This window comes from Rattus norvegicus, chromosome 1 (genome assembly GCF_036323735.1).
Source record: "Rattus norvegicus strain BN/NHsdMcwi chromosome 1, GRCr8, whole genome shotgun sequence".
In the NCBI taxonomy this organism is placed as follows: domain Eukaryota; kingdom Metazoa; phylum Chordata; class Mammalia; order Rodentia; family Muridae; genus Rattus; species Rattus norvegicus.
In genome coordinates this window covers 248,151,041-248,208,440 of record NC_086019.1, presented here as the reverse complement: position 1 = coordinate 248,208,440, position 57,400 = coordinate 248,151,041, and the positions used below count along the sequence as shown (strand labels likewise).

The window sequence follows — 57,400 nt, the reverse complement described above, 5'->3', positions numbered from 1 at the left end:
GGAACTGTAAGAGGGTGACCAGGGAGGAGGGCAATGACTGGACTATAAAAAAATAAAAGTAATAATAGAAAATAAAATAAATAAAAATAAAACAGAAAATCCTGTGGTAGAACATGTGTAGTCTACCACTATGTGTCCCACCATACACCCTTTTATTCACATATTTTTACTTGAAAATGTTCATTGCAATGAGTCATTGGTCTGGTTGATGATCTCTGGCTTCCACTACATCATCAATAAAAGACCCTGACAGGAACTCCTCTCACATACCCTGATGTTGGCATATGTCATAGAGATCCTTTAGCTTTGGATCTGCAGGACCTGCCCTTTTACACACTACAGCAGTTCATAGATGAGGTAGATGTTAGGGATGGGTCAACTCAAAGCCCTGTATTTAGGGCTGTGTGGTAGCTAAATTGATGGTTCCACCAGCTCTCCTGAACTCATACCACCAGGACAAACTCTCCAGCATTACACCTGCTATCTCACACAAAACTGTAATCAACAAGGAACGAGGCCAACTCTTACACTTTCATACTGTAGAAGCTGGCTCACCCATGCCATTGTCATCATGTCATTATATCATCTACTGTGCTACCCAGGCAAAATGCAGGGCCTCCCTCCCAGTGATGCAGCAAGGGTAGGGTGGGCCAGTTCTTCTACCTTCATGACCCCATGTCTATTTCTTCAAACCATGATAGTGGAGAGGGCATCTCTCTAGTGTCTACCCCACATCATGGTAGGCAAGTGTCAAGTCCAGCTTTCTCACTCTCACACACTCAAGGCTGATGTACTCACAAGCAACCAGGCATAGCTATACTGTACTTTCAGGATGAGCTGCAGAGCCTACTCTCAGGGTGCTGCAGCTGGAGAGCAATGGGGCCAGCTCTTCCACAAGGCCCCAGCAAATAATGAGGCAGTTTTTCACAGGCTGCAGATATCAATATGACCCCAAATGTCAGCCCAGGTCAGGGACATTCTCCTGGTCTTTGGTGATAATAGACTCTCACTGTCTCAGGGTCATGAACCTAAACATGGCCTTCGGTGGCAGCATAGACCAAGACTTCAAAATGTCCTTAGGCAGTATCACTGTCTATTCATATCATGGTGCTCCTCACTACTCTCAAGTCTTCAGTTCCAACTCTTTACATTGTGAACACATCCTTCCACTTCTTTTTCTCTTCCATCTCTCCATCACTTAGCTACATGAGGTGGCCTCTTCTGTTTCCATGTCCCCATTATTTAGTATCTCAGCTAAAGTCACCCACATTGACTCCTAGGAGCCTCCCCTATCCCAAGTCTCTGGGACTTCTTAGAGATTCCCCTCCCCTCTCCACTCCCCTTTCCCCAACCCCAGCAGTTGGAGATTTCAATACATTCTCCTAGTCCTCTGGGTCTCTCTCTTGTCTCTCCCCATACCTGATCCTGTCTCCCAGTCCCCCTTTCCCTTCCTTCTCTTCTCCAGTTCCCTCCCTCCCTCTACTCCCTGTGACTATTTGGTTTCCCCTTCTAAGTATGATTCAAGCATCCTTGCTCAGGCCTTCTCATTTAACTTCTTTGAGCTTATGAGTGTATCAAGAGTATGCTCTACTTAAAAATAATATCTACTCATCAGTGAGGACATACCATGCATGACATTAGACGCTGAAAAAAGACTCTGAGATCCCAAGAAATACTTTTTAATAATGCAAAATAAGTCAATGATATTAACTGCTCTAACAAGTAAAATGCCAGTCAGGTGGTGGTGGCATATGCCTTTAATCCCTGTATTCAAAAGGCAGAAGCAGGTTGATTTCTGAATTCCAAGCCAGTCTTGTCTACAGAAAGTGTTCCAGAACAGCCAGACTTACAAATAGAAATCCTGTCTCAAAAAAAAAAACAACAAAAAACAAAACAAAAATAAGTGGGGAGGGATTTTGAGATCATTTATCATCATTCTGTTATCCTGAGGCTTTTCCTGGAATACTGCTTTATAGAAGTATAGAGGATTTTAATCCGGCAACATGGTCACTCTGGCAAGGGATCATGTCCAATGACCCAGGTTGTGTGATCTAGTTGGAATGCAGACACACCACACATCTTTAATACCTTTGGTTGGAATTTAGACACACAGGTGTAGTGGGTGGGCCTAATGCTGATTCCTCAAGACCTGGTTACCCCAGAGACAAAAGAGTACACACGTAGATAAACAAAAGTGATACTATGTGACCATACTCCCAAGTTTTTTCTGATTGGTAAATAAAGACGCCAACTACCAATAGTTGGGCAGAAGAAACATAGGTAGTGTTGAGGATTCCAGGGCTTTGGATTGGGGGAAGAACCACAAGAGAAAGAAGGGCCTGATGGAGAAACCATGATAGGTAAGGTGAGTCATGAAAATGTGGCCCTAAGGGTTGACCAATTGGACTTTTTTTTAGTTAATGTTTTATGAATCCTTTTATTTTGCTGATGTTACTATTTTATATATACGAATGTACATACAGATTCACAGGCAGAAGAATGAGAAGGCCATTGGGCCTGGCTTGGATTTTCAAAAACCTCAAGCCCTACACCCAGTAAGAGATACCAGAACTGTAGGATACCTAACAAGGAAAGCTACAGATCAGGTGTGGAACCAGACCAAGTGGATGAAGTATGTTACAGTCAGCAAATCCAAAAGGAATTGGAAATATGAAGAATATTTTGACATCAGACATGGAAATGATGAATTTGGGGTTTACTCTGCAGGTTTTTAGTATAACTTTGGTCCAGTATTTCCTACTATATTTCCTTTCCTTCCCCTTTGACAGTAATATATATCTGGGCCAATTGGACTTAAGAGCATCCCAGATTGAAGTATAGTAAGTAATTTCTCAATGTTATACATAGGAAAATAAATTTTAATAGCATAGACAGCAGATATCTACCAAGCTCTTGTGATGTTTAAGGTTCATTGTAAATAATCAAAATTGCTTGTCTTTTATCTAGGATCTGAAAGATCAAGGCTGGGTAGAAATTCCAGATGGGGATTAAAATTTTCTGTAATACATGTTTGGTATGCACCTTTAAGATAAAATTAGTTGGCAGAAGGAAACAGCCATATTTGAAAGTGACATCTAATTGAGGTGCAGACAAAATGATACAACAGAGAAAGTTTATAGAGAAAGAGCCAGGTAGGATGTGCCCAACTCTCATGACAATAGGACAGAAAAGAGAAGCTATTTAAGAGTAGCGCAAGGAGAGTCAGTCAGTTCTGTGTAGAGCATTTGAGTGAGCTTGGAGGCAGTGCAGCGAGTGCAGTGCAGTGGAGTTGAGTTCATTTATAAGTTCATGCAGTTCAGTGCAGGTCAGTAGAGGAACTTGAAGCCAGAGAATGAGAAGCCAAATGATTAGAACATATTTCCAGAATTAGTTTCAGGCCAATCAGGGCCATTCAGTAAGAAATTCAGGGAAGCCAGATTGAGTCAATCAGTTTGGAAAGTACTTTGTGTCAAAATAGCTGAATTGGACCAGCCAGCCAGAATTCAGAGAAAACTAGAAACGTAAGAGTCTTCAACATTAAGCATGCAAGACAGCAATTACATCTGATGAATAAAAGTTACATTTACATAGAAAATAGCAAAATACAAGGTACAAGCTATATGAGTTCAATTTAACAATGAATTTTATTTAATTCCATATAAATGCATATGTATATATGGCATGTGTTGGAAGTAAGTTGTAAATGTACCCATGTATATGTGCAGATATATATGCATCTAAGCATTAATATCTTACATAAATCAGTGATATTAGTTCTTTTGGGTTAACTTGAGATTTTAAATTAAAGTTCTTCAAAATAGTAGGGCAGAATAAAAATAATGTCATTTGAGCCAGATCCTCTCTTACACAAATCCATTTTCCTGTAAAAAAAATATACAATTAACCCCTTCTACTTGACAGGAACAACCAGTGTGATTGCAGCTCTAACAAAGAGAATGGCAAATAGATTCTTTGAGAAATGAACTTCAAAAGGCCAATTACTGAATTGGAGTGATGCTCAGTGGTTAATAATACAGGCTGATCAAACCCAGACAATATTGCTGATGCCAAGAAGTGAATGCTGACAGGAGCTTGATATACCTGTATCCTGCAATGCTCTGCCAGAGTATGATAAATACAGAGGCAAATGCTGACAGCCAACCACTGAACTGAGAATGGGGTCCCCATTGGAGGAGTTAGAAATAGAATCGAAGGAGCTGAAGAGGTTTGCAACCACATAAGAAAAACAATATCTACCAACCAGAGTTCCCAGGGACTAAACTACTACCGAAAGAGTATACATGGACAGACCCATGGCTCCAGCTGCATATGTAGGAGAGGATGGCCTTGTTGGGTGCCAATGAGAGGAGAAGTCCTTGGCCCTGCCAAAGTTGGATCCCCCAATGTAAGGGAATGTCAGGGTAGGGAGGTAGGAAGGTGTGAGAGGTGGATGGGGGAACATCCTCATAGAAGAAGGGGAGGGGAATGGAATAGGGGCTTTATGAAATGAGAAAGGGGATAACATTTTAAATGTAAATTTAAAAATATCCAATAAAAGAGAAACCAGAGGAGACTACTCTCTGCCCACAATTCTGACTCTAGAGGAAAACACCTAGTGCCATCTGGGCCCCCTGCACACAGGGATCCAGGAGCAGTCAGGGCTAATGCACATGCCTACAGGAGGGACAACCATTGTCAGAAACAGCAATACAAGGTAACACCAGAGACAACCTGATGGCGAGAGGCAAGTGCAGGAGCCCAAGCAACAGAAACCAAGACTGGATGATACCATCAGAGCCCAATTCTCCCACCAAAGCAAACACTGAATATCCAAACACACCAGAAAAGCAAGAACTAGATTTCAAATCATATTTTATCATGATGATGGAGGACTTTAAGGTCATAAATAACCCTTAAGGAAACACAGGGCAACAAAAGTAAACGACTAGAAGCCCTTGAAGAGGAAACACAAAAATCCCTTAAAAAACTATGGGAAAAAACAAACAAACAGGAGAAGGAAATGAACAAAACCATCCAGGAGTTAAAAATGGAAATAGAAACAATAAAGGAAGCACAAAGGGAGACAACCCTGGAGATAGAAAAACTAGGAAAGAGATAAGGAGTCAGAGATGCGAGCATCACCAACAGAATACAAGAGATAGAAGAAAGAATCTCAGGAGAAGAAGATTCCATACACAACTACCAAAGATAATGTAAAACAGAAAAGGTTACTAGCCCAAAACATTCAGGAAATCCAGGACACAATGAGAAGATCAAGTCAAAGGATAATAGGTATAGAAAAGAGTGAAGACTCCTGACTCAAAGGACCAGTAAATATCTTCACAAAATCATAAAAAAAATTCCCTAACCTAAAGAAAGAGATGCCCATAAACATACAAGAAGCCTACAGAACTCCAAATAGATTGGACCAGAAAAGAAACTCCTCCCGTCACATAATAGTCAAAACACCAAATGCACAAAACAAAGAATATTAAAAGGAGTAAGGGGAAAGGGTCAAGTAATGTATAAAGGCAGAGTTATCAGAATTACACCAGACTTCTCACCAGAGTCTATAAAAGCCAGAAGGTCCTAGACAAATGTCATAAAGACCATAAGAGGACACAAAAGCCAGCCGAGATTACTATATCCAGCAAAAACCTCAATTAACATAGATGGAGAAACCAAGATATTCCATGATAAAACCAAATTTACAAAATATCTTTCTACAAATCCAGCCCTACAAATGAAAATAAATGGTTAACCCCAACATAATGAGGCAAATTACACCCTAGAAAAAGTAAGAAACGAATCTTTTTTCTGAAAAGCAAAGAGAAGAGAAGCACACAAACATAATTTCACCTCCAAATATGAAGATAACAAGAAGTCACAATTACTGTTCCTTATTATCTTTCAATAACAATGGACTAAATTCTACAATAAAAAGACAGATTAACAAACTGGATACACAATGAGGATCCAGAATTTTCCTGCATGCAAAAAACACACCTGTGAGACAAAGACAGACATGACCTCAGTGTAAAGGGCTGTAAAACAACTTTCCAAGCAAATGGTCTGAAGAAGCAAGCTGGAGTAGTCATTCTAATATCAAATAAAATCGATTTTCAAACAAAAGCCATCAAAAAAGATGAGGAAGGACACTTCATATTCATCAAAGGAAAAATCCACGAAGATGAACTTTCAATCCTAAATATCTATGCTCCAAATACGAGGGCACCTACAGACATAAAAGAAACCTTACTAAATCTCAAAGCACACATTGCACCTCACACAATAATAGTAGGAGATTTCAACAACCCCACTCAAATCAATGAACAGATCATGGAAACAGAAATTAAACAGAGACATAGACAGACTACCACAAGTTATGAACCAAATGGACTTAACAGATATTTATAGAATATTCTATCCTAAAACAAAAAGATATACCTTCTTCTTACTACCGCATGGTACTTTCTCCAAAATTGACCATATAATCAGTCACAAAACAGGCCTCAACAGATACAGAACGATAGAAGTAATCCCATGTATCCTATCAGACCACCACAGGCTAAAGCTGGTCTTCAATAACAATAAGTGAAAAATGCCCACATATACATGTAAGTTGAACGATGCTCTACTCAATGATAACCTGGTCAAGGAAGAAATAAAGAAAGAAATTAAAGACTTCTTAGAATTTAATGAAAATGAAGGTACAACATACCCAAACTTATGGGACACAATGAAACCTATGCTAAGAGGAAAAATCATAGCTGTGAGGGTCTGCAGAAAGAAACAGGAGAGAGCAATCATGACAGTTAATGTGCCATCCTCCCTATGTTGGGCCCTTTCTGTGTGTTCTTTTATAGCATCCTTCTTATTTTGATCTAACACTGCAGTTACTATTAGTGAGACTTTGCTAAAGAGCCTTTCTACCACTCACTCTTTCTTTCTTTGTACTATAATGAAGGAACAAAACTATCTTGAGACATTCTTTTAATTTATTACCACTTTCCTTATGACCAAAAAAGGACAATGTGTCAGTTTTTGCTATAGATAAATGATAAATAGATAGATGATAGATAGATAGATGATAGATAGATAGATAGATAGATAGATAGATAGATAGATAGATAAATGATAGATTCCCAGAACTCAGGTGTTAGTGTAGAGAGATATGTATGACAGAAGAGATTACCTATACCCTCAAGGAAAGGGCTTTAGGGAGAAATCCATTATATGGGAATGAAGCATATCTGGAACTTGGGTGGCACAGAAACAAATCCATTGGCAACTGGGTTGGTATCAAGTTCTTTCAGATCAACTGGAGATTTCAGGTTAAAATTCTGTAAAATGGTGGTCAGGAATAAAAATAATTCTGTTTGAGCCAGACCCTCTCCCACACAAATTCGTTTTCCTGCAAATAAAAAAATACAGAATGTAATTAACTCCTTGTACTTGACTGGGATAAGAACTGTGCTCACAACTATAATAATAGACAATCTATGTCTCTCTTTGATATGGATGGATGGATGGATGGATGGATGGATGGATGGATGGATGGTCATTTGGATGGACAAATATAAAAATGATAGACATATTTTTCTCCATGTCTAATACAAGGAAACACAGTATTAAAGTAACTGTATAAAAAGCTTGAGTGGGTGAAATAGCTACTCTGAACACTGTACGTCCCATCAACACAATGACAACAAAGCAACACTTATTTAACTGCTCCTGGAAGTGAGTAGCCCTGGTAAACCCTGGAATTTAATGGAGGACAAAAGGAGAGCTGGTGTGCTCCAGAGAATATGAAGTATTCAAGAATCAGCTTACCACTGTTTTGGAAACAAATACCAGGATAATTTAAAAGACTATCATCAAAGGGAAAAAGGGGAGAAGAGAAAGTGGGGCAACATAGACAGAAGGCTCCACCCAAATAAAAAATGGTTTAAATAAGCAGATAACCAAAACCTTCCTAACCAAGGAACTTTACAGGAAACCTTCACATATCTCTTAGCAAATACTCAGAGTACTATTGCCAGCAGCCATCTTGAGAATAATCCTAAATTATAAAACTTAAACTTCTCTGGAGACTAGAATACCTGATATCATTACAAACTGAGTCACTACAGATGGACAGTTCACAGCTATAACTGGACAGGTAGTTGTCACCAGAGACAGTTGCTTAGAAAAGAATGTGTAATGTGTACTGAATACAATATGTCATCCATTGACTCATATATTCGATTAAATATATAGTCCATAATTGTCAATGCTGTTTTATAATGTGGAAACTTTAGTAGGTAGAAACCTAGGATTGAAACTCAGTCACTGAAGATGTATCTTGAATGTTTATAGTCTCTCTAGCTTCCACCAGGCCATCTGTTTCATGTTCAGCCACAATGTGAAGTGTATGTTTCCAGCCACCCCAGTGCCACATATTTCCAGTTCCCCAAGCCTCCTACCAAGTAGCAAGGGCTAGGAAACCATCATTTCTTTGAACAAACTGGGGCTTCTGTGTCATGTCTCTTCTTCCACTTTAGACTATCCTCCCTCAAATCTTAAGCCAAAATAAGTCCTTATACTGCTTAACTGGCATTTGTACACAAGAACAAGAAAAATAACTTGTACAGAATACTGGTACCAAGGTGTGGGCTATCATGATACTGGCAGCCTTCCTCACAAGTGCAAGGTGTCCTACTGTCTAGGAAAATAGTTTTATATCTAGACACACAATCCAACCACACTATGATATAGTTGATGAGTTTGGAAAAAATAGGTCAACATTCTAAAGGCCCACTAATGTGGGTCTGAAGATATGTCTTGCCTCAGAGAAAGTGCATGGGTATTGAGAATAATGATCAGATAAAATCTAATCTACTAACCCAGAAGAAAATACATGTAAGTTTCAAGGGATGCATACAAGTTAGTCTGTGTTACCCAGATTTTTTTTTGAAATCCAAATATAATTACATCATTGACTCCTTCCCTTTACTTTCTGTAAACTTCTCCATGCCCTGCTTACTCCCTCTCAAGTCCATGATCTTTTACTGTGTTATTGTTACATGTAAATGTTAAAATATGTATATACATATACATATATATAATTAAACGTATACGTAACATATATACATAGATATAAAAACATACCATGCTGACTCCATTAATGTTACTTGTTTGTATATGATTTAAAAGCTAACAAGTTAGTAATTTAAAAACAATTAGGAGGCTCATCAATGGGGACAAAGTTTTTCCCCACTCTTGGCATTCTTTAGCTGTCTGTGGTACTTTGTTTAGGAATGGAGCCCCAAGAGATTTCCCTTTTTCATGCTAGCATACCTATTGGTGCTGTACATGCTCAGATATTGTTAGGCAGCAGTATTACTGAGATATAATGGGTCGAATTTTCCTGTCACTTCTAGGAGACACAATTTCATAAGGAAAGGAGGCAACCAATATTCCTACCTATCTATGATATTGATGATCTACAATAATACCAAGCATGTCAAAATATCTCTATGGGTTCAATAGTGACAACACATATCTTATTGGTAAACAGTGGCTGTCTTGTCAGGAGCCATAACGGACAAGCTAATAACTAGCAGGTGATCATCCTGGGCTGGCCAGCCTTGGATTATTATATAATCTGTGACTGGTTTGCCCTTATGAAGCAAGGCTGTAAGAGACTCATTTTAGGAAAGATGTCTACTATTAAAATGCTTTTCCTGTTGTTATTATTAAACATATACAACAATCATTAAGTAATAGCACACCCCTTTGGAGCAGATCTCTGTGATCAATGAAAATGTACTGTCTCGTAGTGCTGCCATATAGACAAATAGATCACTTCTTAAGTCTTAATGATAATCCTATAAGAATTCCTAAATTATATCAGTGATTGTTAAGCTCTTTTATAGTGGGACTGCTATTAAGTCTTTTTCTGATAGTCAAAACTGCAGTAAGAACTCTGCCAGTCTCCCAAGTGGCAACAGTTAATTGTTCCTAGTAACCAGACTTTCTCCTACTCAGAACACATTCTAAGAGGTTGTAAAACAATTAACCAACAATCATAAAAAAGGGAACTAATGATTTATTATAAGTGCTAGGACAGCGGATAAAATATTGACTGGGTTTATCTATACAAAGCTTCACTAATAACTTAGTTATGATTTTGAATCTTCAGTGAACCGTGGAGCTGTGACAGGTGATGGATGGTTGGCAACATAATTACTGCTGATAGATATGCATGTAAATATTCTCTGTTTTAACTTCTATTTCAATTTATGATTTGAATTTTCATATTAACTTGTAATGAACTTTATAACATGTGATCATGTTTTCTGTAAGATATTTAAATGCTGAAGACTGAGCTCAAGAGTCAAGGACTGAGCTGGAGGGGACTGAGTCAGGACTGAGTGAAGTAGAACTGAACTGAATTGAGCTAGGAGAACTGAGCTAAAAAGATCTGGGCTGAGAAGAAATGCAGAGTGGAATAACTTAGAGACTACAGGTAACATATGAGAGAAATGTGCAGAATGCAAATGGAAAAAGGCAAATGAAGAAGCTGGGGAGAGCAGAAGGAGCAGGCAGGTTTTTCCTTACCATGGAACAAAACAGGTCATTTCTCAATAGCAATGCAGGCTTAGTCTTATTAAAAGGAATATGTCTTTTCTCTTACAAACTTGGGTTTAAGTAATTTAGCATTAAAAGGGTAGAAGCTATTTCTTTCCCTATGCAATAAAGATTAAAGCTCATCTTTCATACAGAATGAATGAGTTCTTTCTGTACTGGGGCTTGGTCTTTTGCTCCATATGCATATGCAAGTATGGATGTCTGAGTAAGTATGTAATTGTGAGAATGTATGCATGTGTATGTGTAAGAATGTAACTGTGAGAATGCATGTAGGCTGAGTCCTACTATTTTGAGTCTAAATGTATAAATACTACATATATGAAAGTATATACATTTATGCATATTTGCCTATGTAAAAGTTTTTCCTTCTGCAAGTGCTAGTCACTTCTCTTGGTTCAATAGAACTTTATTGCTCCAAACTTACGCCTAGCATGAAAAGCAAGAAGCATAGGGACAAAAGGGAAAAGGCTCTGAAAATTTATCCTCTACTTTATCTCCTGATGTCCTAGAATGAGGTGCTAAATGCCAGAGACTGAAGTTTCTGGCCTCAGAGGAAAACAAAAGGCTTGTCAGTTACAATAGCAGAGCATAGTGACTTAGATATAAATAAGTAAATCAGCTACAGTAACATAGTAACTTAGACTTAGCTAAGAAAACATATTATTATACAGCAACCCTAAATATCTCCTAAGAAGAGTTTTAAACCCATATCTCTTAAGAGAAAGTCTTACCCTCTGCCAACGCTCTTCCCCCTCTGCTGCCTCAAGAAGAACCAACAATAAAGAAGACTAATGCTGCAGCTGGCCCCCCAGCACTGAATAATTGGTCTTTTTAAAAATTTTCTTCTCCATTGTTATTAAATTGGGTATTTCATATTTACATTACAAATGTTATTCCCTTTCCTTGTTTCCAGGTAAACATACCCCTAAACCCTTCCCTTCCCTTCTATATGGGTGTTCCAATCCCATCCTCCCCATATTGCAACCCTCCTCCCAAAAATCCCATTCACTGTGGGTTCAGACAAGGCAGGACCAAGGGCTTCCCTTTCCACTGGTGCCCTTACTAGGCTATTCATGGCTACATAGGCAGTTGGAGTTCAGGGTCAGCCCATGTGTAGTCTTTGGGTAGTGGCTTAGTCCCTGGAAGCTCTGGTTGGTTGGCATTGTTGTTCATATGGGGTCTCGAGGCCCCTCAAACTGTTTCAGTCCTTTCTCTGAATCCTTCAACAAGGGTTGAGTTCTCAGTTCAGTGCTTTGCTGCTGGCATTCACATATGTATTTGCCATATTTTGGCTGTCTATCAAGACAGATCTACATCTGGTCCCTGTAAGCTTGCACTTCTTTCATTCATCCATTGAATCGAGTTTGGTGGCTGTATATGTATGGGCCACATGTGGGGCAGGCTCTAAATGGGTGTTCCTTCAGTCTCTGTTCAAAACTTTACCTCCATATCCCCTCCCAAGGATATTCTTGTTCCCCTTTTAAATAAGGAGTGAAGCATCCACATTTTGCTGATCCTTCTTGAGTTTCATGTGTTCTGTGCATTTAGGGTAATTTGAGCATTTGGGCTAATATCCACCTATCAATGAGTGCATACCATGTGTGTTTTTCTGTGATTGGGTTACCTCACTCAGGATGATACTTTCCAGTTCCATCATTTTGCCTATGAAATTCATAAAGTCATTATTTTTGATAGCTAAGTAGTATATTCCATTGTGTAGATGTAACACATTTTCTGTATCCATTCCTCTGTTGAAGGACATGTGGGCTCTTACCAGCTTCTGGCTAGTATAAATGAGGCTGCTGTTAACATAGTGATGCATATGTCTTTGTTATGCACTGGGGCATCTTTTGGGTATATGCCCAAGAGGAGTATAGATGGGTCCTCAGGTAGTTCAATATCAAGTGATCGGAGGAAGCTCCAGACTGATTTCCAGAATAGTTGTACCAGCCTGCAATCCCAGCAACAATGGAGGAGTGTTCCTCTTTCTCCACATACTCACCAACATCTGCTGTCACCTGAGTTTTTTATTTTAGCCATTCTGACTGGTGTGAGGTGGAATCTCAGGTTGTTTTGATTTGCATTTCCCTTATGACTAAAGATGTTGAACATTTCTTTAGGTGTTTCTAAGCTTTTCGGCGTTCCTCAGCTGTGAATTCTTTGTTTAGCTCTGAACCCCATTTTTAACAGGATTATTTGTCTCCCTGCAGTCTAACTTCATGAGTTCTTTGTATACTTTGGATATAAGCCCTCTATCAGGTGTAGAATTAGTAAAGATCTTTTCCCAATTTGTTGGTTGCAGTTTTGTCATAACAACAATGTCCTTTGACTTACAGAAGCTTTGAAGTTTTATGAGATCCCATTCGTTGATTCTTGATCTTAGAGCATAAGCCATTCCAAAAGTTTTGTCCAGTGCCCCATGTGTTCAAGATTCTTCCCCACTTTTTCTTCTATTAGTTTGAGTGGATCTGGTTTGATGTGGAGGTCCTTGATCCACTTGGACTTAAGCTTTGTACAGAGTGATGAGCATGGAATGATCTGCATTCTTTTACATGCTGACCTCCAGTTGAATAAGCACCATTTGCTGAAAATGCTCTTTTTTCCATTGGACAATTTTGGCTCCATTGTCAAAAATCAACTGATCATAGGTGTGTGGGTTGATTTCTGGATCTGCAATTCTATTCCACTGGTCTATCTGTCTGTCTCTATACCAATACTATGCAGTTTTTATCACTATTGCTCTGTAATACTGCTTGAGATAAGGGATAGTGATTTACACAGAAGTCCTTTTACTGTTGAGAATAGTTTTCTCTATACTGGGTTTTTTGTTATTCCATATGAAAGTGCAATTTGTTTTGTCTAACACTATGAAGACTGGGTTGAAATTTTGATGGGGATTGCATTGAATCTGTAGATCACTTTTGGTAAAATGGCCATGTTTACTATATTAATCCTGCCAATCCATGAGTATGGGAGAATTTCCACCTTCTGAGATCTTCTTCACCTTCTTTCTTCAGAGTCCTGACATTCTTCTCATACAGATCTTTCACTTGCTTGGCTAAAGTCACACCAAGGTATTTTAAATTATTTGGGACTGTTATGAAGCATGTCATTTCCCTAATTTCTTTCTCGGCTTGTTTCTCTTTTGTGTAGAGAAAGGCTACTAATTTATTTGAGTTAATTTTATTCCCAGGCACTTTGCTGAAGGTTTTTATCAGGTTAAGTAGTTCTCTGGTGAAACTTTTAGGATCACGTAAGTATTCTACCATATCATATGTAAATAGTGATGTTTTGACCTCTTCCTTTCCAATCTGTATTCCCTTGATCTTCTTTTATTGTCTGATTGCTCTGGCTAGGACATCGAGAACTATATTGAATAAGTAGAGAGAGTGAGCACCCTTGTCTAGTCCCTGATTTTAGTGGAAATGCTTCAAGTTTCTCTCCATTTAGTTTAATGTTACCGACTTGTTTGCTGTATATGGCTTTTACTATGTTTAGGTATGGGCCTTGAATTCCTATTCTTTCCAGGACTTTTATCATGAAGGGGTGTTGAATTTTGTCAAATGCTTTCTCAGCATCTAATGAAATGATCATGTGGTTTTGTTCTTTCAGTTTCTTTATATAGTGGATTACTTTGATGGTGTTCCATACATTAAACCATCCCTGCATGCCTGGGATGAAGCTTACTTGATCATGGTGGATGATTGTTTTGATGTGCTCTTGGATTCAGTTGGCCAGATTTTTATTGAGTATTTTTGCGTCAATATTCATAAGGGAAATTGGTCTGAAGTTCTCTTCCTTTGTTGGGTCTTTGTGTGGTTTAGGTATAAGAGTAATTGTGGCTTCATAGAAGGGGTTCGGTAGCACTCCATCTGTTTCAATTTTGTGGAATAGTTTGGATAGTATTGGTACGAGGTCTTCTATGAAGGTCTGATAGAATTCTGCAGTGAACGTGTCTGGACCTAGGCTCTTTTTGGTTGGGAGACCTTTAATGACTGCTTCTATTTCGTTAGGAGTTATGGGGTTGTTTAAATGGTTTATCTGTTCCTGATTTAACTTCAGTACCTGGTATCTGACTAGGAAATTGTCCATTTCCTGCAGATTTTCAGGTTTTGTTGAATATAGGCTTTTGTAGTAGGATCTGATGACTTTTTGAATTTCCTCTGATTCTGTAGCTATATCTCCCTTTTCATTTCTGATTTTGTTAATGTGTTCACACTCTGTGTCCTCTCTTTAGTCTGACTAAGTGTTTATCTATCTTGTTGATTTTCTCAAAGGACCAACTTTTGGTTCTGTTGATTCTTTCTATGGTCCTTTTTGTTTCTACTTGGTTGATTTCAGCTCTGAGTTTGATTATTTCCTGCCTTCTGCTCCTCCTGGGTGTATTTGCTTCTTTTTGTTCTAGAGCTTTTAGGTGTGCTGTCAAAATGCAGATATATGCTCTCTCCTGTTTCTTTCTGCAGGCACTCAGAGCTATGAGTTATCCTCTTAGCACAGCTTACACTGCGTCCCATAAGTTTGGGTATGTTGTACCTTCATTTTCATTAAGTTCTAAGAAGTCTTTAATTTCTTTTTTTTTATTTCTTCCTTGACCAGGTCATCATTGAGTAGAGCATTGTTCAACTTCCATGTATATGTGCGTGTTCTTCCCTTATTGCTATTGAAGACCAGCTTTAGCCCGTGCTGGTCTGATAGGACGCATGGTATTATTTCTATCTTTCTGTATCTGTTGAGGCTTGTTTTTGACCAATTACATGGTCAGTTTTGGAGAATGTACCATGAGGTGGTGAGAAGAAGGTATATTCTTTTGTTTTAGGATAGAATACTCTATAAATATCTGTTAAGTCCATTTGGTTCATGACTTCTCTTAGTCTGTCTATGTCTCTTTTAATTTCTGTTTTCCTTTCCTGTCCATTGATGAGAGTGGGATGTTGAAATCTCCTACTATTATTGTGTGAGGTGCAATGTGTGTTTCAGCTTAGTAAGGTTTCTTTTATGTATGTAGGTGACGTTGTACTTGCAAAATAGATATTTAGGATTGAGAGTTCATCTTGGTGGATTTTACCTTTGATGAATATGAAGTGTCCTTCCTTATCTTTTTTGATGACTTTTGGTTAAAAATCAATTTTATTCGATATTAAGATGGCTACTCCAGCTTGCTTCTTCAGGCCATTTGCGTGGAAGGTTGTTTTCCAGCCTTTTACTCTGAGGTAGTGTCTGTCTTTTTCTCTGAGGTGTGTTTCCTGTAGGCAGCAAAATGTTGGGTCCTCATTTCATATTCAGTTTGTTAATCTGTGTCTTCTTATTGGGGAATTGACTCGATTGATGTTGAGACATATTAAGAAATAGTGATTGTTGCTTCCTGTTATATTCATGTTTGAATGTGAGATTATGTTTGTGTGCTTTTCTTTGTTTTGTTGCAAAATGATTAATTTCTTGCTATTTTCTAGGGTGTGGCTTACCTTCTTGTGTTGGGGTTAACCATTTATTATCCTTTGTAGGGCTAGATTTGTAGAAAGATATTGTGTACATTTGGTTTTGTCATGGAATATCTTGGTTTCTCCATCTATGTTAATTGAGAGTTTTGCTACATACAGTAACCTTGGCTGGCATTTTGTTCTCTTATGTCTGTATGACATCTGTCCAGGATCTTATGACTTTCATAGTCTCTGGTGAGAAGTCTGGTGTAATTCTGATAGGTCTGCCTCTATATGTTACTTGACCTTTTTCCCTTACTGCTTTTAATATTTTTTCTTTGTTTTGTGCATTTGGCGTTTTAGCTATTATGTGACAGGAGGAGTTTATTTTCTGGTCCAATCTATTTGGAGTTTTGTAGGCTTCCTGTATGTTCATGGACATCTCTTTCTTTAGGTTAGGGAAGTTTTCTTCTATGATTTTGTTGAAGATATTTCCAGGTCCTTTGATTTGGGAATCTTCAATCTCTTCTATACCTATTATCCTTAGGTTTGATCTTCTCATTGTGTCCTAGATTTCCTTTATGTTTTGGGCCAGTAGCTTTTTCTCTTTTACATATCTTCGGCTTTTGTGTTGATGATTTCTATAAAATCTTCTGCTCCTGAGATACCCTCTTCTATCTCTTGCATTCTGGTGGTGATGTTTGTATCTGCCGCTCCTTGTCTCTTCCTTTGGTGTTCTATTTCCAGGGTCGTCTCCCTTTGTGCTTCCTTTATTGCTTCTATATACATTTTTAATTCCTTCACCTGTTTGATTGTGTTTTCCCATAATTCTTTCATGGATTTTTGTGTTTCCTCTCTATAGGTTTCTGCTTGTTTATTTGTGTTTTCCTGCATTTCTCTAAGGGAATTCTTCATGTCTTTCTTGAAGTCCTCCATCATCATGACCAAATGTGATTTTCAATCCAGATCTTGCTTTTCTGGTGTGTTTGGATATTCAGTGTTTGCTTTGGTGGGAGAATTGGTCTCCCATGATGCCATATAGTCTTGCTTTCTGTTGCTTGGGTTCCTGAGCTTGTCTTTTGCCATCATGTTGTCTCTGGTGTTACCTTGTTCTGCTATTTCTGACAGTGATTAGACCATCCTATAGGCCTGTTTGTCAGGAGTGCTGTAGACCTGTTTTCCTGTTTTCTTTCAGCCAGTTATACAAACAGGGTGTTCTGCTTTCCGGCATGTAGTCATTCCTGTCTCCTGGTCTTCAAGTGTTCCTGTGGGCATGTGTCCTGAGGCCACTTTGCAGGTCACTTGGAGCAGAAATGTTAGTCGTACCTATAGTCTCAGACCTGAAGCCGCTCCTAGTAGCTGGGTTTCAGCTCTCAGTGAGGGCATCATCCAGAAGGGCCTGTCCCACCTTCTCTTGTGTCCCTGTGCACAGAGGGCACAGATGATGCTATGTGTTTTCCTCTAAAGTTGGGAATGTGGGCAGAAAGTAGTCTCTTATGGCTTCCCAGGTGTGTCTGCCCCTCTGAAGGTCTAGCTCCCTCCCATGTGATTTGGGTGCAGGGAGCTGTTTGACTGGGTCCATTCAGACACGGGAGCATTCTGGACCACAGCCTGGACCACAGAGTTCCTGCAGCTTGAGTGCCCCCCTTCTTCCTGTTCCCAGAGGCCCTATACAGTTTCCTTTTGGGCCAGGGATGTGGGCAAGGGTGGGCAGTACTGGTGGTCTCTCCTGCCCTGCAATCTCAGGAGTGCCCATCTGTCTGGGCGATGAGCTCTCTCTCTCTCTCCCACAGGGTTTGGGAGCAGGGAGCTGTGGGCCGGGATCAGCAAGGTTCAGGCCCCAGTTAGAAACCAGAAGTGTCCGGTCCCAGAGGAATTTTTGTGTCCTGAGTCCACCAGGCTGGTCACTTGGAGCAGAAAAGTTGGTCTTTCCTCTTGTCTCTGGCATGAAGTCGCTCCTCGGAGCTGGGTTTCAGCTCTCAGTGAGGGCAGCAACCAGAAGGGCCTCCCCCACCTTCTCTCAGGACCCTGTGCACTGGGGGGGCATAGATAGTGTTAGACATTTTCCTCTAGAGTCTGGAATGTGGCCAGAGAGTAGTCTCTTCTGGCTTCCCAAGTGTGTCTCTGTCCAATTGTTTTTAAAGTCCCTCCAAGAGGTACTGGAAATGTATTCAACTTCTCTGAGATAGTGAGGTCCTGCTTCTACTTATCTATATTTGCAGATAAGTGTCTTTCTCACATTCATCAAAGAAGTTTGCCTTTGCAACAAAGAAAGACCCTTATATAAAACCATAACTGATAAAAGTTCAAGGAATAATTGAGTATTGGGTGTCCAGCTCCAGCAGAAACATCTACAACATAAGTCCTGCAGGTCAGGCTCAAGGAGCATTGCAAAAGAATAGGTGGAAATATTGTAAGATTCAAAAAGCCCAGGAAATAATTTTGAATACCTGTTGAGAAAGGGAAAAAGTAGTCACTTTTCTTAAACTTGCCATTCTCATCCAGAAAGTGACTAAGATCAAACTTCTCTGGGTTGGGGAATTCTTTATCATCATACAACACAGAAGTCAATGATGCTATGACAGTGGTGCCCTGGAAACAAAAAGAATAGACAAGTCAAGATATAAAAAGGTTACAAAACAATGATCATGGCATAGTAAAAGCTTATGAGCAAATCATACCCAAACAAGGGTACATATACAAGAGTATATCTAGACAGACAAATCATGTAATACACAGGAATGGGTTGGCAGTAGTCCAGTGGCAGTAATCTTGATACAGTGTCCTCCAAATAAGTAATGGTATGTTTTGTTATCAACAGAACACTGTTATGCATCACCATCCACTTCTTTCCTATGCCAGTGTTATTACTGAATCATGCATGCTTGAAATGTGGTTTCAAATGTAAGGTTTTATGTGAAAATTGGAAGTATCTACTCATAGCAGTGTTGCATAAGTAGTATTTGATGAAAGTAAAAATGTCTTGTGGAATAACATGGACAAAACCAAATTATTCAGAGTTTTCCCTGACACACAGTTTATTTGCCTTAATTTTAAAACATAGGTGAGGTCTTTTCATAGTCAAGACAACTGGGGAAAAAACTAAAGAGATGACAGACTTAGAAACTTCGTGATTTTCTAGGAACTTCAATCAGAGACATCAGTTTACTTGAGTATAAACATTGAAACTGCAAAACTGATCAGATGACTCACATAAATGGGATATTCATAAGATGCCAATGAGCTATACCATAGGTTTTATTAAGTACAAAAGAGCAGAACTCCTGTAATGGGGAGATCTAAATATCACCTTAAGACAAGATGTAGGCATATCCACTAACAGCATAGTTAACATGCTCCCGCCCACCTTACAACATGAGAACCGTGTAGTATCTCATTTGTCCATTTTTTCTGCCAAATCTTTAACTGGTAGCAAACTATTAAAGGACAATGACATGCAAGCCAACCCTGAAACAGAGGACATAATTATATGAACTGGAATATTTAATAGGTCAATATATGAATTATGCTAAATGTACCTATATTCTTCTTGGCATTCTGATAAAATCATAGAAGAATCTTCACAGAGACCTATAATCTGAACTTTAAATTTTATTTGAAATGTGAATAGCCAAGATAAATTTGGAAGTCCTACAGAGCCAAAAACTAAGACTTGATCTAAAAATTTACACTCCAGCTCTTACTGGAAATAGCATAAAGTTTATCCAGGTTCCGTACTTAAAGTGTTTGTTATTATGGGGACAGAAAACTGCAATCAACCACTGAGTAAATTCTTAAGAATTCTAGGACAGTCTGATTTTGAATATGCTATCTGTACTTTGGTTGGCTTAATCACCTAAACTCCTTGAAGGTATATATATATATATATATATATATATATATATATATATATATATGTGTGTGTGTGTGTGTGTGTGTGTATACCTATATATATATATATACATATATATATATATGTATATATATATATATATATTCTTTCTCTTTAACATTGATAATCTGAAATTGCAAGATCCAATATCTTGGACCAATGATCTAATGTCACTCACTCATTTGAGATCAAGACCATTAAGGCACAGTGTAGAAGAAGGAAGCTTACCTTGGGAATGAAATAATCTCTGAATTTCATGTCACAGGTCAGTGCATGGGGAAGGCTGGTGGGAAGGAGGTCAATGTATCACTGTATCTCATGCAATACAGCATCAGTGTAGGGCATGTGATGCCTGTCCTGCATGCAAGGGCTCCTGTGTCTGCCAATCACATGGTCAATCTCTTCCTGGACTTTGGCTGTTTCAAGACAGTGAAAAATGACAGAAATGGAAAGAAGTGGCACACTGGTCACAACTCAGGGTTGCTTGCAGGATGCTAGATGAGCGTGCCTGGCAATGTTTTGAAAACATGATATATGCTAATGAAGTGACAGTTGCTATGATATAAATACTAACATTCAATATATTAGGTATCACACTATATAACCCTTATATATAAATTAGCATACTTAAATTTGATATTGATTTCAAATAACGAAAAGAACATTAATTCAAGAAAAATAGCTTTTATAGAAGAAAACTATTAAACAACTATGTTTATACCAAAACAATATAATACATTTAAAAATCATTTTAATGGCATTGTGTGACTGTTTTTACGAAATTTCCAAAGGTATGTAAGACTGTGTAACTTGCTGAGTATGGCCGCATTCTAACAATTTCTCCTGAAATTTATGTTTATATGTAATGACTATTTCATTCTTATCTATCATTGGAGAAATTTAATTCTTCATGTGGGAATTGGGGTTTCATATTTTGTAGATGTGTTAAATATAAACAAATTTCCCTGAGTCTAATTCTCATAGGGCAACTGTGTTCTATTCATTGGTTAAATCTTTGTTACTACATAAAATCTGTGCCCTACCACCACCAGAAAGCATGCAGGAGCTGAACCTAGAGCACCCCCGTGCATTTTTAGCAAATTTACAAGTTGGTCTTCATATAGGGCCCTTAACAAGTGAAATGGAGGGGTGTTTTGGTATTGGTCCTTGTCACTGGAACCCCTTCTCCCTACCTGGACTGCTTGGTTGTGCCTCAGTGGAAAAGGGTATGCCTAGTCTTGCTGGGACTAGATTCCCCAGAGTGGAGTGGGACCCCAGGGGACTCCTCTTTTCTGAGGAGAAGGGGAGGGACCAATTGGGGAGGCACTTACAAAAATGGGACTGGGAAGAGAAGAGGGAGGAGAGGAGAATCTGTGCCTGTTAAGAAAACAATGACTATTTTCATTGTTGATGATACCTTGGACTTAACTCTATTTCTCTTTATCAGTTTAGATTTTTTTCATTTTATTGGAATTATTTTGAAATACTCAAGTAGATGTTTCAAAGTTCAACTGAAACATGTCCAATTATATGTTTTATATTATCAACCACTTATTTCTGCTTACTTCCTTGTTCTCTTCTCACATTTTTATTATCCATCAGTTGTTCTGAAATGATCAGTGAGTTTTTAGGTGTGATGCCCAGCAGCCTCCTTTACATTTCAATCTCCCCATGAGTACTCCAAATTCCTGTAGCCCATTACTTCTTATGACTTTGTGTCAGATATCAGAAATGAAAAGAAAGACATAATGACAGAATCTGATGAAATTTAAAAAAAATCAGATCCTACTACAAAAGCCTATATCCAACAAAACTGGAAAATCTAGACAAATTTTACAATTTGATGGACAAATACCATGTGCTAAAGTTAAATCAGGATCAGATAAACCATCTAAACAACCCCATCACTACTAAAGAAATAGAAGCAGTTATTAAGTCTCCCAACCAAAAAGAGCCCAGGACCAGATGGGATTAGTGCAGAATTCTATCAGACTTTCATAGAAGATCTCATACCAATACTTTTCAAAGTATTCCACAAAAAGAATTTCTTTTCTGGTCCCACCTATTTGGAGTTCTGTAGGCTTCTTTTCTGTTTATTGGTATCTCTTTTTTAGGTTAGGGAAGTTTTCTTCTATCATTTTGTTGAAGATATTTACTGGGCCTTTAAGTTGAGGAACTTCACTATCTTCTATACCTATTATAATGAGGTTTGGTCTTCTCATTGTGTTCTGAATATTTTGGGATAGGAGATTTTTACATTTTACATTTTCTTTGATGTTTGTGTCAGTGTTTTCTATGGTAACTTATTCCCCTGATATTCTCTGTTCTATCTCTTGTATTTGTTGATGATGCTTGCCATCTATGTCTCCTGATCTCTTCCCTATGTTTTCTATCTCTAGGTTGTCTCCCTTTGTGATTTCTTTATTGCTTCTATTTCCACTTTTAGATCATGTAATGTTTTGTTCAATTTTTTTACCTGTTTGGTTGTGTTTTTTGTAATTCCTTAAGAGATTTTTGTATTTCCTCTTTAAGATCTTCTACTTTTTCATCTGTATTCTCATGATGTCTTTAAGGGAGTTGCTTATGTACTTCTTAAAATCCTCTATCATTATCATTAGATGTGATTTTTAAATCCAAATCTTGCTTTTCTGTTTTGTTTGGGTATCCAGAACTTTCTAGGTTAGGAGTATTGGGTTCTGGTGATGTCAAGTAGTCTTGGTTTCTGTTGCTTAAGTTCCTGTGCTAGCCTCTCACAATAAGGGTGTCTCTGGTGTTAGCTGGTCTTGATGTCTCTGACAGTGGCTTGACATTCCTGTAAACCTATGTTTCAGCACTCCTGGAGTCCTGCTTTCTCCTAGTGAAATATGGGTACAGAGAGCTGTGCAGCTGGGTCAGCTCTGGGCCCAGGTAGACACTGGAAGTGTCCTGTCCGAGACTGCTCCTAAATTTGTGTATCCTGAATCCTCCAGGCAGCTGCTCAGAGAAAAAGAGTTAGTCTAACCTCTGTTCTCAGGTGTGTCAGTGCTCCTGGAGACTGGTTTACAGGTCCCGGCACAGGCAGGGAATGGAAAGATCCTCTCCCTGACTGCTCCTAGGTTCCAGTGTCCAGAGGGTTCTAGGCGAGTTCCTCTTGGGGCCAGGAATGTGAGCAGAAGTAGTGGTCTCCCCTGAGCTCCCCTGAGGATTGTCCACATTTCTGAGTGTCCACCTCTCTCCCCCACCAGGTTTGGGTACAGAGAGCTGTGGGCCCAAGTGAGCTCCGTCATTGGTCAATTTTAGTAAGCAACCTCAACTCCTCTGAACTTAAAAGTATTAATTCAGCTTTGAAATTATCATCACCAAAGATCTCCCACCCTGCTGCAGACTCATCTTATTTCAGATCTCTAACTGTGCCTGTAAGTAGATCCTGTGCTCCAGTTCTACCCACACACACCCAGAGACAGTTTGACCCCCAAGAGTTCTGACACCTCCAGGCTCACAGGTGTGTCCCCTACTCCCCAATCCCTGGTCTAGCGGGGCCCCCCTCCCAGGGCCCAGAGGAAGCAGAACCTCCCACCTTGCCAGAGATACAAATACCTTACAATTTGAATCTGTGCTGGGGAGCATATCCTGTACTCCACTTGATCCCCACCCTGCCCAAACCTAGAGAAAGCTTGATTCCCAGGATTTCTGACACCCCCAGGCACACAGGTGAGTCCTTTGCCATACCCCAATACCTAACATAACTGAGAACCCCTCCAAGGCTCAGAGGATGCAAGATCTCCTGCCCTGCTAGAGACATGTACAACTGGGAGCAGATCTTGGGCTATAGTCCCCTTCTGCACATTGTCAACATCCAGAGACAGCTTGACTCTCAGGACTTCTGACACAGTCAAGCACACAGATCAGTCTCTCTAGATTCCCTTCCATACCTAAAGACAATCTGACCCCAAAAAGCACAGTATAACCAGGCTCAAAGGCAGAACAGGCTTCAGTCAGAGACAGCAAGGCCACTTAATATCTGAGATAACCAAATGATGAAAGACAAGCACAAGAATATAAGAAACAGAAACCAATGTTATGTGGCAACATCAAAACCCAATTCTTCCACCACAGCAAGCCCTGGATTCCATAACCCACCTGAAAAGCAAGATTCTGATCTAAAATCCCATCTCCTGAAGATGATAGAGGACCTAATGGAGGAAATAAATAGCTCCCTTAAATAAATACAAGAGAAGACAGGTAAACAGGTAGAACCCCTTAAAGAAGAAACACATAAATGCCATAAATAAATACAGGAAAACACAATCAAATAAGTGAAGGAATTGAACAAAATTGTGCAGGATCTAAAAATGGAAATAGCAACAATAAAAAAATCACAAAGGGAGACAATCCTGGAGACAGAAAACCTAGGAAAGAGGACAGAAATCACAGATACAAGCATCACCAGCAGGATACAAGAGATAGAATCTAAAGAGAATCTAAAGTGTAGAAGGTAGCAAAGAAGATATTGACACAACAGTACCAGGCAAAGGGCAAAAAAGCTCCTAGCCCAAAACATCCAAGAAATTTAGGATGAAAAGACCAAACTGAAGAATAATAGGAATAGAAGAGAGTGAAGATTCCCAACACAGAAGGTGTGTAAACAACTTCAAGAAAATCATAGAAGATAACTTCCCTAACTAAAGAAAGAGATGCCCATAAACATACAAGAAATCTACAGAAACCCAAATAGATTGGATGAGAAAAGAAGTTCCTCTGATCACATAGTAATCAAAACACCAACTGCACAAAACAAAGAATATTAAATCTGGTAAGGATAAAAGGCCAAGTAACATATAAAGGCAGATGTCTCAGAATTACACCATACTTTTCAACAGATACACTAAAAGCCAGAAGGTCTTGAACAGATGTCATACAGACCCAAAGAGAACAAAAATGCCAGCCCAGGCTACCATATCCAGCAAAACACTCAATTACCATAGAAGAAGAAACCATGACAAAACCAAATTTGAACAATATCTTTCCACCAATCCAGCCCTACAAGGGATGACAGAAAAAAATCCCAACACAGGGAGGGAAATTGCACCCAAGAAAAAACAAGAAATTAATCTTCTGTCAAAAAAAACAAAAACAAAAGAAGAGAACCACACAAACAATAAAACCTCCTCTAACAACAAAAATATCAGGAAGCAACAATCATTAGTAGTGAATGTCTCTCAATAGCAATGGGCTCAATTCCCCAATAAAAAGACGTACACTCGCATACTGGTTATATAAATAGGACCAAGCATGTTTGTACATACAGGAAACAATTCTCAGTGATAAGGACAGATACTACCTTAGGGTATGAGGCTGGAAAAAATTTTCCAACATTGGAAATGTAAACAAATAAAATAATCCATTAAATATGGAAGAAAAGAAAAAAGTAATCATCACTTGAGTGTACTTGTGGCAAAATTGCAAAGTTTTTTTCACATGTGTGACATAGTTCAGGTTACTTTCTTACATTTTTTTATTCTCTCTCTCTCTCTCTCTCTCCCTCTCTCTCTCGCTCTCTCTCTCTCTCTCTCTCTCTCTCTCTCTCCCTCCCCCTCTCTCTCTGACTTTGTATGTGTGGTGTGTGTGTGTGTGTGTGTGTGTGTGTGTGTGTGTGTGTGTGTAGTATGTGTATGCATGTGCATGCATTCACATGAGGACATGAATGTGGGTATGTGGATGTGCAGTTTTGCATGTGCTGCAGTGTGTGTATGGAGGAAGACCTATGACATCAAGGAGTCCATTCTCTTCTTCCACTATATACCTGGGAGCAAGGAATGTAGATTTTCAGCAAGAACATTTCCTCATTGAGGCATCTGACTGCTCTTGTTTGTAACTCTTTAATAAAAATTATAGAGATGTTCTTAAAAGAGAAAATTATAGGGCTATCTTGTTGGGCCTAAGTGGGAGAATGAACCTAATCTGCCAGATACTTGATGTGTCAGGGTTGGGGAAAACCTAGAGGGCCTCACCCTCTCAGAAGAGAATGGGAGAGAGGAGGGACTCTGTGAGGGAAGGGCTGGGAGGGGGAGCAGTGTTTGGGTTTGTTAATTGATTAACTACTTAATAAAGATAAGAAAAAATGGCTGAGAGGTTAAGAGAACTTGTTGCTCCTGAAAAGACCTAGATTCATTCCCCATCATTCATACATTGGATCATAACCACGTATAACCTACAGTTCTAGATCTATGATTCCCTCTTCTAACCTCTGTGGGCAATAGGCATGCACATGGTACACAGAAATAAATGTAGGCAAAACATTCATATACATAGAAAAATTTTAATTTAAAAATTTATAGTTCCTCAATAATTTGTTCTTTGTTAAATAATATTTTAGGGAAGCAGATTTCTAAAATAACAGATGTGAAGATTTTTTAGAAATTCTGCCTAAAAGGAGATGTTCTCTCATTAAATTCTAAAACTGATATTTATTTTCTGTAAAAAAAAAGTTTCTATAACAAGAAAAGAATTATAAGAATAAGTAAAAATACCTTCGAGAATGGATCTGCTATTCAGTATAGCTTTTTCCTATTTAAACTAACTTGTATTTTTAAAACAATTTGTACGAACACAATCACTTGCTATGAAATCTATGCACTAAATCTGGACTTTAGAAATCTTTATTTTTTTCTCCTGCCTTGTGTCTTCACTTTTATACAGCATCCCCCTCTGTTATGGACTAAGATATCTCACTTCGGTCCTACTGGAAAATGTAACAGATTGCAGTTCTGCAAAAGATTAAATTGTGAGGCTTCTCTTAGACAAGCAAAATGAAGAACTCAGGGGTATCTTCTAATTTTGTTCTGAAACCACTTGCTTCCCACCTATGTCCTTACCTGTCACTTCTGGATACTTGGGCAGGAGCAGCAGAGAGTACCTCAGGGTTGGACTAGTTGTCTCTGTCCCAGCAGCAAAGAGATCAGATGCTGTGAAGATCAAGTTCTTACAAGTAAACTCCGTCTTTGGGTTGTGTTTTTCCTAGGAATGTTTTGACTGTGTTATCCAGCAAATAATTTGTCAATGTGCATATTAGAGTGAATAAAATTATTTATACATGGAAAGTTTGACCTGACAGACCTTACAGAGTTTAGCAAACGAAGAAACTGGCCTGTGTTCAGGAGATATGTACACCCCCTGCCCTATCTTCCAATCTTACACCAAGTTTCTTGTGTGGAAAATTTTTCATGAGACTCTTTAGTCAGGTGCGACATGAAGCCTACTGCATTCCCAAAAATAGATAAACAAAAGAAATGGTCCCCATTTCCTTTTTGTAAAAAACAGGTTTTACTCATAACATACATAAGGATAAAAAGCAGATGTCCTGTGATATGGGAGCTAGTCATGACGATAAAGGTCTCAATTGTAAATGTAGTAAAGAAAACTGGAAGGTCACTGACTCATCAGGTAAGTATACTGCTTGAATAAGAAAGAAAATCCATTACATAGCTAGCATAAGTGGATATGACGGTGGATCAGAATGGAGAGCTAACAAAACGAAGACCAACAAAGACATTTATGGTGAGTTCCAACAGAATTCAATGGAAACAAGTGGCTTTTCAACAAAATGAAGCCATGAGAGAAGCATTTATTCATATAGGTGCCTTAAAATTAATCTATAATTCCATATCCATGTAAATTCAGTTGAAGTTACACAGTTAAGAAACCTTTCATCCTTAGTACTAATGATTTACTTCTCATGCTACAACGTACACCTTAGATTCCATCTGAAAGCCCTTCACCCATACACAGCTAATATTATAAGATTTGGTATCTTAAAATTCCACCTGCAGATGTTGTAGTTAGTCTGCCTATCTTGAACTGCTTTTCTAAGTTTTGATATATTGTCTACAAAGACAGTATTCATCTCTATTATATGACATGACATTTTTCTGAGAATTTTGGAAATATATCCATTTTATGGACACATTGCATCCTATGAATCTTTAAGGTTATTTTTGTCTACAAAATACGGCCAATATAATCAAATTACTGAACTTTGTAATGTCTGGAATGTTTACTGAAAATTCATATACACATTAGGCACATAAAGTGCTTGTCAAAAATTGCCAGTCTGAACCATTTAAATGTCCCTGTAAACACAGACAATTCATGGAACAAAAAATACTCAAGCAGTCAAATAACTAAATTGGAGTTTTATTAACATTTTACCTGCTCCATTTTGATCAGGAAACAATCAATAAAGTCCCGAGGATTGTTAATATCCAGTGACTCTTTGTGCTGTATTACTTTGGCCAAAAAGTAATGTTTTGCAAAGGCAAATTTTTTAAGTAATTTTCTGTGTCTTCCTGGTAAATAATCAATGATAGCAGGAAAATTATTGCAAATCTACAAAAGAAAATGATAGAAGTTTAAAACACAGAATGCATGTATGTGCAACTTATAGTACAGTATATCTTGGACAGAAAAAGTAAATTCAAATATAAATAATGTTATCCACCCTGATAAGTGAATTTATGCTTTACATAGAAATTTTTGCTTGTAAAAATGTCTAAAAAAGACTTTTAGTAGGGAGCCTTCTGGTATCCATCTGCACCCCAGAGTTAACACTGTGGCACAACTCTGCAGACACAAATGCCTCCCAGAGAGCTGGTCTCTCAGGAGTGTTTTGCCCCTAAGTTCACATGTTAGACAAATATTTTGCTACAAAAAATGGCACAAGAATGACCAACTAGGAGACCACACAGATCAGGAACCACAGAGTAACTGAGGTAAGGCTCTTCCTACCCTCCATCAGCAAGGTAAAAGAGTAAATCTCAGGTGCAAAATTTTCATAGAAAACATTGACACAACAGTCAAAGAAAATGCAAAATGTAAAGAGCTCCTAACCCAAAACATCCAGAAAATCCAGGAAACAACGAGAAGACCAAACCTAATTATAATAGGTATATAAGACAGTGAAGATTCCCAACTTAAAGGGCCAGTAAATATCTTGAACAAAATGATAGAAGAAAATGTCCCTAACCTTAAGAAAGAGATGCCAGAAAGACATACATGGTATGCACTCATTGATAAGTGGCTATTAGCCCAAATGCTTGAATTACCCTAGATCCCTAGAACAAACGAAACTCAAGACGGATGATCAAAATGTGAATGCTTCACTCCTTTTTAAATGAGGAAAAAGAATACCCTTGGCAGGGAAGGGAGAGGCAAAAATTAAAACAGAGACTGAAGGAACACCCATTCAGAGCCTGCCCCACATGTGGCCCATACATATACAGCCACCCAATTAGACAAGATGGATGAAGCAAAGAAGTGCAGACCGACAGGAGCCGGATGTAGATCGCTCCTGAGAGACTCAGCCAGAATACAGCAAATACAGAGGCGAATGCCAGCAGCAAACCACTGAACTGAGAATAGGTCCCCCGTTGAAGGAATCAGAGAAAGAACTGGAAGAGCTTGAAGGGGCTCGAGACCCCAAAAGTACAACAATGTCAAGCAACCAGAGCTTCCAGGGACTAAGCCACTACCTAAAGACTATATATGGACTGACCCTGGACTCTGACCACATAGGTAGCAATGAATATCCTAGTAAGAGCACCAGTGGAAGGGGAAGCCCTGGGTCCTGCTAAGACTGAACCCCCAGTGAAGTAGACTATGGGGGGAGGGCGGCAATGGGGGGAGGGTTGGGAGGGGAACACCCATAAGGAAGGGGAGGGGGGAGGGGGATTTTGCCCGGAAACCGGGAAAGGGAATAACACTTGAAATGTATATAAGAAATACTCAAGTTAATAAAAAAAAAAAAAAAAAAAGAAAGAGATGCCCATGAACATACAAGAGGACTAAAGAAAGCCAAACAGATTGAACCAGAAAATAATACCTAATTCTCACATAATAATCTAACCACCAAATGCAAAAAAAAAATTAAAAGCAGTAAGGGAAAAGGAGTCACTTGTCATATAAATACAGACATGTTAGAAATACAACATAATTCTTACCAGAGATTCTAAAAGCCAGAAGATCCTGGACAGATGTCACACAGAACCTAATAGAACAAAAATACCAACCCAGGCAAAATTCTCAATTAACATGAATGAGGAAACCAAGATATTCCATGGCAAAACAAAATTTACACAATATCTTTACACAAATTCATCCCTACAAAGAATAATAGTGTTGGGAGCGGCTAAAGATGACACTGACATCTAGTGGTTATTTGTGGTATTACAACCATTATAGCCTTGTCTTTGGCCTTCCTCTTGCATTTACAAGGCCAGGGTGATATGCATGCTAATTAGGTATCTCATACTCCACCAATCCCCAGAGGACAAGTTTACAGCCACTGTCTGTCTTGTATTTAAGGTGAGTGCCTTTGTTCCCCAGAGTCTCCCGTATCAAGAATAAGGTGTTCCTGCAATAAAGGCTGTTGAGAAGAATCCAACGGTATTGCATCTTCCTTGCTGGTCGAGGTGGGAGCTTCAAATAGATTGAAAAACTCCAACAAAAGCAGGGAAACTACATGCTAGGAAAGGCACGAAAGTAAAGTTCTTTCAAAAAACCCAAAAAAGCACAATTCCTTCCTCCCAAAACCAGTGGGAGAGAGAGCTCACCAGCCAGATAGGTGGGAACTCCTGAGACTGCAGTGCAGGAGAGACTTCCAGTACTGCCCACCCTTGCCCACATCCCTGGTCCAAGAGGAAACTGTATAGGGCCTCTGGGAACAGTAAGATAGGGTCACTCAACGCTGTGGCCCAGACATCACCCTAATCTGAAGGGACCCAGTCAAACAGCTCCCTGCACCCAAATCCCGTGGGAAGGAGACCTAGACCTTCAGAGGGGCAGACATGCCTAGGAAGCCAGAGTAGACTACTTTCTGCCTACATTTCTGACACTAGAGGAAAACGCCTAGAACCATCTGGGCCCCCTATGCACAGGGTCCCGAGCAAAGGCAGGGCAGGCCCTTCTGGTTGCTGCCTTCACGGAGAACTGAAACACTGGCTCGGAGAAGCAACTCCAGGCTCAAGACCAGAGGTAAGACCAACTTTTCTGCTCCAAGTGACCAGCCTGGTGGACTCAGGACTCTCAAAGACAAAATGCCTCTGGGACCAGGCACTTCCGGTTTGTAGCTGGGACCCAAACCTCACTGATCCCAGCCCAGAGCTCTCTGCTCCCAAAACCCTTGGGAGGAGAGAGCTCACCACCCAGAAAGGTGGGCACTCCAGAGACTGCAGGGCAGGAGGGAACACCAGTACTTCCCACCCTTGCCCACATTCCTGGCCCAAGAGGAAACTGTATAGGGCCTCTGGAAACAGAAGGATAGGGGCACTCAACACTGAAGTCCAGACAGCATCCGGATCTGAAAAGACCTGGTCAAACAGCTCCCAGTACCCAAAACCCTTGGGAGGGAGAGCTATACTTTCAGAGGGGCAGACATGCCTGGAAAGCCAGAGGAAACTACTCACTGCCCACAATTCTGACTCTGGAGGACAATGCCTGGCACCAACTGTGCCCCGTGTGCACAGGGTCCCAAGTGAAGGTGGAGCAGGACTTTCTGGTGGCTGCCCCCACTGAGAGCTGAAACCAGGTGTGAGAAGTGACACCAGGCTTGAGACCAGAGAAAAGATCAACTTTTCTGCTCACACTGACCTGCCTGGTAGACTCAGGAAACACACCCACAGGAACACGTGAAGACCAGTAGACAGGAAAGACTACACACCTGAAAGCAGAACACTCTGTTCCCATAACTGGCTGAAAGAGAACAGGAAAACAGGTCTACAGCACTCCTGACAAACAGGCCTACAGGACTGTCTAACCACTGTCAGAAATAGCAGAACAAGGTAACACCAGAGACAACGTGATGGCAAGAGGCAAACGCAGGTATCCAAGCAACAGAAATCAAGACTACATGGCATCATCGGAGCTCAATTCTCCCACCAAAGCAAACACGAATATCCAAACACACCAGAAAAGGAAGATCTAAATTTAAAATCACATTTGATCATGATGATGGACAACTTCAAGAAAGACATGAAGAACTCCCTTAGAGAAATGCAGGAAAACACAAATAAACAAGCAGAAGCCTATAGAGGGGAAATGCAAAAGTCCCTGAAAGAATTACAGGAAAACACAATCAAACAGATGAAGGAAATAAAAATGGATATAGAAGCAATAAAGAAAACACAAAGGGAGACAACCCTCGATATAGAACACCAAAGGAAGAGAAAAGGAGCCATAGATACAAGTATCACCAACAGAATGCAAGAGATAGAAGAGATAATCTCAGGAGCAGAAGATTCCATAAAAATAATCAACTCAACTGTCAAAGATAATGTAAAACAGAAAAAGCTACTGGTCCAAAACATACAGCAAATCCAGGACACAATGAGAAGATCAAACCTAAGGATAATAGGTATGGAAGAGAGTGAAGACTCCAAACTCAAAGGACCAGTAAATATCTTCAACAAAATCAAACTCATAGAAGAAAACTTCCCTAACCTAAAGCAAGAGATGCCCATAAACATACAAGAAGCCTACAGAATTCCAAATAGATTGGACCAGAAAAGAAACTCCTCCCATCACATAATAGTCTAAACAGCAAATGCACAAAACAAAGAAAGAATATTAAAAGCAGTAAGGGAAAAAGGTCAAATAGCATATAAAGGCCGACATATCAGAATTACACCAAACTTCTCACCACAGACTGTGAAAGCCAGAAGATCCTGGATAGATGTCAAATACACCTTAAGAGAGAACAAAAGCCAGCCCAGGTTACTGTATCCAGCAAAACTCTCAATTAACATAGATGGAGAAACCAAGAAATTCCATGACAAAACCAAATTTACACAATATCTTTCTACAAATCCAGCCATACAAACAATAATAAATGGTAAAGCCCAACAGAAGGAGGCAAGCTATACCCTAGAAAAAGCAAGAAACTAATAGTTCTGCAACAAAACAAACAGAACACAAGCACAGAAGCATAATCTCACATCCAAACATGAATAAAACAGGAAGCAACAATCACTATAACTTAATATCTCTCAAAATCAATGGAGTCAATTCCTCAATAAAAAGACACAGATTAACACACTGGATATGCAATGAGGACCAAACATTTTGCTGCCTATCAAAAACACACCTCAGAAACAATGATAGACACTACCTCAGAGTAAAAGGCTGGAAAACAACTTTCAAAGAAAATGGTCTGAAGAAGCAAGCTGGAGTAGCCATTCTAATATCGAATAAAATAGATTTTCAACCAAAAGTCATCAAAAAAGATAAGGAAGGACACTTCATATTCATCAAAGGAAAAATCCACCAAGATGAACTCTCAATCCGAAATTTCTATGCTCCAAATACAAGGGCACCTACATACATAAAAGAAACCTTACTAAAGCTCAAAGTACACATTGCACCTCATGCAGTAATAGTAGGAGACTTCAACACCCCATTCTCATCAATGGACAGATCAGGGAAATAGAAATTAAACAGAGACATAGACAGACTAAGAGAAATCATGAACCAAATGGACTTAACAGGTGTGTATAGAACATTTTATCCTAAAACAAAAGGATATACCTTCTTCTCACCACCTCATGGTACTTTCTCCAAAATTGACCATATAATCTGTCATAAAAAGGCCTCAACAGATTCAGAAACATATAAATAATCCCATGTGTCCTATCAGACCACCACAGGCTAAAGCTGGTCTTCAATAACAAGAAGGAAAGAATGCTCATTTATACATGGAAGTTGAAAATGCTTTACTCGATGATAACCTGGTCAAGGAAGAAATAAAGAAAAAAATTAAAGATGTCTTAGAATTTAATGAAAATGAAGGTACAACATACCCAAACTAATGGGACACAATGAAAGCTGTGCTAAGAGTAAAACTTATAGCTCTGCGTGCCTGCAGAAAGAAACAGGAGAGAGCATATATCAGCAGCTTGACAGCACACTTAAAAGCTCTAGAACAAAAAGAAGCAAATACACACAGGAGGAGTAGAAGGCAGGAAATAATCAAATTCTTCACTCCTTCTTCAAAAAGGGAACAAGAATACCCTTGGCAGGGAATAGGGAGGCAAAGTTTAGAACAGAGGCTGAAGGAACGCCCATTCAGAACCTGCCCCACATGTGGCCCATACATATACAGCCACCCAATTAGACAAGATGGATGAAGGAAAGGAGTGCAGGCTGACAGGAACCAGATATAGATCTCTAACAAGAGACACAGCCAGAATACATCAAATACATAGGCGACGGACAGCAGCAAACCAAGGAACTGAGAACGGGACCCCCATTGAAGGATTCAGAAGAAGGACTGAGAGAGCTTTAAGGGGCTTGAGACCCTATATGAATATCAATGCCAACCAAACACAGCTTTCAGGGACTAAGCCACTACCCAAAGACTATACATGGAATGACCCTGGGCTCCAACCTCATAGGTAGCAATAGATAATCTAGTAAGGGCACCAGTGGAAGGGGAAGCCCTTTGTCCTGCCAAGACTGAACCCCCAGTGAACAGGATTGTTGGGGGGGCGGTTATGTGGGGAGGATGAGAAGGGAAACACCCATATAGAAGGGGAGGAGGAGGGATTAGGGGGATGTTGGCCTGGAAACCTGGAAATGGAATAACAATTGTAATGTAAATAAGAAATACCCAATTTAATAAAGATGGAAAAAAATGTTAGGTAAAAAAAAAAAAGACATAGACTAACAAACTGGATAAGTTAACAGGAACCAGCATTTTGCTCCATACAAAAAACAAAGCACGGTGAGAAAAACAGACACTATCTCAGAGTAAAAGACTGGAAAATACATTTTCCAAGCAAATGGTCCCCTCAAAAAAAAGTTGTAGTAGCCATTCTAATATCGAATATGATCGATTTTCAAAGAAAAGTTATTAAAAAAGATAAGGAAGGACATTTCATATTCATCAAAGGAAAAATCCATCAAGCTGAACTCTCAATTCTAGACAACTATTATCCCAATGCAATGGCAACCACATTCATAAAAGAAACTTTACTAAAGATAAAAGAACAGAATGTACCTCAAACAATAATAGTTGGAGACTTCAACATTCCACTCTCATCAATGGATAGATCATGGAAACAGAAATTGAACAGAGATACAGTAAAAGGAACAGAAGTTATGAACCAAATGGTTTTAACAGATACCTATAGAACATTTCATGCTAAAACAAAAGAATATACTTTCTTCTCAGAACATCATAAGACTTTCTCCAAAATTGATCATATAATCAGTCCCAAAACAGGTCTCAACAAATATAAGAAGATTGAAATAGTCCCATGCATTCTATCACATGACCATGGAATAAGGCTGTTCTTCAACAACAAAATCAACAGAAAGCACACATACACATGGAAGCTGAATACATTCTACTCAATGATAACTTAGTCAAGGAAGAAATAAAGAAAATGAAGACTTTTTAGAACTCAATAGAAATGAAGTCACAACATGCCCAAATTTATGGGACACAATGAAAGTAGTGCTAAAAAGAAAACTTATAGCTGTGAGTGCCAACAAAATGAAACAGGAGAGAACATACAGTAGCAGCTTGACAGCACACCTAAAAGTTCTAGAACAAAAAGAAACAAATAAACCCAAGAGGAGTAATGACAGGAAAAAATCGAATTCAGGGCTGAAATCAACCGAGTAGAAACAAAATCAACAAAACCAGGAGCTGGTTCTTTGAGAAACTCAACAAGATAGATAAACCCTTAGCCAGACTAATCAGAGAGCACAGAGAGTGTATCCAAATTAACATAATCAGAAATGAAGAGGGAGACAAACAACAGAAACCAAGAAAGTTGAAAAAAATCAACAGATCCTATTACAAAAGTCTATACTCAACAAAATTGGAAAATCTGGAGGAAATGGAAAATATCCTGGACAGACACCAGTTAAATCAGAATCAGATAAACCATCTAAACACTCCCATAATCCCTAAAGGAATAGAAGCAGTCATTAAAAATGTCTTCCGACTTGTTCTCTCTGTTCTTCTCGGCTCTTCCTTGTCTCTTTTCTCCCCATACTCCCTCCCCCTCCCCCATATGCCCATGGCTAGCCTTCTTTCCTCTTCTCTCTTCTTCTCTCATTAAACCTCTCCACATGGAAAAAAATAGTCTCCCAATCAAAAAGAAGCCCCAAACCAGATCAGTTTAGTGCAGAATTCTATCAGACCATCAAAGAAGTCCTAATACTAATACTCTCAAATTATTCCATAAAATAGCAACAGAAGAAATACTATTCAATTCATTCCATGAAGCCACAATTACGTTTATAATTAAATGACAACAAAGACCCAACAAAGAAAGAGAACTTTGGACCAATTTCTCTTATGAATACTGATGCAAAAATACTCAATAAGGGGTTGGGGATTTAGCTCAGCGGTAGAGCGCTTGCCTAGGAAGCTCAAGGCCCTGGGTTCGGTCCCCAGCTCCGAAAAAAAGAACCAAAAAAAAATACTCAATAAAATTCTCACAAATTGAATTGAAGAACACAACAAAATGATCATCCATCATGATCAAGTAGGCTTCATTCCAGGGACACAGGGATAGTTCAATATACAGAAATTCATTAATGTGATCCACTATAAAACAAACTCAAAGAAAAAAATACCATATGATCCTTTCATTAACTGCTGAGAAAGCATTTGACAAAATTCAACACTCCATCTTGATAAAAGTCTTGGAAAGATAAAGAATTCAAGGCCCATACCTGAACATAGTAAAAGTAATATACAGCCAACCAGTGGCCAACATCAAGAGAGAAATTTGAAGCCATGCCACTAAAATCAGTGACTAGACAAGGCTGCCTAATCTCTCCCTACCTATTTAATATAGCACTTGAAGTCCTACCCAGAGAAATTATACAACAAAAAGAAATCAAAGGGACGCAGATTAGAAAGGTAAATGTTAAAATATCAATATTTGCAGATGATATGATAATATATGTACGACTCCAAAAATTACACCAGAAACTGTTAAACATGATAAACAACTCCAACAAATTGGCCGGACAAAAGTTGACTCAAATAAAACAGTAGCCTTCCTCTGCTCAAAAGGATAAACAGGCTAAGAAAGAAATGAGGGAAGTGACAGCTTTCACAATAGTCACAAATAATATAAAATACCTGGGTGTGACTCTAACCAAGCAAGTGAAAGTTCCTATGACAAAAAACTTCAAGTCTCTGAAGAAAGAAATTGAAGATCTCAGAAACTGAAAAGATCTCCCATGCTCATGGATTGGCAGGATTAATCTAGTAAAAACTGGCACCTTGCTAAAAGCAATCTACAGATTCAAAGCAATCCTCATCAAATTTCCAACTCAATTCTTCATGGAGTAAGAAAGAACAATTTGCAAATATATTTGGAATAACAAAAAAAAAATAAACTAAACAAAAACAAAACCGGATAGCCTCTGCCACCTCCACTTTTCTGCTGGGACAGACTGCTAGCTAGACTCCTCCCCAGAAGAGGCTATACCCTGAGACATTCCAAAGGATCCACTGCATTTAACATTTTGTATGAACCCAGCCCCGAAGTCCCACAGATGCTGCTGGGGGCCATTGGATTTGGGGACTCACCATGGCCACAAAACCCAACACGCTTAATACCTATCCCCTTCCAGCTGGTCCTCCCCCCATCCTGGATATTTTTTATTTGCCTTCAAATGTTATTCTCTTTCGCTGTTTCCCATCTGTAAGCCCCCTATCCCGCCCTCTCCCACTATAAGTGTGTTCCCCCTCTCCAGCCACCCCCTGCCCTCCTCCCTGCCCTGATACTCCCCTACACTTGGAGAAGGAGGGTTCAGCCTTGCAAGGACCAATGGCTTCTCCTTTCATTGTGCCCAACAAGACCATCCTCTGCTACATATAAAGCTGGAGCCATGGTTCGGTTCATGGGTAGTCTTTGAGTAGTGATTTTGTCCCTGGGAGCTCTGATTGGTTGGTATTGTTGTTCTAATGGGGCTGCCAGCCCCTTCAACTCTTTCCACCCTTTCTCTAACTCCTCCAACGCGGACCCCTTTCTCAGGTCAATGGTTTGCTTCTATCATTCACCTCTGTATTTGTCATGTTCTGACTGAGCTTCTCAGGAGACAGATATGCCAGGCTCCTGTCGGCATGCACTTGGTGGCTTCAGCAATACTGTCTACCATTCCTTCAGTCTCTGCTCCAAACTTTGTCTCCATATCTCCTCCTATGAATATTTTTAAGACAGACAGAAGCATCCAAACTTTGGTCTTCCTTCCTGAGCTTCATGTGGTCTGTGGATTGTATCATAGGTAATTTGAGCTTTTGGGCTAATATTCATTTATCAGTGACTGCATACCCTGTGTGTTTTTTTGTGATTGGGTTACCTCACTCAGGATATTTTCTAGTTCCATTCACTTGTCTATTAATTTCATTAAGTCATTCTTTTGGTAAATGAGTAGTACTCCATTCTGTAAATGTACCACATTTTATGTATCCATTCCACTGTTCAAGGGCATCTGGGTTCTTTCCACCTTCTGGCTCTTATAAATAAGGCGGCTATGAACAGAGTAGACTATGTGTCCTTGTTGTATGTTCGAGCACCATTTGTGTATATGTCCAGGAGTGGAATAGCTGGGTCCTCAGTAAAATGTCCAATTTTTTGAGAAGGCTCCACACTAATATCCAGAATGGTTTGACCAGCTTTCAATCCCATCAACAATGGAGGAGTGTTCCTCTTTCTCCACATCCTTGTCAGCATCTGTTGTCACTTGAGTTTTTGACCTTAGCCATTCTGACTGGTCTGAGGTAGAATCTCAGGCTTGTTTTGATTTGCATTTCCATGATGACAAAGGATGTTGAACATTTCCTTACGTATTTCTGAGTCATTAGATGTTCCTCAACAGCGAATATCTTGTTTAGCTCTGTACCCCATTTTTAATAGGGTAATTTGACTCTCTGGAGTCTAAATTCTTGAGATCTTTGTATATATTGAATATTAGCTGTCTATTGGATGTAGGATTGGTAAATATCATTTCCCAATATATTGGTTGCTGTTTTGTTCTAATGACAGTGTCTTTTGCCTTACAGAAGCTTTGCAGTATTATGAGGTCCCATTTGTCAATTCTTGATCTTAGAGCATAAGCCATTGGTGTTTTGTTCAGGATATTTTCCCCTATACCTATGTGTTCAAGGCTCTTCCCAAATTTTTCTTCTATTAGTTTGAGTGTATCTGGTTTTATGTGGATGTCCATAATCTACTTGGACTTAAGATTTGTATATGGAAAAAAGAATGGATCAATTAGTATTCTTCTACATTCTTACCTTCGATTGAACTAGCACCATTTGTTGAAAATGTTATTTTTTCCACTGTATGGTTTGAGCTCCTTTGTCAAATATCAAGTGATCATATGTGTGTGGGTTCATTTATGGGTCTTCAATTCTATTCCACTGATCTACCTGTCTGTCTAAGAGCAGACATAAGACCAAATTTTCTGCTCCAAGTGACCCACCTAGAACCCTCAGGACAAACAAACCCAGGAGCACTCTGGGGCAAGACCCTACTTGTTTCAGCCTGCACCCAGAGATGAACAGTCCCACAGCTCTTTCTACCCAGATCTGGTTGGAAGAAAACAGGTCTACAGGAGGGTCAAGCCTCTGTCAGAAAGAGCAAGGCCAGCTAACACCAGAGACCACCTAATGGAGAGAAGCAAGGGCAGGAACCTAAGCAACAGAAAGCAAAAGTGCTTAGGATCATCAGAGCCCTGTTACTCCAACAAAGCAAATACTGGATATCCAAACACACCGAAATGGCAATATTTGGATTTAAAATCACATCTCATGATGATGATAGAGGACTTTAAGAAGGACATAAATAACTCCCTTTAAAAAAATACAGAACAACACAGGTAAACATGTAGAAGCCAAGATGAAACACAAAAATCCCTTAAAAAATTACAGGAAAACACAAGAAAACAGGTGAAGGAATTGAACAAAACCCTCCAGGGTTTAAAAGGGTGAATAGAAACAATAAAAAAAAATCATGAAGAGAGACAACACTGGAGATTGAAAACTATGAAAGAGATCAGTAGTCATACACACAAGCATCACCAACAGAATACAAGAGATAGAAGAGAGAATCCCAGGGGCAGAAGATAACATAGAAAGCATTGACACAACCATCAAAGATAATGTAAAATGAAGAAACCTCCTAATCCAAAACATTCAGAAAATCCATGACACAATGAGAAGATCAAACCTAAAGGTAATAGGTATAGAAGAGAGCTAAGACTCCCAACATAAAGGCTAGTAAATATCTTCAACAAAATGATAGAATATAACTTCCCTAACCTAAAAAAAGAGATGCCCATAAACAAACAAGAAGCATACAGAACTTGAAATAAATTGGACCAGAAAAGAAATTCCTCCTGTCAGATGAAAGTCAAAATACCAAATATACAAAACAAAAGAAGAATATTAAAATCAGGAGGGGAAAAATGTCAAGTAACATATAAAGGCAGAACTATCAGAATTACATTAGACATTAACCAGTGACTATGAAAGCCAGAAGATCCTGGGCAGATATCATACAGACCCTAAGAGAACACAAATCCCAGCCCAGGCTACTGTATCCAACAAAACTCTCAATTAACATAGAAGGAAAAAACAAGATATTTCATGATAAACCCATCAATAAACGAAATTCCCTAATAAAAACATAGACTAACAGACCAGATATGTAAAGAGGACCCAACATTTTGCTGCATAGAGAAAACACATCTCAAAGACAGACACTACCTCAGACTAAAAGGCTGGAAAAAACTTTGCAAGCAAATGGTCTGAAGAAACAAGCTGGAGTAGTCATTTTAATATTGAATAAAATCAACTTTTAACCAAAAGTTATCAAGAAAGATGAGGAAAGACACTTCATAATCATCGAAGCACATATTTCACCCCACACAATAATAGCAGGAGATTTCAACACCTCACTCTCATTAATGTACAGATCATGGAAACAGAAACTAAACAGAGACATAGAGAAACTAACAGAAGTTATGAACCCAATGGATTTAACAGATATTTATAGAACATTTCATCCTAAAACAAAAGGATATACCTTCTTCTGAGCAACTCATGGTACCTTCTCCAAATTGACCATATAATCGGTCACAAAACAGGCCTCAACAAATACAAGGAGATTGAAATAATCCCATGCATCCTATCAGATCACCACAAACTAAAGCTGGTCTTCAATAACAACAATAAAGACAGAAAGCCAACATGTACATGGATATTGAACAATGACCTACTCAACGATAACTTGATCAAGAAATAAAGAAAGAAATTAAAGACTTTTTAGAATTTAATGACAATGAAGGCACACCATACGCAAACTTATGGGACACAATGAAAGTATGGCTAAGAGGAAAACTCATAGCTCTGACTGCCTCCAAAAAGAAACAGGAGAGAGCATACATTAGCAACTTGACAGCAAATGTAAAAGCTCTAGAACAAAAAGAAGCAAAGGCAAGAGGAGTAGAAGGCAGGAAATACTCAAACTCAGGGCTGAAACTGACCAAGTAGAAACAAAAAGTACTACATAAAAAGTAAACAAAACCAGGAGCTGGTTCTTTGAGAAAATCAACAAGAGAGATAAATCCATAGCCAGACTAACCAGACAGTGTATCCAAATTACCCAAATCAGAAATAAACAGGGAGAAATAATCTTAGAAAGGACTGAAAGAGCTTGAAGGGGCTCGAAACCCCATATGAACAACAATGTCAACCAACCAGAGCTTCCAGGACTAAGCTACTCTCCAAAGACTATACATGTACTGACCCTGGGTTCCAACCTCATAGGTAGCAATGAACAGCCTAGTAAGAGCACCAGTGGGAGGGGAAGTCCTTGGTCCTGCCAAAACTGAACCCCCAGTGAACGTGAGAGTTTGGGGGAAGGGTGATAATGGGGGGAGGATGGGGAGGGGAACACCCACACAGAAGGGGAGGGGAGGGGATAGGGGGATGTTGGCCTGGAAACCCGGAAGGGGAATAACAAAATGTAAATAAGAAATACTCAAGTTAATAAGGAGCCCAGGGTCAGTCCATGTATAGTCTTTGGGTTGTGGCTTAGTCCCTGGAAGTTCTCCCTTCCTACTTATTCAATATAGTACTTGAAATCCTAGCCAGAGGAAACAGACAACAAAAAGGAGTCAAAGGGATACAAATTGCAAAGGTAGAAGTCAAAATGTCACTGTTGGCAGATGCTGTGATAGTACACTTAAATGACTCCAAAAGTTCGACCAGAGAATGACTAAGCCTGATAAACCACTAAAGCAAAGTGGCTTTGTGTAAAATTAACTTAAATAAATCAGTAGCCTTCCTCTACTCAAAGGATAAACGGGCAGAGAAATAAATTAGGGAAATGACACCATTCAGAATAGTCATAAATAAAAAAAAATACCTCGGTGTGACTCTAATGAAGCAATTACCCTAGATGCCTAGAACAAATGAAACTCAAGACGGATGATCAAAATGTGAATGCTTCACTCCTTCTTTAAAAGGGGAACAAGAATACCCTTGGCAGGGAAGAGAGAGGCAAAGATTAAAACAGAGACTGAAGGAACACCCATTCAGAGCCTGCCCCACATGTGGCCCATACATATACAGCCACCCAATTAGACAAGATGGATGAAGCAAAGAAGTGCAGACCGACAGGAGCCAGATGTAGATCGCTCCTGAGAGACACAGCCAGAATACAGCAAATACAGAGGCGAATGCCAGCAGCAAACCACTGAACTGAGAATAGGTCCCCCGTTGAAGGAATCAGAGAAAGAACTGGAAGAGCTTGAAGGGGCTCAAGACCCCATATGTACAACAATGCCAAGCAACCAGAGCTTCCAGGGACTAAGCCACTACCTAAAGACTATACATGGACTGACCCTGGACTCTGACCCCATAGGTAGCAATGAATATCCTAGTAAGAGCACCAGTGGAAGGGGAAGCCCTGGGTCCTGCTAAGACTGAACCCCCAGTGAACTAGAATGGTGGGGGGAGGGCGGCAATGGGGGGAGGGTTGGGAGGGGAACACCCATAAGGAAGGGGAGGGGGGAGGGGGATGTTTGCGCGGATACCGGGAAAGGGAATAACACTCAAAATGTATATAAGAAATACTCAAGTTAATAAAAAAAAAGAAAGTAGTCTGTTGCAGTAAACAAATATATAATAGGAGTGGAAATCTGAAGATTGCTTTGAAAAAAAATAAAAATGAAGCAAGTGAAATATCTGTATGACAAGAATTTCATATCTCTGAGGAAAGAAACTGATGAAGATCTCAGAAGATGCAAAGACTTCTAATGCTCAAGGAATGCAGGATTAATATACTAAAATGGCCATTTTGCAAAAAGCAATCTATAAATTCAATACAATCCACATCAAAATTCCAACTCAATTCATCATAGAGTTAGAAAGAGCAATTTGCAAAATTCATTTGAAATAACCGAAAACCTAGAATAGCAAAAACTATCTACAACAATAAAAGAAATTCTGGGAGAATCACCATCCCTGACCTCAAGCAGTATTACATAGCAATAGTGATAAAAAAATAACTGTATGGTATAGGTACAGATAAAGGCAGGTAGATCGGTGGAATAGAATTGAAGACCCAGAAAGAAACCTACACACCTATAGTCACATGATATTTGACAAAAGAGCTAAAACTGTCCAGCGGAAAAAAGATAGCAGTTTCAACAACTGGTACTGAAGGTCAGCATGTAGAAGAATGTAAATCTACCCATTCTTACTGACTTGTATGAAGCTTAAGCCCAAATGGATAAAGGACGTCAACCTCAAACCAGATACACTCGAACTAATAGAAGAAAAATTGGGGCACATGGGCACTGGGGAAAATTTCCTGAACAAAAAACCAATGACTTATGCTCTAAGATTAAGAATCAACAAATAGGGGGCTGGGGATTTAGCTCAGTGGTAGAGCGCTTACCTAGGAAGCACAAGGCCCTGGGTTCGGTCCCCAGCTCCGAAAAAAAAGAACCAAAAAAAAAAAAAGAATCAACAAACAAATAGGACCTCATACAACTACCAAGCTTCTGTAAGGCAAATGACACTGTCATTAGGAACCAATAGATTAGGAAAAGATCTTTACCAATAATACATCCAATAGAGGGATAATTTCCAATATATACAAATAACTCAAGAAGTTATACTCCAGAGAGCCAAATAACCCTATTAAAACGGGGAACAGAGCTAAACAAGGTATTCTCAGCTGAGGAATATTGAATGACTAAGAAGTACCTAAAGAAATGTTCAACATCCTTAATCATCATGGAAATGCAAATCAAAATATCCCTGAGATTCCACCTCACACCAGTCAGAAAGGCTAAAATCAAAACTCAGGTGACAACAGATGCTGGAGAGGATATGGAGAAAGAAGAACACTGTTGGCGGGATTGCAAACTAGTACAATCTCTGGAAATCAGTCTGGAGTTTCCTCAGAACATTGCACATTGCACTGCCTGAGGACCCAGCTATACCACACTGTTTATATCCCCAAATGAAGCTCCAAAGTACCACAATGACACACGCTCCACTATGTTTGTACCAGTCAAATTTATAATAGCCAGAACCTGGAAAGAACCCTAATGTGATAAATAACTTCAGCAATGTGGCCGGATATAAAATTAACTAAAATAAATTAGTAGCCTTCCTTTATGCAAATGATAAATGGACTGGAGGAAAAAGGGACACAACTCCCTTCACAAAAGCCACAGATAATATTAGATATCTTGGTGTTACTCTAACCAAACAACTGAAATATCATTATGATAAGAACTCAAGAAAGAAATGAAAGAAGACCTCAGAAATCTCAGAGATCTCAGAAATCTCCCATGCTCATGGATTGGCAGAATTAACATAGTAAAAATGGCCACCCTACCAAAGGCAATCTACAGATTTAATGCAGTCCACATCAAAATCCCAACATAATTCTTCAAACACATGGAAAAAGCAATTATCAAATTCATCTGAAAAGTCAAAAATCCAAGAGTAGCCAAAAAATAATTCTTAACAATAAAAGAACTGCTGGGTGAATCACCATCTCTGACCTCAAGATCTACTAAAAGGCAGTAGTGATAAAAAAGTGCATGGTATTGGTACAGAGACGCAAAGGTTAATCAATGGAATAAAATTGAAGACCCAGAAATAAAACCACACACTTACATACACTTGATATTTGACAAAGAAACTAAAAATATACAATGGGGGGGAAGCATCTTCAGTAAATGGTGCTGATCTAACTGGCAGTTTGTATGCTAAAAAATGAAAATAGACCCATATTTTTCACTATACACAAAGGTCAAGTGCAAGTGGATGAAGGACCTCAACATAAAACTAGACACACTGAATCAAATAGAAGAGAAAGTGGGAAAGACCCTTGAAATTACTTTCACAGGGGGAATTTACTAAACAGAACTCCAATGTCTCACCCTACGATCAAGAAACTGGAAATTTCTGTAAGGCAAAGGGCATACTCAATAAGACAAGTCAACATCCTACAGATTGGGAAAACATCTTCACTAACCCCATATCTGGTAAAGGGCTAATATCCAAAACACATAAAGAACTCAAGGAGCTAACCAACAAAAAAACATATAACCCAATCAAAAATGGGGTATAAAACTAAACTGACAATTCACAACAGAAGAATCTTGAATGGCAGAGAAGCACTTAGAGAAATGTTCAAAGTCCTTAGTGAAAAGAGAAATGTAAATCAAAATGACCTTGTTATTCTACTTTACACCAGTCAGATGGCTTAGGCCAAACCCTACAGTTCCTTGTCTCTTCTTTTGGTTTTCTATATCCAGGGTTGTTTCCATGTGTTCTTTCTTTCTTTCTTTCTTTCTTTCTTTCTTTCTTTCTTTCTTTCTTTCTTTCTTTCTTTCTTTCTTTCTTTTTTTTTTTTAATTAACTTGAGTATTTCTTATATACATTTCAAGTGTTATTCCCTTTCCCGGTTTCCGGGCAAACATCCCCCTCCCCCCTCCCCTTCCTTATGGGTGTTCCCCTCCCAACCCTCCCCCCATTGCCGCCCTCCCCCCATAGTCTAGTTCACTGGGGGTTCAGTCTTAGCAGGACCCAGGGCTTCCCCTTCCACTGGTGCTCTTACTAGGATATTCATTGCTACCTATGGGGTCAGAGTCCAGGGTCAGTCCATGTATAGTCTTTAGGTAGTGGCTTAGTCCCTGGAAGCTCTGGTTGCTTGGCATTGTTGTACTTTTGGGGTCTCGAGCCCCTTCAAGCTCTTCCAGTTCTTTCTCTGATTCCTTCAATAGGGGACCTATTCTCAGTTCAGTGGTTTGCTGCTGGCATTCGCCTCTGTATTTGCTGTATTCTGGCTGTGTCTCTCAGGAGCGATCTACATCCGGCTCCTGTCGGTCTGCACTTCTTTGCTTCATCCATCTTGTCTAATTGGGTGGCTGTATATGTATGGGCCACATGTGGGGCAGGCTCTGAATGGGTGTTCCTTCAGTTTCTGTTTTAATCTTTGCCTCTCCCTTCCCTGCCAAGGGTATTCTTTTTCCTCATTTAAAGAAGGAGTGAAGCATTCACATTTTGATCATCCGTCTTGAGTTTCGTTTGTTCTAGGGATCTAGGGTAATTCAAGCATTTGGGCTAATAGCCACTTATCAATGAGTGCATACCATGTATGTCTTTCTGTGATTGGGTTAGCTCACTCAGGATGATATTTTCCAGTTCCAACCATTTGCCTACGCATTTCATAAACTCGTTGTTTGTGATAGCTGAGTAATATTCCATTGTGTAGATGTACCACATTTTCTGTATCCATTCCTCTGTTGAAGGGCATCTGGGTTCTTTCCAGTTTCTGGCTTTTATAAATAAGGCTGCGATGAACATAGTGGAGCACGTGTCTCTTTTATATGTTGAGGCATCTTTTGGGTATATGCCCAAGAGAGGTATAGCTGGATCCTCAGGCAGTTCAATGTCCAATTTTCTGAGGAAACTCCAGACTGATTTCCAGAATGGTTTTACCAGTCTGCAATACCACAAACAATGGAGGAGTGTTCCTCTTTCTCCACATCCTCGCCAGCATCTGCTGTCACCTGAGTTTTTGATCTTAGCGATTCTCACTGGTGTGAGGTGAAATCTCAGGGTTGTTTTGATTTGCATTTCCCTTATGACTAAAGATGTTGAACATTTCTTTAGGTGTTTCTCAGCCATTCGGCATTCCTCAGCTGTGAATTCTTTGTTTAGCTCTGAACCCCATTTTTTAATAGGGTTATTTGTTTCCCTGCGGTCTAACTTCTTGAGTTCTTTGTATATTTTGGATATAAGGCCTCTATCTGTTGTAGGATTGGTAAAGATCTTTTCCCAATCTGTTGGTTGCCGTTTTGTCCTAACCACAGTATCCTTTGCCTTACAGAATCTTTGCAGTTTTATGAGATCCCATTTGTCGATTCTTGATCTTAGAGCATAAGCCATTGGTGTTTTGTTCAGGAAATTTTTTCCAGTGCCCATGTGTTCCAGATGCTTCCCTAGTTTTTCTTCTATTAGTTTGAGTGTGTCTGGTTTGATGTGGAGGTCCTTGATCCACTTGGACTTAAGCTTTGTACAGGGTGATAAGAATGGATCGATCTGCATTCTTCTACATGTTGCCCTCCAGTTGAACCAGCACCATTTGCTGAAAATGCTATCTTTTTTCCATTGGATGTTTTTGGCTCCTTTGTCAAAAATCAAGTGACCATAGGTGTGTGGGTTCATTTCTGGGTCTTCAATTCTATTCCATTGGTCTATCTGTCTGTCTCTGTACCAATACCATGCAGTTTTTATCACTATTGCTCTGTAATACTGCTTGAGTTCAGGGATAGTGATTCTCCCTGAAGTCCTTTTATTGTTGAGGATAGCTTTAGCTATTCCGGGTCTTTTGTTATTCCAGATGAATTTGCAAATTGTTTTGTCTAACTCTTTGAAGAATTGGATTGGTATTTTGATGGGGATTGCATTGAATCTGTAGATTGCTTTTGGTAAAATGGCCATTTTTACTATATTAATCCTGCCAATCCATTAGCATGGGAGATCTTTTCATCTTCTGAGGTCTTCTTCAATTTCTTTCCTCAGTGTCTTGAAGTTCTTATTGTACATATCTTTTACTGGCTTGGTTAAAGTCACACCGAGGTACTTTATATTATTTGGGTCTATTATGAAGGGTGTCGTTTCCCTAATTTCTTTCTCGGCTTGTTTCTCTTTTGTATAGAGGAAGGCAACTGATTTATTTGAGTTAATTTTATACCCAGCCACTTTGCTGAAGTTGTTTATCAGCTTTAGTAGTTCTCTGGTGGAACTTTTGGGATCACTTAAATATACTATCATGTCATCTGCAAATAGTGATATTTTGACCTCTTCTTTTCCGATCTGTACCCCCTTGATCTCCTTTTGTTGTCTGATTGCTCTGGTTAGAACTTCAAGAACTATATAGAATAAGTAGGGAGAGAGTGGGCAGCCTTGTCTAGTCCCTGATTTTAGTGGGATTGCTTCAAGTTTCTCTCCATTTAGTTTAATGTTAGCAACTGGTTTGCTGTATATGGCTTTTTACTATGTTTAGGTATGTGCCTTGAATTCCTATTCTTTCCAGGACTTTTATCATGAAGGGGTGTTGAATTTTGTCAAATGCTTCTCAGCATCTAATGAAATGATCATGTGGTTCTGTTCTTTCAGTTTGTTTATATAATGGATCACGTTGATGGTTTTCTGTATATTAAACCATCCCTGCATGCCTGGGACGAAGCCTGCTTGATCATGGTGGATGATTGTTTTGATGTGCTCTTGAATTCGGTTTGCCAGAATTTTATTGAGTATTTTTGCGTCGATATTAATAAGGGAAATTGGTCTGAAGTTCTCTTTCTTTGTTGTGCCTTTGTGTGGTTTAGGTATAAGAGTAATTGTGGCTTCGTAGAAGGAATTCGGTAGTGCTCCATCTGTTTCAATTTTGTGGAATAGTTTGGATAATATTGGTATGAGGTCTTCTATGAAGGTTTGATAGAATTCTGTACTAAACCCGTCTGGACCTGGGCTCTTTTTGGTTGGGAGACCTTTAATGACTGCTTCTATTTCCTTAGGAGTTATGGGGTTGTTTAACTGGTTTATCTGTTCCTGATTTAACTTCGATACCTGGTATCTGTCTAGGAAATTGTCCATTTCCTGAAGATTTTCAAGTTTTGTTGAATATAGGTTTTTATAGTAAGATCTGATGATTTTTTGAATTTCCTCTGAATCTGTACTTATGTCTCTTTTTTCATTTCTGATTTTGTTAATTTGGACACACTCTCTGTGTCCTCTCATTAGTCTGGCTAACGGTTTATCTATCTTGTTGATTTTCTCAAAGAACCAACTTTTGGTTCTGTTGATTCTTTCTATGGTCCTTTTTGTTTCTACTTGGTTGATTGCAGCTCTGAGTTTGATTATTTCCTGCCTTCTACTCCTCCTGGGTGTATTTGCTTCTTTTTGTTCTAGAGCTTTTAGGTGTGCTGTCAAGCTGCTGACATATGCTCTTTCCTGTTTCTTTCTGCAGGCACTCTGAGTTTTCCTCTTAGCACAGCTTTCATTGTGTCCCATAAGTTTGGGTATGTTGTACCTTCATTTTCATTAAATTCTAAAAAGTTTTTAATTTCTTTCTTTATTTCTTCCTTGACCAGGTTATCATTGAGTAGAGCATTGTTCAATTTCCACGTATATGTGGGCATTCTTCCCTTATTGTTATTGAAGACCAGTTTTAGGCCGTGGTGGTCCGATAGCATGCATGGGATTATTTCTATCTTGCTGTACCTGTTGTGGCCCGTTTTTTGACCAATTATGTGGTCAATTTTGGAGAAAGTACCTTGAGGAGCTGAGAAGAAGGTATATCCTTTTCCTTTAGGATAGAATGTTCTATAAATATCCGTTAAGTCCATTTGGCTCATGACTTCTCTTAGTCTGTCGACATCACTGTTTAATTTCTGTTTCCATGATCTGTCCATTGATGAGAGTGGGGTGCTGAAATCTCCCACTATTATTGTGTGAGGTGCAATGTGTGTTTTGAGCTTTAGTAAGGTTTCTTTTACGTATGTAGGTGCCCTTGTATTTGGGGCATAGATATTTTGGATTGAGAGTTCATCTTGGTGGATTTTTCCTTTGATGAATATGAAGTCTCCTTCCTTATCTTTTTTGATGACTTTTAGTTGGAAATTGATTTTATTTGATATTAGAATGGCTACTCCAGCTTGTTTCTTCTGACCATTTGCTTGGAAAGTTGTTTTCCAGCCTTTCACTCTGAGGTAGTGTCTGTCTTTGTCTCTGAGGTGTGTTTCCTGTAGGCAGCAGAATGCAGGGTCCTCGTTGCATATCCAGTTTGTTAATCTATGTCTTTTTATTGGGGATTGGAGGCCATTGATATTGAGAGATATTAAGGAATAGTGAATATTGCTTCCCGTTATATTCATATTTGGATGTGAGGTTATGTTCATGTGCTTTCATTCTCTTTGTTTTGTTGCCAAGACGATTAGTTTCTTGCTTCTTCTAGGGTATAGCTTGCCTCCTTATGTTGGGCTTTACCATTTATTATCCTTTTTAGTGCTGGATTTGTAGAAAGATATTGTGTAAACTTGGTTTTGTCATGGAATATCTTGGTTTCTCCGTCAATGTTAATTGAGAGTTTTGCAGGATACAGTAACCTGGGCTGGCATTTGTGTTCCCTTATGGTCTGTATGACATCAATCCAGGATCTTCTGGCCTTCACAGTTTCTGGCGAGAAGTCTGGTGTGATTCTGATAGGTCTGCCTTTATATGTCACTTGACCTTTTTCCCTTACTGCTTTTAATATTCTTTCTTTATTTTGTGCGTTTGGTGTTTTGACAATTCTGTGACGGGAGGTGTTTCTTTTTTGGTCCAATCTATTTGGAGTTCTGTAGGCTTCTTGCATGTCTATGGGTATCTCTTTTTTTAGGTTAGGGAAGTTTTCTTCTATGATTTTGTTGAAGATATTTACTGGTCCTTTGAGCTCAGAGTCTTCACTCTCTTCTATACCTATTATCCTTAGGATTGATCTTCTCATTGAGTCCTGGATTTCCTGTATGTTTTGGACCAGTAGCTTTTTCCGCTTTACATTATCTTTGACAATTGAGTCAATGATTTCTATGGAATCTTCTGCTCCTGAGATTCTCTCTTCCATCTCTTGTATTCTGTTGGTGAAGCTTGTATCTACGCTCCTTGTCTCTTCTTTTGGTTTTCTATATCCAGGTTTGTTTCCATGTGTTCTTTCTTGATTGCTTCTATTTCCATTTTTAATTCCTTCAACTGTTTGATTGTGTTTTCCTGGAATTCTTTCAGGGATTTTTGTGTCTCCTCTCTATGGGCTTCTACTTGCTTATTTATGTTTTCCTGGAATTCTTTCTGGGATTTCTGTGTCTCCTCTAATGAGCTTCTACTTGTTTATTTATGTTTTCCTGGAATTCTCTCAGGCATTTTTGCAATTCCTCTCTGTAGGCTTCTACTTGTTCTCTAAGGGAGTTCTTCACGTCTTTCTTGAAGTCCTCCAGCATCATGATCAAAAATGATTTTGAAACTAGATCTTGCTTTTCTGGTGTGTTTGGATATTCCATGTTTGTTTGATGGGAGAATTGGGCTCCGATGGTGCCATGTAATCTTGGTTTCTGTTGCTTGGGTTCCTGTGCTTGCCTCTCGCCATCAGATTATCTCTAGTGTTACTTTGTTCTGCTATTTCTGACAGTGGCTAGACTGTCCTATAAGCCTGTGAGTCAGGAGTGCTGTAGACCTGTTTTCCTCTCTTTCAGTCAGTTATGGGGACAGAGTGTTCTGCTTTCAGGCGTGTAGTTTTTCCTCTCTACAGGTCTTCAACTGTTCCTGTGGGCCTGTGTCTTGAGTTCACCAGGCAGCTTTCTTGCAGCAGAAAATTTGGTCTTACCTGTGGTCCCGAGGCTCAAGTTCGCTCGTGGGGTGCTGCCCACGGGCTCTCTGCAGCGGCAGCAACCATGAAGACCTGTGCCGCCCCTTCCGGGAGCTTCAGTGCACCAGGGTTCCAGATGGTCTTTGGCTTTTTCCTCTGGCGTCTGAGATGTGTGTGCAGAGAGCAGTCTCTTCTGGTTTCCCAGGCTTGTCTGCCTCTCTGAAGGTTTAGCTCTCCCTCCCACGGGATTTGGGTGCAGAGAACTGTTTATCCGGTCTGTTTCCTTCAGGTTCCGGAGGCAGGGGTCCTGCCGCTCCTGGGCCCTCCCCCACCGGAGCCCAGAGGCCTTATACAGTTTCCTATTGGGCCAGGGATGTGGGCAGGGGTGAGCAGTGTTGGTGGTCTCTTCCGCTCTGCAGCCTCAGGAGTGCCCACCTGACCAGGTGGTTGGGTCTCTCTCTCACGGGGTCTGGGAGCAGAGAGCTGCTGCGGGCCGGGATCCGCGGGTCCATGTGTTCTTTCTTGATTGCTTCTATTTCCATTTTTAGTTCCTTCAACTGTTTGATTGTGTTTTCCTGCACCTGAATCCAAGGAGAACTTAGAATCTCTACATTTTCATTTAAGGTGTCTATTAGGGCAAGAAATTCCTGACCTTTATAATTAAAATGATTCTGGAAAACAATGGAGCAGATGACATTGCAAGGAGCACAGCCCAGGATGAAGGTGGGATCACAGGGTACACCTAAAGGATTGGGAACAATTATAAAATGATACTGAAATACATATGTGTGCACAAAATGATGTCTCTTAGCAGATAAAGAAACTGATGATAATTTAAGCAAGTCTTATCCACATATGTCCTGAAAGACATAACAGTATGGACTACACCTGTGCACCATTTTTACGTTTATTTAAGTTCATTGACCTGGCCTGCTATCTAAGTCATGAATTTAAGTATGCTCAGTTCTATTTTCATACCTCTATTGGTTGGCCTTTCAAACAAGGTGTCTGCTCTTTTGCAAAGAGGAAAAAGACTGCAAATCTTTAGCAATCCAAAGCTAGAAGTTAGACATATTTGTTTGTCAAGGCTCTAAACAACACAGTACAAAGATGAATGGGGGTGGAAGGCAATGTGGATCTGGGAACATTTTGGGGATGAGTATGATCAAAATGCACCGTACAAACTTCTCAAAGAACTAATAAAAATGAAAGAGAAAAAACATCCCCCTCCAAAAATTGGGGGGGATATGGAATCCTAGAAACATTTATATGTAGCAGTTAAAAGATTCATGTCTTTAGCCAGTAGAATATAGTAAATAAAGATTGTCAAGTTCATGTATTGGGAAAACTAACATGAAAATGAAAGGCATCTATGTTCTGTGACATGAAAATTATATAAATAGGTATTAAATATAAAACTGATTTCTTAGACCAAAATTAAGATGAGAGCCTTTATTTGATGACAACCTTTATTTGAAAGATGTCCCCAAAAGGAAAGAAAACAAAAGTAATAAATAGATAAAATTTTAATTATTTCTTTTATTTCAAAAACTCCTTATAACTTCCCCCCATTTAAAGGGAACTAGATGTCTAAATTGCTGAATACTGATTATCATTGTGACAGGCTTTCATATCACAAGGAAGAGGAGCTTCTAGACATACCAGTGGAGTAGGAAGACCCATCCAATTGATTAGCACCATTCCATAGGCTTAGGTCCTGGACTTCATAAATTGAAGGGAGTTGGCTAAGCAGGCCCACTTTTTCATGATTATACTTCATATTTATTTATATTTTATAAATTGTTTTATTTATTTACATTCCAAATGTTGCCCCGTCCTGTCCCACTCTCAAAGTTCTTTACTCCATCCCTCCTCTTTGCCCATAAGAGTTTGCTCCCGTACCCAACCTCCCTGCTTACACACCCACGTACCCCCACCTCAACCTCCCCAGCGTTCCCCTTCCTTGAGGTATCAAGTCTGTACAGGATTAAGCCCATCCTCTCCCACTGAGGCCAGACAAGGTAGTCCTGTGCTACATATGTGCCAGGAACCATGGAGTAATCAGGAAGTGATTCAAGTTCCCCTTCTGTGAAATTCCATCATGATAGATTATTACCAAAAACTATAATCCCAAATTATCCTCCTTCGGATGCTTTTGTCAGGTATTTTATTATAGCAACAGAAGTACCTAAAATGTCCATCATCATTTAACATTATTACATTTTAACATTTGTGTATTGTTTGAGGAGGACTTTATAATCAAATCAATGAAATACGTAGAAAACTTGAAACCTAAAATCAAAATAACTTGAATTAAAAGTACTTTGGAGAAGGGGAATGGGAGGGGATAGGGGACTTAGGGGAAAGGGAATAACATTTGAAATGTAAATAAAATATATCCAATAAAAAAAAAAGGAAAGAAATCTGCCCCCAGTGCCAAAGAAATTATACAAAAAAAAAAAAAATCGGCTTTTTTAAAAGTCCTTTGAATAAATACTGGGATGTTAGATAATAAGAAATTGAGTTAATCATTCAAATCTGATGTACATTAAACAATATAGCATTGCCGGAAATATTCTCTCAATAAATATTTTGTTATGTCAAAGAACAAAATAAATTTTCCTAAAGATGCATGGATGTATGTGTGACTCAGAATAGAAATCTGACTTTTTTCTCTTCTGTCACTTAATGTGAAAGACAGCATTTCAAAACCACGTCATGTTTCATTGTGACAAGTACTTCAAAATCCTTCTAAACCTGAGAATGAAAGAAAACAATTATTGTTATAAATTTGCAATGCCTAATACATCAAATAAAAGGAAATGAGATAAATACATGAAGATAGAGCCAATAATGAAACCTAGTTATACCAACCACTGATATTGAGCATTGATGTTTAAAATCGTATACATTTATTCAAAAATATAAATCAATAGCATAAAATAATAAGTAATTTATTCTAATTTTTATAAGTTGTGCTAGTATTTCAACAGAACATTAACTGATAAATCTTTATTAATATAAGCCATGCAAAAAAGTGTTACACAGCAAAATTCTATCAGAATTTTATGCATGGATGTAACATATATTGGTTGTACAATATAGTCCAATCAAAGACAATTGTGCTACATGGTTTATTTTTTTTGACTTTTTAATTTTATTTTCTTGGCTATTTTATGCGTTTACATTTCAAATGTTATCCCCATTCCCCACTCTTCCATACCCCTTCCACCTCCCCAAGCATGTATGAGAACCCTCCCACTCCCACCCTCTCACTCTCACTCAAACACACTGTCAATCCCCTACATTGGGAGACATCCCAGGGCCAAAGTCTTTTCCTCCTATTGATGAAGGAAGATGGAATCCTCTGCTACCTGTGGGGCTATAGACATGGGTCCCTCCATGTGTACACATTGGTCAGGAGATTAGTCCCTGGGAACTCTGGTGTAGTCTTGTTAATTGATATTCTTGTTCTTCCTATGGGGTTGAAAACTCTTTCAGTTCCTTCAGTCTTTTCTCTAACTCCTCCATTGGGGTCCCAGTGCTCAGTCCAATAGTTAGCTGCAAGCATCTTCATCTGTAATAAGTAGGACTCTGGCAGACCTTCTAAAAAGACATCCATATCGGGCTCCTGTCAGCCAGCAATTCTTGATAACAGCAATAATGACTGGGTTTGGTGGCTGCATATGGAATGGATCCACAGGTGGGGCAGTCTCTGGATGACCTTTTCTTCCGTCCATGCTCCTTGTCCTTGCATTTCTTCCCTTGATAATTTGGTTCACCCTTATAGGTGTTTATATGTGGATTAAGTTGATAAATTTCTGTATATTGAGCCATCATTGCATCCCTGGAATGAAGCCTACTTGATTATGATGTGTGATTGTTTTGAAGTGTTCTTGGTTCTGTTTGCATGAATTTCATTCAGCATTTTTGCATATTCATAAGGGAAATTTTTCTGAAATTCTCTTTCTTTGTTGGGAATTTTTGGCTTAGGTATAAACATAATTGTGACTTCAAAGAATCAATTGGATAGTGTTCCTTCTCTTTCTATTTTGTGGAATAGTTTGAAAAGTATTAGTATTATGTTTCTTTGAAGAATTCCACAATAACCCATCTGGTAATGGGTTTTTATTGGTTGGGAGACTTTTAAAAACTCCTTCTATGTCTTTAGGGAACTCTAGATGGCCTATCTGATCCTGATTTAACTTTGCTACCTGGTATCTGTCTAGAAAATTGTCTTTCATCCATATTTTCCAGTTTTGATGAGTATAGACTTTTATAGTAGGAATAATTTTTTTTAATTTCTTCAGTTTCTGATGTTATATCTTCCTTTCCATTTCTGATTCTGTTACCTTTGATACTCTTTCTGTGCCCTCTGGTTAGTCTGGCCAAGTGTTTATCTATCTTGTTGATTTTCGCCAAGAGCCAGCTCCTGCTTTTGTTGATTCTTTGTATTGTTCTTTTTGTTTCCACTTTATTGATTTCAGCTCTGAGTTTTACTATGTCCTGCCTTCTACTCCTCTTAGGTGAATTTGCTTCCTTTTGTTGTAAAGTTTTCAGGTGTGCTATCAACTTGTTAGTGTATGCTATTTCCAGTTTCATTTTGGAGGTACTCGAAGCTATGAGTTTTCCCCTTAGCACTGCTTTCATTGTATCCCATAAATTTGGGTATGCTGTGCCTTCATTTTTATTAAATTCTAAAAAGTCTGATTTCTTTATTTCTTCTTGACCATTGAGGAGAGGGTTGTTCAGCTTTCATATAATTGTGTGCTTTTTGTTGTTTTGGTTGTTATTGATGACCAGCCTTATTCCATGGTGATTTTATAGGATGCATTGGATTAGTTCAACCTTCTTGTATCTGTTGAGGAATGTTTTGTGACCAATTACGTGGTAAGTTTTGGAGATGGCACCATGAGGTGCTGAGAAGAATGGATATTATTTTGTTTTAGGATGAACTGTTTTATAGATATCTGTTAAATCCATTTGATTCAGAACATCTGTTAGTTTCACTGTGTCTCTGTTTAGTTTCTGTTACCATAGTCTGTCCATTGATGAGAATAGTGTGTTGAAGTCTCCCACTATTATTTTGTGAGGTGCAGTGTATGCTTTGAGCTTTAGTAAAGTTTCTTTTATGAATGTGGGTGCCCTTGCATGTTAAGCATAGATATTCAAGATTGAGAGTTTATCTTGCTAGATTTTTCTTCTGATAAGTATGAAGTGTCCTTACATGTCTTTTTGATAACTTTTATTTGAAATATGATTTTATTTGATATGGTTACTCCAACCTGTTTTGTGGTCCACACAGCATTGAACTATTCATATTCTATTTTTCCTGTTTTCTCATCACTAGGAATGTGACCCAAAAATCAAGGAATTGAAAATACTCATGGTTTCAAGGCAGATTTCATTACCACTGATATTCTTTCTCCTTTACAAGAATATTCATTCTAAACTAAGATATTTCTGCCCAGAAATATTGTGAGCATTGCTTAGCAGTTTAAAGACAACAGGGATGTTACATA

The 57,400-nt window shown here is 39.0% G+C and overlaps 1 pseudogene; it reads right to left on the bottom strand.

The window, feature by feature from the left end:
- Positions 1-7,201: 7,201 nt before the first annotated feature.
- Positions 7,202-56,336, bottom strand: Cyp2c66l (cytochrome P450, family 2, subfamily c, polypeptide 66 like; annotated as a pseudogene).
- Between the last annotated feature and the right edge of the window lie 1,064 nt (positions 56,337-57,400).